We start from the raw sequence: 72,089 nt of genomic DNA, 5'->3' as shown, positions 1-72,089 counted from the left end.
CAAAAATAAAAAATAAAAACTCTCAAACTAACACACTAGGAATTCTCACCACTCTCTAGGGATGTATTCACTCTTGGTTAGGATTACACATTTAACTCACACACACTAACTAGGTGTGATTACACTTTTCTGAATGATTTACAAAAGAGGTTTGCACCCCTATATATAAGGAAAATTTGAAGAGGTTGAAGGTGTGCACGCAGATTGGTGTGAACGCAGATTGGTGTGAACGCAGAAAAAGTGGCTAGCCGTCATCGTTTCCAATTTTGCTACTTCCACATGAGTTGTCAAAGTTGGTTTAGCCGTCATTGTTTCCAACTTTGCTTCTTCTACATGAGTTGTCAAAGTTGGCAACCTTCCACATCTAGAAAAATCTAGATTACGGTTAGAATGGAAACATCTAGATGACGGCGTCTAAAAGATACGGCTGGAAATCATCATTCATGTGGCCTCTGGAGGCATCAGGAGTTCTTGGCTTTGCTTTCAATTGGTTCCCGTGGCTAAGATATCTTATGCTTTGTTGATACGTTACTTGATAACTAGGGGTTCATGATGTCATTAGGTTTAGTTTGGCTGATTTGTATTGGATCAATGTTGTTTATTATACTTTCAGTTGGTGTATGTATGTTAAGTTAATCGTAAGATCATATAAAGTAGACTACGTAAAGTCAACATCAATTATAATATTGTATTTGCTATCTTTTGAATAGCTTCAATTTAAATTAGTGTTTTTAAAAAAAAAAAAAAAAGAATTAAAAGAAGAAAAAAAAAAGACAAAGAAGTTTTTCCTACCATCACGCTGTGACACCTTTGGTCTCTTGCAATTTCTACAACAATTCATCTTCGATATCTTTCAAAAAGCAGAAACTTTTGAAAGAACCATCCAAATCCACACCCAAATAATCATAAGGATTTCACTCAACGCAATTTCATCGTTGTTAAGCTGCTTTAATCTTAGAGCTGCAGGTCACCTTAATTCGATACCACCAAGCATTTAATCAACATTCATAATTCCCTTATAATCATAGGTTGTAACTTGTAAGCAATGTATCAATTAAACATACAATACTTTATTTTCGGGTAATTTCTCATATTCCCATCAAGATTCATATTTCCTTTATAATCATGCATTCATTATTTATGCTTGTTAACCTGGATTTATTATATGTGTAAGCTATATTCTTAAAGGGTTACATATGTGTTGTAAGTCTATAAATACATTATATACATATATGTGTATCCCTAATGTTGCCTTGTTAGCGGCACAATGAAACTATGTTTATGGCATATTAGGAAACAAAATTCCCAAAAGAAGGCTTATAGATGGTAAAATAAAGTGACATAGTTTGCTTGTGGTTATGGTTTATGTGAATACTTGATACTTTGGAGAAAGAATGCACCCCTGGCATGAACAGATAAGCTATATATTTTTTGCACATTGCTTTCATTCAACATGTTACCTTTTACTTGATACTCAGGTAACATTTAGGAGTTTCTCTTCCAGTTGGCTTCATTCTTGGGACTATATTTCACGTTTCTATTATTTCCATATTGTCTTCAAACTCATTACTTATGCCTACCTCCCAAATCTACTATTTTTTTAAGATTTACAAATAAAAATAAAAATAAAAATGAGAAGTACAAAAAATCACGCGCTTTAAAAATAAATAATTATTGCCTTATAGTTTCTTTTTTTGTAAGCGAGGAAACTCTCCTATGAACGAACACATTGGCTCCCCCATAAAAGGTAAAACCTCGGGTAATCAAGTCTCCCGAGCGTGAGACCTGGTACCGGGTGAATTGCGCATTATCGTCTTATAGTTGATGATAGCCTAGTAATTGCAGTTATGATATCTTCACAAGAAGTCTCAAATTCAAAACTAAATAGCAAGGTATTTAAGGGGCTAAAGAAAGGGTCTGAAAACATTTATGGGATATAACTCGGTATGACCGGGTATACATATGAGAAAAAATATTTGTCTTCTCCAAATAGCTTGAACTTTAAAAATCTTATTCGTTTACCAAGTTCATTACATTATACATTTGTGTAACATCGTAATATCCATGTACTTTTTACATACTTCTTATGATATACGTATAAAGTAGAGGTAATATGTGAACTCTAATTAACTAATACAAATTTATTTTCAGAAGCATACAATCAAGTTCAAATATTAAGAAAAGAAGCATGAACGGTAAATATGACCGAATGAACTTATACTCTACTACATAAAAAAGTGAGGTGATTACACCACATTTTTAATCATACACTACTAAATATATTTTAAAGTGTTTGCAACACGATGTTTTAAAGCATATTTTGGTAGTGTATGTCTAAAAACGATGAAATACCAATTATCAACACATAAAAAATTGCATAAAATGTTCTTAACGTTTTTAAATTCGTAACTTATGATTTTTTCTAGTATATAAATTACGCATCAAATAATCAACAACCATAATGCCTCATATCACATTAGCTTCTTATGAATAGGTTCTTTAAATTCAAGACTTAATACATTAATACAAATACTTATCATATAATCTCATGTGTCAAACCCCAAATATACAATATAACAACTAAATTATGCATGAAGTTTTTCTATATCTTTTTCCAACATAGGAGGATAATTAACTAACCTCAAAATCAAAGTCAACATTTTGACTAATTGTAGTAGTCAAAATTCAAAATCAAGTTTTAAATTAGCTACCACTAGCTTATAACCCGCGACTTCGCGGGCTTTGAAAACATCATTTTTGCAATTTGGAGTTTCAAAATAGTATGAGATTAGCAATTGTTGCAAAAATTCCATATATTCATGCGTAAAAAAAATGCACTAAACATGTGCACAAAGATATAGCCCAAATAGTATGGAATGAAGTATGTGTACAAAATATACACTTAGCAATATCAGTTATAAAGTTATAAAATTAACACAGTTTTAGTTCGGTCATGGCTGTCGTTAGTGCTAGTCTTATAACATGGTTGCTTCCAAAAAGTCATTAATCTCTTCGCCTAATCAGCAGTCATTTTTTTTAATGTTGCGGGCATCTCTTCGTGACATGTACAATTGAGTTATTATCGATGGAAGGGTTAAAGATTTAATTGTATGCATAACAGATATTCATTGCTAGTAGATACAATTTGATTGTATATGGTCAGACATTGTTCTATTGTGTTACCAAGCTAGGTGTGACAATTATAACCCATCTTATACCATGTGCAACAAATAAGGTATTTACTTGAAGGAATTAAAAGAATATAAGTATACAGTTACAAAAATACACCACACCACCTAGCCACCATTTTCAATCTCAAAATGCAAAGGTGAAGCAGACCAATTGGGAAATCATTTCTATTAATTTTATGATTTAAAAATAACACTCAAGTACCCACGTACCCATATTTCTTGCATCAACTGTCAACCATGTTAACAAAATGGACAAGTGCAGGGTCAACCATATTTATTGTGTTCATGTAATCACCACTATTTATCTATAAAAAACTTTCAAATGTAGGAGTCCGGCCAATGCACAGTCATGAGGATATAAGCTTATACTTCTAATAATGGTTATTTAAGCTGAACTAATCATGAGTCTATAGTTAAAAGATGACCAATACAATAATCATAATCCATATAATAGCAACTACAGCAACCATAATTCGATAAACTTGAATCATCATATTTATTGAATAATGAACCACAATCAATCGTTCATTAGATCTGAAATATAATTTATTTTTAACAAAACAACAAGCAATGAGGTATTATAAATAAGATGTGCAACTTTAGTCCTACTTTCTCATGAGCTATAAAATTAGTCTACCATCGTATATATCGTAGTATCATACATACCTGACTTGATTTGGTGTAGTAATGGGTCAAAATTCTACATAACTCAATAAATGACATAACTCGAAAGTTTAGCAGTTACTTCTCAATGCATTGCCTAAGATATGCATGAAGTTTTTCTATATCTTTTTCCAACATAGGAGGATAATTAACTAACCTCAAAATCAAAGTCAACATTTTGACTAATTGTAGTAGTCAAAATTCAAAATCAAGTTTTAAATTAGCTACCATTTTCTTGTGCAAGGATAGAAATGTAATACCACACGCTTCTTCTTCACATAACTTCGTATCAAAGGTAATACAAATCCACATTCTCATCCCATCCATATCTTCTTCTTCGTCTATAAATCAAAAACCAACAAAACCCAAATCGCACACACAACACCACAAACACACACTTCCAATTTCGCGCCCTAAAAATAACTAAAACCAAAAAAAGCTACAATCTTTCCTCTCAATTTCGAGTCTTTAAACACAATTTCAAAACATGACATCCAACACAGACCGATCAGAGATAGCTTTCTTTGATTTAGAAACAACGGTTCCGACCCGACCCGGACAAGGGTTTGCAATCTTGGAATTCGGTTCAATTCTAGTTTGCCCTAGAAAATTAGTCGAGGTTGAAAGCTATGAAACGTTAGTAAAACCACATGACCTTTCACTCATTACCACATTATCTGTTCGGGCCAATGGAATAACACCAGACGCCGTCGTTTTAGCACCTTCGTTTTCTGATATTGCTGATAAGGTTTTCGATATCTTACATGGTAATTTTGTGGTTTAGTTTCTGTAATTGTGATTAGGAATAGATTGCCTTGTTGTTAGGGTAATTGTGTTGTTAATTGAATTGAGGTGTTTGTTTGCTCAGGGAGGATATGGGCTGGTCATAATATTATTAGGTTCGATTGTGTGCGGTTAAGGGAGGCGTTTGCGCAGATTAATCGGGCTCCGCCAGAGCCTAAAGGATATATTGATTCATTAGCTTTGTTGACTCAGAGGTTTGGAAGAAGAGCTGGTGATATGAAGGTATAAATTGTATAATAATGGCATTTAAATTTATGGTTGAGCTTAGTAATTTGTTACAAAGTTTACATTATGGTTTTTAATACTGATTTTCCTTATTTGATTTTGATACGAGTGTTTATTCATGTTAACTGCGAGTTATAAATATGTTAGATCATTTCTGTAAGGAACTGTTTGTATAATTATTTTATGTGGATTTAAATTACAAGCTTATGTTAATGTGAAAAAAGTTTTTTTATGATGGTGTTACCATATTCTATGGCTAAAATGGAATCCTGTTTGATGAAATATGTACCATTGCTATGCTAATGATTGTTTTTTGTTTTTGTTTTTTTAGATGGCTACTTTGGCGGCTTATTTCGGGCTTGGAAAGCAATCACACCGGTAAGTATGGCTTACTTTATGGTTTGTTTTATTTCGGGTTGATAATTGACAATGTTTTCGGGTAAGGGTTGAGAGTTGTGATTTGAGTGTATATGAACGTTTGTGGTTTGTGGTTTTTACCCTGCTTTTGTTGCATAACGTTTATGAGTTTAGACGATATGAAGAAAGGTTAGCCTTATCACCGGGGACTGAGTTTTTATTTGAATATTATTTCAGGAGTTTAGATGACGTTCGAATGAATCTTGAAGTTCTCAAGTACTGCGCAACTGTTCTTTTCTTGGTAAATTTTCATCTCGAAATATTTTTGTCCCAGTTATGATATAATTTTATTGAATATTTTTACTGCGCTAAATGTGTTGTATAAAACTTAAAACTGTAATATTACAATAATGATATATTCATTCTACTAATAAGGTGATGCAGGAGAGATTATGCATAACAGAACAGATTTCATGTTTTCTTCACCCGTTTAATCCGTTCACATTTTAGCTACAACAAAAAAAATTGTCACGCGCACGCACACACACATATCATTTTTTTCACCCTTTCCTTATGTTGATCTACAAATCATGTAGGAATCAAGCCTTCCGGATATCTTAACCGAGAACATTTCGGTTTCACCAAATGCTACAACTAGAAACCGTAATAATGCAAAACCCGTTCTAAACGAAACTAGCCCGAGCACTAGCCCACCGTCAACTAGTAGAAACGTCGAGACTCAAAACTCTTCTCCAAATCATCCAATTACCGGTAGACAACAAGTTTCAGAACTAACTGAAACGGGCCGTGCTCAACCTGACCCATTTGACTTGGGCCCACTTGTAGATAAAATAGAAAACGAACCCCTCCAATCAAATGAACCCATGGACGAAGAATCGTACACCGCCACTGCATCGTACACCATCACCGAAACCACTGAATTTCTTGAACCAGACGAAGTTTCCGTACCCTTCGTCACTGTAGCCGCCGTCCCTTTTTTTCGTGGACCTCAAAAAACACAAATACTCCATAGAGGCACCCCGTTGCAGATCCGTTGTAATGCATTAAAAGTACAGTTTGGATTAAGCAACAGATTTGTGGATCATGCGGGTAGGGCAAAATTAAGTTTTGTGGTTGACGCATCTCCGAATCTATGTGGCGTTTTGGATGCATGTGATAACATCGTTAAGAGGTTTTCGGATTCAGAGAGCAACTCCGAATGGAGACCCGTTGTGAGCAGAAAGCCAGGGTTTTACAACTCACCCACTGTTAGATTGCAGTAAGTCTCTTTGTTTCAGTTGCACATAGTCTCATGTGTTGGGTGGGACCGGCTAGGTAATGGGTCAAAACAAAGTTCTTTTGTACTGCCTGAAATGGTTTGCGTCTTGAGTCATTTGACCCGAAACATTTTTATCCAGATTTTTCTCTTTTTTTCCTTCTAATAATCAGGGGCGGAGCCAGAATTTCAGATGGTTGGTGTCACAAACGAATACCGAAATATATTGACCGAATTATGTTGACTTTTTTTCATCTGACCCGTTTGTGAGAAAACATAACCTAAATCCTCCCGTTCACAAGTAAATGGGTTGGAATTGTATTTTTTTATATTTGGTTATTTATTTTTATGTATTTTGTACAGAGTACCCACTGTAACAGAAGGAGATGGTGCTAGATGGATCACCGAGATATACCAGCAAGGATCGTCATCGGGATCACCATCCTTGCAACGCGTTGTGTTCAGTAGGTATGATGTGGCAGAGCTAGAAGCGTTGATTCGTCCAGGTTCGTTTGTGGACGTTTACTTGTCTTTGGATCCATATGACTACCAACAGAATGCTGGAATACGGTTAGTTGCCAAGAAACTGATTGTGGATTCTAACTGAAAGCTTTCGGGTCTCTACCTTAAGGTTTAATCTGACTATGCAATGCTTGTAAAGATGGGCGACTCGTTTCTTTTATTGTTGATGTACATGTTGATTGAAGTTGAACAACTAATTCTAGTGTTTTAAAGTGATTGATTTAAAGTGATGTATGCTTTCTTGAAGTTGAACAACTAATTCTAGTGTTTTAGAGTGATTGATTTAAAGTGATGTTATGCTTTCTTGTCTTTCGGATTTTTGGGTTTGAATACTATACATATGGATTTGGTATTCAAAGTAAAATTTAGTTATCATGGATAAAAAAGTTAGTTAAGCCAGACAACAGCTACCCATAAGGGCGTGACAAGTTCAATGAATGAAGACATGAAGTAGACTTGTATCTAAATATATGTATCCCATTCATTGTATAAATTACAAAGGCCAAAAACTGTTAGATTGATGCTTTATTTAACCGAATCCATTCCAACTTTATATGAATGTATGTATGAATTACAAAGGTAAAGAAGTGTCAAATTGAGGACTATATGAAGAAAAAAAAATAAGATGTTGATATGATTTTCAAAATGTACTTACAATTTACAATAAACATATATACGAATCTCTTATGTAACTCATCGAGTTAGATCTGTTGGGCACAAGTTAGCATTGATATATAAGGGGTAATAATATTAGAGTGCTCCCATCGCTTCTACCTTCCTTTCCGCCCAGCCCTCCGCCTACCAGGGCAGCGGTGCGCCCAACCATCCACCTAGGGTGCCGCCATGTATTTCGTCACTCGTTTAGTGCTACTGTGAAATATTTGTGGACGGAAGGGAGTGTATATTGGATTAGTACATTTTGCTTTGGAACTTGTACATTTAATTAATAGTGAGTCCCAATTTATGTAAGGAAGTATATCATTGTTGGTAGTGTTTAGTCATGGATTAGTCCTGGGAAGAAAGTGCTGATGTGACGCTGATGTGGCGTCTAGTCCCGGGAGGAAGTATGTCTTGGTTTGGAGCACTCTTATAATCACTAGGATTATTAAGATTAAGATTACTATTTAATAAGTGGTGTATTCGATGATACAAATCTACAATTTTTTATTTTTTTTTTTGAAAGGCAAGTAAGTATTATTAAAAAATAAAAATAACACGATACAAAACTAGCAAGGAGCTAGACAAGACACGAGACCACTACCTAACACACAATTAAGAACACACAACCAACAAACAAACCCGAGACCACATCCCAACACACGAATTTAAAAAACGCACATCAAACAAAAAGACTCGAAACAAAAGGAGCCACGTATCTCGAACACACCGCGACTAGATGCTGAAATTATGTTTCCGAATCCGAGGACGCGCAGGAAGAGCAACATGAGCAACAAGCACACTCATCATCGTCCTCATCCGAATTATTCATCACATTCTCGATAAAATACCTTTCATGCCAGCGAAAGTTTTCACGACGTCGGCTACGTTTCATGTTTCTCTGTGATGCCCCGTACAAAACCATCGTGTACGAATCATCAACAACAGGATCATTACAAGGTTAAGTACTATATGCTGTAATTAAAGAAGTTGCATTCACGATAAAAAGGTGATGTCATAACCGACATCAAATGTTTTACATTTCAAAAGCATGCTTCACTAAGTAGAAGCAAATAATAAGTGTATGTGACCACAATGGTCGTTACAAGTCATAGTTCAAAAGTACTAAAGTTTGAATGCAAGGTAAAGTAGTTCATGCGATGACAACTCTAAGCAGCGGGTGTCTACAGCACGACTAGTACACAGCGGAAGCTAACCTCAAGCACCTGAGGAAAACATGCTTAAAAACGTCAACACAAAGGTTGGTGAGCTATAGTTTAAGTATAACAGTATGTAAGGTAGGCCACGAGATTTCGGTGCTACAAAGAGCGTTTCAAAACAGTATGATAAAGTATATGTTAACCGTGGGCACTTGGTAACTAACTTAACGTTTATACCCCCTGAAAGTACACTTGGCAAGTGCGTATGTATTACGAAGTATTAAACACTCGTTAAATGCTAGCGCGACTAGCCCGAGTGGGGATGTCAAACCCTATGGATCATATCTAAGATTCGCGTTCACCGGTTCAAAAACCAATGACTAAACGTTACCGAGCTAAAGGGAATGTTTATGCCGTTGTATAACCCACACATATATAAGTTTAAGTACTCGTGCCTAGTATGTAAAACATAAAATCCGCATGTATTCTCAGTTCCCAAAATAAGTTAAAGTAAAAAGGGAATGCTATAAATCACAATGATAATGTAGTCGTAAAGTCGGTTCGAAAAAGGTGTGCAAGTAATCGGTCCGAAGGTCCTCAACCCAAGGCAAATAGTACTAAGTCAGCAAATCGTCTTAATAGGTTTAAAAGTATGTAAATAAGGTCTTAAGAGTCATCATCATTCATCATTTAACAAAAGGTGTAAAGTAGGTTTCGTTCATGAAAGTAGTTTAAAACAAAAGCTGACTTTGATCAGTCACCACGGCCTCTACCCTTACTGAATTAAGGTGAGACCAGTGGCCATGGCTCCGTATATGAGTCCCTTAAGTGTGGTAAAATTTACAGAAGCAAACTCGTCTTGGTTTGACCGTGGCGACGATCTAAGTGCGAGTAGGTCAGAAATTTCTGCACAACGTTAAAGGACATAGTAACGATCGGAGGGCCATAAATCCTAAACCGTAACTCGGATTAAGACGAGTCCTATATGAAAAGTTATCTACTCGAAAAGATATATTTGAAAATCATGGTTAGAACATCCCAGGTCTACTGGTATGTTACAGAAACAGCAGGTCAGTAGGTTTTGGACAGAAACAGTAAGTTTAGGTGAGTTCCGGTGGTCTTGGTGCTTGATGTTCATCACGGTTCTCATCCTTGATGCATATAGCTTCAAGTGTACAATTCATTGATGTATCTACATCATCTTAAACAAGTCTTGACCATCATAACCCTAGTGCAAGTCTAAGACATGAAGCACAACTCACTTAAGAGTTGCATGTAGTTTGATGAACCAAAGTTACATCAAAGTCTTAGGTTTGACACTTACATGAACTATAAAGCTAATAACAAGTTACAAACTTGAAAGTAAACTAACTAATCAAGATCTTAAGATGTAGAACATAGTTCTTAGTTAGATCTTGAAGATCCAAGACCCAAAAGTCTAGATCAAGCATATGTATACAAAGTTATTTTTAAAGAAAACTTATTTGTGTGTTCTTGAACTTTCAAAGTTAACTTTTAGTTCCAAGAGATATGAGATCAAAGTTAACTAGTAACATTTGACCAATAACAACATAAATCATGAAATTAAAGTGCAAGTAAATGAAGTAAATAGCTAAGTAAACAAGTAATTAAGTTCATGGTTTGCATACTTTAAAGATTCAAGCCTAAGCTTGATCTTTAAGGAAAGTAAACTTTAAAGTTTATTTCATGAATCACAAGTATGCTTTCAACACAAGAACTTGCAATCTTTAAAGAAAGTATATGTAGAACCTAAACTAGAGAGTTTAGTTCTTGAATGTTCTTGATAAATACAAGATATTATGAAGAATGAAACTAATGAGTTTGATTCTTGTATATGTAAGTAAGTAACAAAGTAACAAGGTAACAACAACAACTATCAAATACAAGTAATTAAACAACATTAAAGATCAAAAGATGATGATGATACATGTGTATAGGTGGCGGTTTTTGTAAGAAAAAAAGAAGAGAAGAAATAACTTGTTACTTACAAGTTAGAGAGAAAAGTGAGAGAAAAATGAAGTGCAAGTTTGAAGTGTGAGAGATGAATGAAAGAAGCATGAATGAAGTAGTAAAAAAAAAAGAAACCAAACTCCCTTGTTGGAGGGAGTAGGCCGACGGTTTTGGCCTTCAAGGAGGGGGGATGGATTAGTTTTGTGGTCACTAGAATGTAAAGCTTCATAAAGGTGGTTAATGGGTGTGTTTACATGGGAATGAGAAGTAACAAGATTCCAAGTGTAACTTAATCCATCTAGTTGCCATCTAAATGATACTTACAAGTCTTAGTGGACTAGTCAATCCACTTAAAATGTAGGGTGGGCTTATAAGCCCAAAGTCATAAGTCCATTTCACTAATAAAGCCCAAGTTCACTTAATTAACAAATTAAGTCCAATTAAAGCCCAAGTAACTAACTAATAACTTTAGTTAATTAAAATGATTAATAAAACTAATCATGAATGTAAATAATATTCTAAAATATTATTCGTGAAAGTTTCGGGTGTCACAAAGACGTTTCGGGCACTTAAAAGTCAAGTACGGGCAATCATGGCAACATGTAAATGTAATTACATACATTCGTTTAATCACACGTATTAATAATAATAATTATTAATAAATAAATGTTGGAAAATCCAGGGTCGTTACATTACCCACCTGTTAAAGAAAATTTCGTCCCGAAATTTAAGCTGAGGTAGATGGAGGAGTCGGGAAAAGGTGAGGATACTTTCGCATCATTTGATCCTCTCGTTCCCAAGTAAACTCAGGTCCTCGTTTGGCATTCCATCGTACTCGTACAATCGGAATCTTGTTGCGTTTCAAAGTTTTGATCTCACGATCCATAATTTCAACAGGTTCTTCCACAAAGTGGAGTTTGTCGTCAATTGTAAGTTCTTCCAGTGGTATGATAAGTTCCGGTGCCGCAAGGTACTTCTTCGAGTTTGACACATGGAAGGTAGGATGAACTGAGCTCAATTGTGCTGGTAGATTCAAACAGTATGCAACGGGTCCAACACGTTCCAAGATTTCAAAAGGACCAATGTATCGTGGGTTTAACTTTCCACGTTTTCCAAAACAAATCACACCTTTCCAAGGTGCAACCTTTAACATTACACGATCACCAACGTTGAATTCAAAGTCTTTACGTTTAAGATCGGCATAACTCTTTTGGCGATCGCGGGCAGTCTTAAGTCTAGCTTGAATCTGAGCAATCTTCTCTGTCGTTTCGTGGACTACCTCGGGTCCGGTGATTTGCTTTTCGCCTACTTCGGCCCAACAAATAGGAGATCGGCACTTACGGCCATACAATGCTTCAAAAGGTGCAGCATTAATGCTAGAGTGATAACTGTTGTTGTACGAGAATTCGGCTAGTGGCAAATGCCTTTCCCAGGCCTTTCCAAAATCAATGACACATGCACGCAACATGTCTTCCAACGTCTGAATCGTTCGTTCACTTTGCCCGTCAGTCTAAGGATGATAAGCAGTACTCATGTCAAGACGAGTTCCCATGGCTTCTTACAAAGAACGCCAAAATCTAGAGGCAAAACGGGGATCGCGATCAGAGATGATCGATAAAGGTACACCATGACGAGATACAACCTCCTTGATGTATAATTGAGCAAGTCTCTCCATTGTATCCATTTCCTTCATCGCTAGAAAGTGTGCAGATTTAGTGAGGCGGTCAACAATAACCCAAATGGTATCGTATCCACCCACCGTCTTTGGCAGCTTGGTGATAAAATCCATTGTGATCCTTTCCCACTTCCATTGTGGGATCTACGGCTGTTGAAGTAAACCAGAAGGTCTCTGATGCTCGGCTTTAACCTTCGAGCAAGTCAAACACTTACCAACATAAGTCGCAACGTCCTTCTTAAGATTCAGCCACCAATATTGTTCTTTAAGGTCGTGGTACATTTTTCCTGCTCCAGGATGAATCGAATATCTCGATTTGTGTGCTTCATCAAGTATCAGGTTTCGTAGATCTCCATAAAGAGGTACCCAAATTCTTCCGGCATAACATCGGAGTCCAGACTCCCTAACCTCGAATCGAGAGACAAGTATGTTCAAATGTTCGTGAGATATATTCTCCTTCTTGAGAGCCTCATCTTGGGCTACTCTGATCTGGTTATTGAGGTTCGAATGGATGGTGATGTTCAGAGCCCTAACACGAAGAGGTGTCGTCCTCTCCTTCCGGCTTAAAGCGTCAGCTACAACATTGGCCTTGCCCGGGTGATAATGGAGTTCACAATCGTAGTCGTTGAGCGTCTCGATCCATCGACGCTGCCTCATATTCAGTTGCTTCTGATCGAAGATGTGCTGGAGACTCTTGTGATCGGTGAAGATAGTGCTCTTAGTTCCATACAAATAGTGTCTCCACAATTTGAGCGCAAAGACAACGGCTCCAAGTTCAAGATCGTGAGTAGTGTAGTTCCGCTCGTGAATCTTCAGTTGGCGGGAGGCATAGGCAATAACCTTTGATCGTTGCATCAGTACACAACCAAAACCACTCTTTGATGCATCACAATAAACAATAAAGTCGTCACTGCCCTCAGAAAGAGATAGGATAGGTGCGGTGGTTAACTTCTTCTTCAAAGTTTGGAATGCTGATTCGTGTGCGGGTTCCCAAATGAACTTCTTGCCCTTGTGAGTCAGTGCGATCAAAGGACGCACAATCAGAGAAAATCCTTCGATAAACCTTCGGTAATAACCGGCGAGACCTAGGAATTGGCGAATATGCGTCGGAGTAGTGGGGGTCTCCCACTTGCTGATGGCTTCAATCTTGGCAGGATCAACTTTGATACCCTGGTCGCTCACAACATAACCCAGAAATTGAACTTCCTTCAACCAAAATTCACACTTGGAGAATTTGGCGTAAAGTTGCTCTTGTCTTAAGAGTTCAAACACTAATCGGAGGTGTTGCTCATGCTCTTCTTCGCTCTTAGAGTAGATGAGGATATCATCTATGAAGACGATAACAAAATTATCCAAGTGCGGCTTGCAGACACGATTCATAAGGTCCATGAACACGGCAGGTGCATTTGTCAAACTGAATGGCATCACGAGAAACTCATAATGACCATAACGAGTTCTGAACGTAGTTTTCATCACGTCACTTTCCTTCACCCTCAGCTGGTGATATCCAGATCGCAAATCGATCTTAGAGTAGACACTCGATCCTTGTAGTTGATCAAAAAGATCGTCAATTTGTGGAAGAGGATACTGATTCTTGATAGTCAATTTGTTGAGTTCACGGTAGTCGATACACATACGGAAGGATCCATCCTTCTTCTTCACAAACAACACAGGTGCGCCCCAAGGCGAGAAGCTTGGTTGGATAAATCCTCGATCAAGTAGTTCTTGTAGTTGACTCTGTAATTTTTGCATCTCGGAAGGTGCGAGTCTATAAGGTGCGCGAGCTATAGGTGTAACTCCTGGCACTAAATCAATCTGAAACTCTACTGCTCTCTGCGGCGGCAATCCAGGAAATTCCTCTGGGAAGACATCGGAAAATTCGTTCACAATTCGAACGTCGTTCACGCTCTTCACCTCGGTTTCTACCGCTTTCACATGTGCTAGGACAGCAAAACGTCCCTTCTTCATAATCTTTTGCGCTTTCACGCAACTAATGAGATTCAACTTCGAGGTACATCTCTCTCCATAGATAACCAGTGGTTCTCCATCTCCTTGTGGTATGCGAAGTGCTTTATCTCCACAGATAATATCGGCCTTTATCTTGCTCAACCAATCCATACCAACGATCACGTCAAAGCTTCCCAGTTTGATAGGTATCAAATCAATTTCGAAATCTGCACCAGCTATGTTGATAATAGCTCCACGACTAATATGGTCAACTTTCTCAATTTTTCCATTGGCGACCTCGACAAGCATACTCTCTTTTAACGGGACTAATGACCAATTAATCTTATCGCAAAAATGTCTACATACATAACTTCTATCCGCACCAGTATCAAACAAGACAGAAGCTAAAAGATTGTTGATTGTGAATATACCTGTCACCAAGTCGGGGTTATCGCGTGCATCTCTTGCATTAACATTAAAAGCTCTACCACGGGGTGGTCCTCCGTCTTTTCGCTTGTTTGGGCACGCATTTCTGAAATGGCCCGTCTGCCCGCATTCGTAACACTTCTTCGGCCCTGTGGGGTTCGGCTTCCCATTCAAAGTGGTGACCTTGCAGTCTTTCCCGATATGCCCAGCCCGTTGGCATTTCTCACAAACAACATTGCAATACCCAGTGTGGTGTTTGTAACACCTCTTGCATTGTGGTAAGGTTCCTTTGTAGTTCGGGTTGGTGTTGGTGTTGTTGTTGGAATTAGGGTTTCCACCGTTGTTGTGCCTCTTGGCGGGGGTTTGATCGTAGTTTCTCCCCCTGTTGTTGTTTTTGTTGTGGTTGTTGTGGTTGTTGTCCCATTTCCTCTTTTCGCTACTACCAGCCTCAAACTTAGCCTTCTCCGGCTCATCAATAAGAATCTGATTTATGAGGGTATGCGCCATGCGCATTGCTTCGGGAACATTCGGTGATTTGGACGATGTGACGTTTCCCTTGATGGACTTAGGGAGTCCCCAGAAGTATCTCTCCATACGCTTAAATTCCGGTGTGACCATTGTCGGGCACATAAGAGCTAACTCAAGAAACCTCCTGTTGTAACCATCAAGGTCGTTCCTAACGGCCTTTAACTGCATAAATTCGATTTCCATCTTCTGGATTTTGGTTCTCGGACAATACTCATCAATCATTGTAGCCATGAATTCCTCCCATGGCGTAGCATACGCCTCGTCAATGCCTTTCGCTTGAGCTAACGTGTTCCACCACGTTAGCGCGCCGTCAGATAGCGTGCATGAAGCAAACTTAGTCTTATTATCCTCCGAACAGTTACTAACTCGGAATACTGATTCAAGTTTCTCGAACCATCTGGTGAGACCAACCGGTCCCTCGGTTCCACTGAAGTTATGTGGTTTGCAGCTCTGGAATTCCTTGTAAGTACACCCATTTCGAACGGGTGGGATAACTGGTGGTGGTGGCGGTGGAGCTTGAAGATTTCTTTCTGCTAGGGCTGCAGCGACCCGTTCGTTGATCATGTCCTCAATCTGGGATGCGGTAGGTGTGGTTCTTCCGTTGGCCATGGTATTCTAAACAAACATTTTGACTCAAGTCAAAATCCAGTATGCAAATAGTAATAATACAGTATATAGTAACCAACATGGAATCAAAACATCACATGTTATTAAATAACGCATCTAGGTACAAATACCACAGAATCATCGTACAGTAACGGAAATAGAACATCGTGCTAGAATTAAATAATGCAAAGTTCCATTCATTAATAATAATAAGTTTCATACATCTGAATAAGTCCGTACAATACATGAGTAATACAATAAACTACAACTAGATTACATCATGAAATCTAATACAAAAGTCCTACGGTGAAGGTGGGTGTAGGATGTCTAAAACCTGAGCCAACTGCTCCTCGAGCTCAGTAACCCGAGCTCGGAGGATTCCCACCTCCCTTGTCAATTCCTCGACAGTGGGAGTTGGTGGGGCAGGCGGTGCTGGCAGTGCAGGTGGTGCCGGTGGTGCAGATGGTGCCGGTGGTGCAGGTGGTGCAGCCCTCACGAAACGAGGTGAAGACGTTCCGGCTCCAGAAACAGTCAATACGTAACGGGGAACCTTACGTATCTGTGGGTCGGCAGGGTACGGCACAAGCCGCTTACGGGTAGTAACCCTCCGACGCCGACCAAAAGCGTCAGTGAAAGCACGACCTCCATTCACCCCTGGAATAACGGTGCCATCAGGACGGTACCGCTTCTTCGGCGGGGTGGAGGGTGCCTGTATAGGTATATCAGCAGGGTCCTCGTCGTCACTGGAGTCATCCGAAGAGGTGTCGTCTGATGGAGCATCAGTGGAAGACCCGTCGTCTGAATCATGTGGTGGCGACACGGGTGGCTCAACTGGCAGTCCGAAGGCGGCCAACATCTGTCTGTATCTGCCTGGCGGAATCGGCACTAAAGGTCCGTCGGGAGTGCGTCGGCAAGGCGTGCGCATGTGGTTACGAAATGGCCCTTCCCCGAACTCCGCGGGAATCTCAATCCCACCGATGCGGGGCTGTGTCCCCGAGGGTCCGGAAGCAGACGGAGCTGGAATCTCCGTAGGGCCTACGTGTCCATCGGAAGCAGCCACTGGGGCAGGTGTACTACTACTGGCTCCGGAAGTAGAAGCGCCGGGATCACTAATGGGTAGCGGGACCGGTGTATCGGCAGCAGCAGCAGGTGGGGCGACGGGGTCTGAGTCTGAACTCTCCAAAACGCTAGCAGGTGGTACATCCGACATCTGGACAAGGAAAAATAAATTTTCCATGTCAGTAAGTCATAAAGCAAGCACGTATTAGGCCAACAGTTTAAATCATGTATAACAATAAGTAGCATGACAATAACAGCAAATCGTACGAAGGTAGCATGCAATTGAAAGCAAGTAATAGCATGCAGTAGTGAAATCATGTAGTAGCATACGGCATATAGCAGTAACAGTAAGCAGCAGCATGCAGTAAATTCAGCGGAAACACGTAAACTAGCAAGTTGTAGATTAGTCCTATTAGTGAATCCTACTCGGGTCGGTCTTAGACTCACTAATGCAACCTAATTCCCTACAACCAATGCTCTGATACCAAATGTGATGCCCCGTACAAAACCATTGGGTACGAATCATCAACAACAGGATCATTACAAGGTTAAGTACTATATGCTGTAATTAAAGAAGTTGCATTCACGATAAAAAGGTGATGTCATAACCGACATCAAATGTTTTACATTTCAAAAGCATGCTTCACTAAGTAGAAGAAAATAATAAGTGTATGTGACCACAATGGTCGTTACAAGTCATAGTTCAAAAGTACTAAAGTTTGAATGCAAGGTAAAGTAGTTCATGCGATGACAACTCTAAGCAGCGGGTGTCTACAGCACGACTAGTAAACAGCGGAAGCTAACCTCAAGCACCTGAGAAAAACATGCTTAAAAACGTCAACACAAAGGTTGGTGATCTATAGTTTAAGTATAACAGTATGTAAGGTAGGCCACGAGATTTCAGTGCTACAAAGAGTGTTTCAAAACAGTATGATAAAGTATATGTTAACCGTGGGCACTTAGTAACTAACTTAACGTTTATACCCCCTGAAAGTACACTTGGCAAGTGCGTATGTATTATGAAGTATTAAACACTCTTTAAATGCTAGCGCGACTAGCCCGAGTGGGGATGTCAAACCCTATGGATCCATATCTAAGATTCGCGTTCACCGGTTCAAAAACCAATGACTAAACGTTACCGAGCTAAAGGGAATGTTTATGCCGTTGTATAACCCACACATATATAAGTTTAAGTACTCGTGCCTAGTATGTAAAACATAAAATCTGCATGTATTCTCAGTTCCCAAAATAAGTTAAAGTAAAAAGGGAATGCTATAACTCACAATGATAATGTAGTCGTAAAGTCGGTTCGGAAAAGGTGTGCAAGTAATCGGTCCGAAGGTCCTCAACCTAAGGCAAATAGTACTAAGTCAGTAAATCGTCTTAATAGGTTTAAAAGTATGTAAATAAGGTCTTAAGGGTCATCATCATTCATCATTTAACAAAAGGTGTAAAGTAGGTTTCGTTCATGAAAGTAGTTTAAAACAAAAGCTGACTTTGATCAGTCACCACGGCCTCTACCCTTACTGAATTAAGGTGAGACCAGTGGAAATGGCTCCATATATGAGTCCCTTAAGTGTGGTAAAATTTACAGAAGCAAAGTCGTCTTGGTTTGACCGTGGCGACGATCTAAGTGCGAGTAGGTCAGAATTTTCTGCACAACGTTAAAGGACATAGTGACGATCGGAGGGCCATAAATCCTAAACCGTAACTCGGATTAAGACAAGTCCTATATGAAAAGTTATCTAATCGAAAAGATATATTTGAAAATCTTGGTTAGAACAGCCCAGGTCTACTGGTCTGTAACAGAAACAGTAGGTCAGTAGGTTTTGAACAGAAACAGTAAGTTTAGGTGAGTTCCGGTTGTCTTGGTGCTTGATGTTCATCACGGTTCTCATCCTTGATGCATATAGCTTCAAGTGTACAACTCATTGATGTATCTACATCATCTTAACCAAGTCTTGACCATCATAACCCTAGTGCAAGTCTAAGACATGAAGCACAACTCACTTAAGAGTTGCATGTAGTTTGATGAACCAAAGTTACATCAAAGTCTTAGGTTTGACACTTACATGAACTATAAAGCTAATAACAAGTTACAAACTTGAAAGTAAACTAACTAATCAAGATATTAAGATGTAGAACATAGTTCTTAGTTAGATCTTGAAGATCCAAGACCCAAAAGTCTAGATCAGGCATAAGTATACAAAGTTATTTTTAAAGAAAACTTATTTGTGTGTTCTTGAACTTTCAAAGTTAACTTTTAATTCCAAGAGATATGAGATCAAAGTTAACTAGTAACATTTGACCAATAACAACATAAATCATGAAATTAAAGTGCAAGTAAATGAAGTAAATAGCTAAGTAAACAAGTAATTAAGTTCATGGTTTGCATACTTTAAAGATTCAAGCCTAAGCTTGATCTTTAAGGAAAGTAAACTTTAAAGTTTATTTCATGAATCACAAGTATGCTTTCAACACAAGAACTTGCAATCTTTAAAGAAAGTATATGTAGAACCTAAACTAGAGAGTTTAGTTCTTGAATGTTCTTGATAAATACAAGATATTATGAAGAATGAAACTAATGAGTTTGATTCTTGTATATATAAGTAAGTAACAAAGTAACAAGGTAACAACAACAACTATCAAATACAAGTAATTAAACAACATTAAATATCAAAAGATGATGATGATACATGTGTATAGGTGGCGGTTTTTGTAAGAAAAAAAGAAGAGAATAAATAACTTGTTACTTACAAGTTAGAGAGAAAAGTGAGAGAAAAATGAAGTGCAAGTTTGAAGTGTGAGAGATGAATGAAAGAAGCATGAATGAAGTAGTAAAAAAAAGAAACCAAACTCCCTTGTTGGAGGGAGTAGGTCGACGGTTTTGGCCTTCAAGGAGGGGGGATGGATTAGTTTTGTGGTCACTAGAATGTAAAGCTTCATAAAGGTGGTTAATGGGTGTGTTTACATGGGAATGAGAAGTAACAAGATTCTAAGTGTAACTTAATCCATCTAGTTGCCATCTAAATGATACTTACAAGTCTTAGTGGACTAGTTAATCCACTTAAAATGTAGGGTGGGCTTATAAGCCCAAAGTCATAAGTCCATTTCACCAATAAAGCCCAAGTTCACTTAATTAACAAATTAAGTCCAATTAAAGCCCAAGTAACTAACTAATAACTTTAGTTAATTAAAATGATTAATAAAACTAATCATGAATGTAAATAATATTCTAAAATATTATTCGTGAAAGTTCCGGGTGTCACAAAGACGTTTCGGGCACTTAAAAGTCAAGTACGGGCAATCATGGCAACATGTAAATGTAATTACATACATTCGTTTAATCACACGTATTAATAATAATAATTATTAATAAATAAACATTGGAAAATCCAGGGTCGTTACATTCTCCGACCCCAAACATATTTAATGAAATGACTTTTAATTAAAGGATGGATTTTTTTCTCTTTAATTCGAAAGCGAGTTGTCGCGGTAAAATTAGATATAGAGATCTCGTCGGACAAAACAACGCAATCCTTTTTGGGTAAGTTAGAATCACCCATATCACGATCATCACCAACAGAACCAGAGCCCAGACCAGTTGAGGAGTCTGAGCCCGACTCAGGTTTATTGGGTACATTAGAATAATCAGGCCCAATACATGGCTTGTAACCTGGCCCATCACAAATTTGATTTTCCATAGGATCTACTAACTCAGCACGCGTGGGAAAATTAACCTCGGCATCTACGCAGCTGACATTGGAACCACCTCCTTCAATACCCACACAACTGTCTGTGGAATTCACCTCGGCAAAAGAACCTTGCGAACTTTGATTTTCACCCAACATCCGATCATCATCCGAGATGAATTCCGGTATAACCGTAGCCGGAGTATCATCGGTCGAATCTGGGATGAATTCTCCTTCTTCAATACCCTCTGTGACCTCTGCTGACTCCTAATTAGATGGATCATCCGTAGCTTTTTCGTTTACTCCTTCATCACAGGTAACGAAATTCTCATCGTAATTCCCATTAACACTTTATGTATCTTTTTCCCCTACGCAAGACACTTTAGCAGTGTCAGAAGGGGGCTGTAGATTACTGGATATGTCACATGAGTTTTTCAAAGCCTCACCACCGACATCTTCAAACCGGATCTTATTCACTTCGACCAAAGACCAGGAAAGACGATCTTTGTTAAAACTAAAAACAAGATTGTGATTGCTCACCGATTCAGGGAGGTTAATCTCGATACATCTGCCCCCGATAATTACCTCAATACGATTACTCATGGGAAGTTGAGAATCCTTGGGTCCTTGCTTATGGCCTGCAAGTGTGTCAGCGAAATTATTCCCTTCCCATTTAATTGTATCAGAATGACCACGGTTCCAAGGAGCCGATGGAAAGTCATCATCATTCAGTTTGCTCTCGTTCCCCTTGCATGATGGACGATTAACTGTATTCCTATACATATCCTTGTATGCTCGAATCCTTCTTCCGTTAATTTGAATGGTGTTCAAGATATTTGCGAAAGAGTCAATATCAGTGATGCCGCTAAAACGAACGTATCCGAAGCGTTGGCCGCTCGACAATCTCTTTCGCGCAAAATACACATCTTTAAGGTCAACATAGTTCTCGAAAACACTCCGGCAATCAGCACGAGACCATGTGTTCGGAAAGTTGAAAATCAAAAAAGAAATTACTCGATTAACACTCGACTTAGAACACGAGTAGCCATTTGGCTTCGACATGGAGGTCAAATCATTGTCGGCCAGGAGCCTGGCCGGAAAGATGATGATTACCGGTGAAGAGGACGAGTTGGAATGTCACCAGAGATGATTGCTATTACTATTATATTTAATATTTAATTTTATATTTTATTTTTGGAAAGTTACAAGTTTTGGTTGGTCAAAAACGAACTAAAAACACCAAAAGTTTATTCATGTTAACTAAAGCAACAGCGGTTAACAATGAATAAAAAGTGCTGCAAATCCATTACTGAAGCAACAACGGTTAACGATGATTTCGCACCTTTGATCTGAGATGACCACTAGTTTAGATCCTCCGTAGACTAGAGATGAACACACCTTCTAATGATACGCATATCCGCAAGACTATGCGGATTGCGCATCCAAAGCCCTAAAACGCACATAAATTGCCATTTAAAATATATGATACGGGTATAGGCGCACATTATGCGCCTATACCATCTGATGCGAGTTCGTTTACTTGCATATGGGTCCGGTACATTCTAGAGGAATGTACGATATAATTAATACGGATTCTATTCCTTAAATAATGAAAGTTAGTTAAGGATGAGATTGCATTTAATTAGGGAAGGGATTCTACCAAAACCCTAATTCGTGTGCCTATAAATACATAGCTCATAAAACCCTAAAAGGATATACATTCGTTTACTGATACGTAAACAAAAAGCAAACAAATCTCTATCGTACGAACAAAGCTTCTTACGATCTGTGACGACCCAGAAATTTCCGACCAAATTTAAACCTAACCTTTATATGTTTCCGACATGATAAGCAGAATTTGTAATGTTGAATCTCAAAAAGTTTGTAACTACATTCATGTAATCAATTACCCTTTGACCGTGTTCTATGATTCACGAACAATTATGTGTATATAGATATGTATATATAATATATAATATTAACTAAAAACATTAACAAAGTATTAGATATATGATACTTTACACGAACGTATTTGTTTCAATATGATTTTCGACGAAATTAAAAAAAAATATATTAAATGATTGAATTATCAGAAACATCGAATTATGATTACAAGTCTCTGTTGAGAGGTCCACTATAATTTGAGAAAATCTATTCCTCTTAACGATATTCAGAATAATTTGTAAAGCTATTTACGAAAGTTAGACAAAAGTTAGTGGAGAATTGGTTTCCATAATATTCTATTAATCTATTTTCAAACGTACAAAGACGTTTTCAGCTTAAAAAGAACTTTATTATTAAAACGTATATAACTTTTATAAATATCTAAAATCACTTTTGACAACTCATTACTTAACCAGTGTAATAAATAAAACGATATTTATATTTTATTTCATTAAATATATATAACGATTTAAATTAATATTATATATATTTATACACGTATTATACATACATACTTTTTATACTTTTACTATACTTTAACTTTACCTTTACTTTACTTTAACTTTAATAATTCACTTTAATAATTCATACTTTAATAATTCACTTTAATAATTCACTTTAATAATTCATACTTTAATAATTCACTTTAATAATTCACTTTAATAATTCATATTTTAATAATTCACTTTAATAATTCATACTTTAATAATTCACTTTAATAATTCATACTTTAATAATTCACTTTAATAATTCAAAAATCTATTATAAATAGAATTCAATAGGTTTCATTATTTCATAGAAACTTGAAAATATATTTCTCTAAACTCTCTCAATCGAATTACATATATATATATATATATATATTTTTTTGTATTATTTCAAGATATTATTAGTATACATAAAATACTACGATGGAGTTATACTCGGACGATTTCAAAATAAGTTTTCAAACGGGATAGAGCTAAGGAAATTATGGGTTATAGCTATGGAGGTTATGGGTATTGATCGAGGGTATTGCTCGTGAGGTCAACCTAACGTTTATCATTTTCAGTGCCGTCATATACATAATTGCTACGAAATACAGTATTGTGAGTTTCATTTGCTCCCTTTTTAATTGCTTTTGCAATATATATTTTTGGGCTGAGAATACATGCGCTATTTTATAAATGTTTTACGAAGTAGGCACAAGTACTAAAACTAATTCTATGTGGGTTTAAACCAGAAATATACCCTTAGCTTGGTAACATTAAACTACTTGTCTATGTACGGTAGGCGCGAATCCTAAAGATAGATCTATTGGGCCTGACAAACCCCATCCTGACTATGGGATGCTTTAGTACTTCGAGGTTATTTTAAACACACTTGATCTGGTGTATTTCAGAGGGTAAAACATGAATGTTAAAGCTTGTTACCGGGTGCCTACAACTTATAGAATACTTTTAAACACTTGCGAGTGTACGGATATTTATGGAAACTGAAATCTTGTGGTCTATTACTATTACGGAAATGATTGATTATGATAAACTAATGAACTCAACAATCTTTTGGTTGACACTTTAAAGCATGTTTATTCTCAGGTATTAAAGAAATCTTCCGCTGTGCATTAGCTCATTTTAAGGATATTACCTGGAGTCATTCATGACATACTTTGAAAGACGTTGCATTCGAGTCGTTGAGTTAATCAAGATTAATATTAAGTCAATTATAGTTGGATGTAATATGAAATGGTATGCATGCCGTCAATTTTTGATGTAAAGAAAGTTTGTCTTTTAAAAATGAATGCAATGTTTGTAAAACGTATCATATAGAGGTCAAATACCTCGCGATGTAATCAACTATTGTGAATCGTTTATAATGTATATGAACGGGTCCTTTCAGTTGGTATCAGAGCGGTGGTCTTAGCGAACCAGGTCTGCATTAGTGTGTCTAAGTGATAAGTCGATAGGATGCATTAGTGAGTCTGGACTTCGACCGTGTCTGCATGTCAAAAGTTTTGCTCATCATTTTTGTCGGAAATTACCTGCTTATCATTCTTAGTCTAGACACATCTTATTGCATTGATTGCATGAATAGTGTATAGACAAAATTCATATCTTAGCGTATCTGCTAATTCATATCTTAGCGTATCTGTTACTGTAAACTTTGCCTCACATATTCCGTAAATTCCTCCCTAATCTACGAAACCTTTTGCTCTATATAATTAGAATACCACCCGATAGCCAGAAAATCATTTCATATCGAAAAATTCTTTATTCAATCGTACGAAATGGAATTCGTCATTAGTTCAAGTCCCTCGGATTCCGAAATGGAATCCCACTCAAGTTCCGAAAGCAGTGTGACCGGAATGGATCAACCAATTAGTCATCATCTATTCTGGATGAATTGGGGATGGGTTCGTAGCCTCCTTAATCATTGAAGACAAGAAGAAGGTGATCTCTTCCATCCACCACATTGCCCTCTTGGCAAAGAACCTGAAGCACTTACTGGCGAACCTATCCGAAACACCATTTTCTCTCTTATTTCTAGAGTATCTCGTCACGATTACATACTACATAAAATTCTAGATTTTATTTATCCGCTTATCCGAACCGACAATCACCCCGGTGTAATAGAAGAAGTCAACGAGCTTCGCGCTCGGGTAGTGGCTTTGGAGAATATGGTGCAAAGGTTACAAACACCAGCAGCAGCACCAGCAGCATAACCAGTACCACCATCAACAACATCAACAGTACCATTACCACCACCAACAACAACCGCATCGCAAACCTCAACTTCACAATCTGTCCCACGAGCATCGACGTCATACGCCATGTAGATACCAAGGAATACCACAACGATGAAGTATTGATTCATAACTTCATTGGAGAAACATTCTACGACGATTATGTAATTTCTAAAGTTTAGAAATTATCTATCCTAGCCTTAATCATAAATCAAATGAGTTTAATTTAATATTAACTCATTAAATCTATATTACATCTGAAGAAATATACACATATATATTTCCATAAAGACTGTAATAAAATTCTTTTGTACAAAATATTAATTGTGAAATTTTTTTTTAACGGGTAGGTAATACCCGAGAGATATATAAATTCACAATTAATATGTTACATTCTTCGAATCTGATTCAGAAAATCATCCATTATACTCCCTACTTTCACAACAATATACATTCTTTTATAGAAATCAAAACAACCATACTCATTCAAAATCTAATTACATATTCTGATTCTGAAATCTCAGAATTCGATTCAATATATAACCGAAATCATCACTCTTAGATTTCTACATCTTTCAAAACTATACTTTGACTTCAAAACTGTCCTAGAATCTCATTTCTATTCATGGAACTCACAAAAATATTTGTATCATTCAAAATCTTAGAACATCATACGTATATTAACAATTACAATATGTGTTCAAACACTTCGAAATTCTTAAAGACATGCGAGATGATGATCCAACCACACATTACCCACTGTCATGCACCTGAAAAGTTCTCGAAACCAAAGTTATAGTTTAACACGTATCCGTGTCAGATCCTTTGATATTTATTACCAAATATAATTTTTCTATCTCTTTCCAAAATAGACAGTTTTGTCATATCTTCAACAAATCACCTTCATTTGTTTATACGAATAAACCTTATTATAACAATTACCCCTTCATCATTGTTACCGGGGAACCTTTCATATCTCGCCACATTAGCAGTAAACTTATCAACAACTTCATTAACTTCGACTTATGCCTCTCCGAAAAGCCACTATACTTATTCATTAAAACCCCATCATGTAATCACCTACATCCTGTAACAATAATTGTCACACCAACTACTGGGAATTAGCAATCAGTATTTTGAATTTCGCGACAATTTTACGTCAAAAGTTATATGTATACATATAACGTCTATCTCCTAGACTTACATACTTCGAATGTGAAATTTCTGAAAAACATCCCAAACTATGAACTAGTTCTCTGAAATTGGAAAAATGCTGATGAAGCAGCAAAAACTGTAAACGACTTTAACAGTCAAAAGTTTGATGATAAAGAATAGTATGGTGGTAAAGCTGAGAAAAAGAGAAGGTTTGAAACTGGAAAACGGATTAAGCAGACCATGAAGGAGGCTGTGGATAAATCACAAAGACTAAACCTGCCTTCAAAGGATCCAAATGATTCAGTGTCTACTGAAATCATTAGCAAACACCTTACTTCTTATTCTAAACCTTCACAGACAAATCTTCTTCATCATCCATCTATGTTAAGAATTCTAAGATATCATCATATCTTTTATTATAAATATCTTCGATATTCCTGAAGATATTTTCACAATTATTCTTATCCGAAATTTTCTATCTATTCACAATATCTGCGTTACATCATAAAAAGAAACTGTGTTAGTTTCTAAATTCTGAAGAAAAAAAATTCGAATTTAAAATAGGAATGTTTTTGAAGTAGTGTTGGGAACTGAAGCATGAGTTAGTATAATATAATGACACTTGATCAATGTGATTATATTACAGTAAGTCATACTGAGTTTCTAATGGAACGTGATGATTCACAGAACATACCGTCATCATGTACTATTTATACGACTCTTACATTCTACCCAATTTCCAAACATATTAAGAACATATCATCTTGATAGCTCTATATTTTCGGATATTCTGGTAATTTGCCAAATCAAGATTGTGCCATTACGATTTTCTTCTTGGAACATTAACTATGTTCATCCAAAACTTCATACCTACTAATTCTGGACCATTATTCGCTTGACTTAAAGCCGGGAAGAGACAACAAAAGTATGAAACTTCAAAATGTAAGGGAGAATATAAAGTCTAATAACAACACATAAATTACAAACCGTGTATATCAATGTTTATCGCAACATAAAGACACGGAAAAATTAAAAACACTATAACCCCAAGGGCGAAGTAGAAGAAAACAGATTCCTCCGGTGGAAGTTGGAAAAGGAGAATGATTGTTGCGATAGTAAGGATAAGGACAAGGATTAGAACTGGATTAAGCATTTTTACAATCTTTTGAAATTGGAATTGAGTATAGAAGTGGTAAAAACTAATGGAATGGAAAAGGTAAATATATAAGGGAAATATCAGACGTAGTAATCGGGACAGATCATCGCATTTAATTAAAGAGATCCTAATTTTCTTAAATCTCGAAGAAACAGATCTTATAGATTTCCAAGATTTTTTTTTTAATCCCTTGAATTCCGGAATTCAACCATGACTACGTCAAAAATTATGATGAAACTTATTTTCCTCATTCCACTATTTTGTGATAGCTTCACTCATACGCTTCGAGTAATCGCATCATTTTATCCATATTACTCTATGGTAATGAAATCCTATCTATCAACACATATCCGTCATGAAAACATTTTATGGTTAGCCATGACGACCTCGATCAAATTTCGGGATGAAATTTCTTTAACGGGTAGGTACTGTGACGACCCAGAAATTTCCGACCAAATTTAAACCTAACCTTTATATGTTTCCGACATGATAAGCAGAATTTGTAATGTTGAATCTCAAAAAGTTTGTAACTACATTCATGTAATCAATTACCCTTTGACCGTGTTCGACGATTCACGAACAATTATGTGTATATAGATATGTATATATAATATTAACTAAAAACATTAACAAAGTATTAGATATATGATACTTTACACGAACGTATTTGTTTCAATATGATTTTCGACGAAATTAAAAAAAATATATTAAATGATTGAATTATCAGAAACATTGAATTATGATTACAAGTCTCTGTTGAGAGGTCCACTATAATTTGAGAAAATCTATTCCTCTTAACGATATTCAGAATAATTTGTAAAGCTATTTACGAAAGTTAGACAAAAGTTAGTGGAGAATTGGTTTCCATAATATTCTATTAATCTATTTTCAAACGTACAAAGACGTTTTCAGCTTAAAAGAACTTTATTATTAAAACGTATATAACTTTTATAAATATCTAAAATCACTTTTGACAACTCATTACTTAACCAGTATAATAAATAAAACGATATTTATATTTTATTTCATTAAATATATATAACGATTTAAATTAATATTATATATATTTATACACGTATTATACATACATACTTTTTATACTTTTACTATACTTTAACTTTACCTTTACTTTACTTTAACTTTAATAATTCACTTTAATAATTCATACTTTAATAATTTACTTTAATAATTCAGTTTAATAATTCACTTTAATAATTCATACTTTAATAATTCACTTTAATAATTCACTTTAATAATTCATACTTTAATAATTCACTTTAATAATTCATACTTTAATAATTCACTTTAATAATTCATACTTTAATAATTCACTTTAATAATTCAAAAATCTATTATAAATAGAATTCAATAGGTTTCATTATTTCATAGAAACTTGAAAATATATTTCTCTAAACTCTCTCAATCGAATTACATATATATATATATTTTTTTTTTTTGTATTATTTCAAGATATTATTAGTATACATAAAATACTACGATGGAGTTATACTCGGACGATTTCAAAATAAGTTTTCAAACGGGATAGAGCTAAGGAAATTATGGGTTATAGCTATGGAGGTTATGGGTATTGATCGAGGGTATTGCTCGTGAGGTCAACCTAACGTTTATCATTTTCAGTGCCGTCATATACATAATTGCTACGAAATACAGTATTGTGAGTTTCATTTGCTCCCTTTTTAATTGCTTTTGCAATATATATTTTTGGGCTGAGAATACATGCGCTGTTTTATAAATGTTTTACGAAGTAGGCACAAGTACTAAAACTAATTCTATGTGGGTTTAAACCAGAAATATACCCTTAGCTTGGTAACATTAAACTACTTGTCTATGTACGGTAGGCGCGAATCCTAAAGATAGATCTATTGGGCCTGACAAACCCCATCCTGACTATGGGATGCTTTAGTACTTCGAGGTTATTTTAAACACACTTGATCTGGTGTACTTCAGAGGGTAAAACATGAATGTTAAACTTGTTACCGGGTGCCTACAACTTATAGAATACTTTTAAACACTTGCGAGTGTACGGATATTTATGGAAACTGAAATCTTGTGGTCTATTACTATTACGGAAATGATTGATTATGATAAACTAATGAACTCAACAATCTTTTGGTTGACACTTTAAAGCATGTTTATTCTCAGGTATTAAAGAAATCTTCCGCTGTGCATTAGCTCATTTTAAGGATATTACCTGGAGTCATTCATGACATACTTTGAAAGACGTTGCATTCGAGTCGTTGAGTTCATCAAGATTAATATTAAGTCAATTATAGTTGGATGTAATATGAAATGGTATGCATGCCGTCAATTTTTGATGTAAAGAAAGTTTGTCTTTTAAAAACGAATGCAATGTTTGTAAAACGTATCATATAGAGGTCAAATACCTCGCGATGTAATCAACTATTGTGAATCGTTTATAATGTATATGAACGGGTCCTTTCAGTTGGTATCAGAGCGGTGGTCTTAGCGAACCAGGTCTGCATTAGTGTGTCTAAGTGATAAGTCGATAGGATGCATTAGTGAGTCTGGACTTCGACCGTGTCTGCATGTCAAAAGTTTTGCTCATCATTTTTGTCGGAAATTACCTGCTTATCATTCTTAGTCTAGACACATCTTATTGCATTGATTGCATGAATAGTGTATAGACAAAATTCATATCTTAGCGTATCTGCTAATTCATATCTTAGCGTATCTGTTACTGTAAACTTTGCCTCACATATTTCATAAATTCCTCCCTAATCTACGAAACCTTTTGCTCTATATAATTAGAATACCACCCGATAGCCAGAAAATTATTTCATATCAAAAAATTCTTTATTCAATCGTACGAAATGGAATTCGTCATTAGTTCAAGTCCCTCGAATTCCGAAATGGAATCCCACTCAAGTTCCGAAAGCAGTGTGACCGGAATGGATCAACCAATTAGTCATCATCTATTCTGGATGAATTGGGGATGGGTTCGTAGCCTCCTTAATCATTGAAGACAAGAAGAAGGTGATCTCTTCCATCCACCACATTGCCCTCTTGGCAAAGAACCTGAAGCACTTACTGGCGAACCTATCCGAAACACCATTTTCTCTCTTATTTCTAGAGTATCTCGTCACGATTACATACTACATAAAATTCTAGATTTTATTTATCCGCTTATCCGAACCGACAATCACCCCGGTGTAATAGAAGAAGTCAACGAGCTTCGCGCTCTGGTAGTGGCTTTGGAGAATATGGTGCAAAGGTTACAAACACCAGCAGCAGCACCAGCAGCATAACCAGTACCACCATCAACAACATCAACAGTACCATTACCACCACCAACAACAACCGCATCGCAAACCTCAACTTCACAATCTGTCCTACGAGCATCGACGTCATACGCCATGTAGATACCAAGGAATACCACAACGATGAAGTATTGATTCATAACTTCATTGGAGAAACATTCTACGACGATTATGTAATTTCTAAAGTTTAGAAATTATCTATCCTAGCCTTAATCATAAATCAAATGAGTTTAATTTAATATTAACTCATTAAATCTATATTACATCTGAAGAAATATACACATATATATTTCCTTAAAGACTGTAATAAAATTCTTTTGTACAAAATATTAATTGTGAATTTTTTTTTAACGGGTAGGTAATACCCGAGAGATATATAAATTCACAATTAATATGTTACATTCTTCGAATCTGATTCAGAAAATCATCCATTATACTCCCTACTTTCACAACAATATACTTTCTTTTATAGAAATCAAAACAACCATACTCATTCAAAATCTAATTACATATTCTGATTTTGAAATCTCAGAATTCGATTCAATATATAACCGAAATCATCACTCTTAGATTTCTACATCTTTCAAAACTATACTTTGACTTCAAAACTGTCCTAGAATCTCATTTCTATTCATGGAACTCACAAAAATATTTGTATCATTCAAAATCTTAGAACATCATACGTATATTAACAATTACAATATGTGTTCAAACACTTCGAAATTCTTAAAGACATGCGAGATGATGATCCAACCACACATTACCCACTGTCATGCACCTGAAAAGCTCTCAAAACCAAAGTTATAGTTTAACACGTATCCGTGTCAGATCCTTTGATATTTATTACCAAATATAATTTTTCTATCTCTTTCCAAAATAGACAGTTTTGTCATAGCTTCAACAAATCACCTTCATTTGTTTATACGAATAAACCTTATTATAACAATTACCCCTTCATCATTGTTACCGGGGAACCTTTCATATCTCGCCACATTAGCAGTAAACTTATCAACAACTTCATTAACTTCGACTTATGCCTCTCCGAAAAGCCACTATACTTATTCATTAAAACCCCATCATGTAATCACCTACATCCTGTAACAATAATTGTCACACCAACTACTGGGAATTAGCAATCAGTATTTTGAATTTCGCGACAATTTTACGTCAAAAGTTATATGTATACATATAACGTCTATCTCCTAGACTTACATACTTCGAATGTGAATTTTCTGAAAAACATCCCAAACTATGAACTAGTTCTCTGAAATTGGAAAAATGCTGATGAAGCAGCAAAAACTGTAAACGACTTTAACAGTCAAAAGTTTGATGATAAAGAATAGTATGGTGGTAAAGCTGAGAAAAAGAGAAGGTTTGAAACTGGAAAACGGATTAAGCAGACCATGAAGGAGGCTGTGGATAAATCACAAAGACTAAACCTGCCTTCAAAGGATCCAAATGATTCAGTGTCTACTGAAATCATTAGCAAACACCTTACTTCTTATTCTAAACCTTCACAGACAAATCTTCTTCATCATCCATCTATGTTAAGAATTCTAAGATATAATCATATCTTTTATTATAAATATCTTCGATATTCCTGAAGATATTTTCACAACTATTCTTATCCGAAATTTTCTATCTATTCACAATATCTGCGTTACATCATAAAAAGAAACTGTGTTAGTTTCTAAATTCTGAAGAAAAAAAATTCGAATTTAAAATAGGAATGTTTTTGAAGTAGTGTTGGGAACTGAAGCATGAGTTAGTATAATATAATGACACTTGATCAATGTGATTATATTACAGTAAGTCATACTGAGTTTCTAATGGAACGTGATGATTCACAGAACATACCGTCATCATGTACTATTTATACGACTCTTACATTCTACCCAATTTCCAAACATATTAAGAACATATCATCTTGATAGCTCTATATTTTCGGATATTCTGGTAATTTTCCAAATCAATATTGTGCCATTACGATTTTCTTCTTGGAACATTAACTATGTTCATCCAAAACTTCATACCTACTAATTCTGGACCATTATTCTCTTGACTTAAAGCCGGGAAGAGACAACAAAAGTATGAAACTTCGAAATGTAAGGGAGAATATAAAGTCTAATAACAACACATAAATTACAAACCGTGTATATCAATGTTTATCGCAACATAAAGACACGGAAAAATTAAAAACACTATAACCCCAAGGGCGAAGTAGAAGAAAACAGATTCCTCCGGTGGAAGTTGGAAAAGGAGAATGATTGTTGCGATAGTAAGGATAAGGACAAGGATTAGAACTGGATTAAGCATTTTTACAATCTTTTGAAATTGGAATTGAGTATAGAAGTGGTAAAAACTAATGGAATGGAAAAGGTAAATATATAAGGGAAATATCAGACGTAGTAATCGGGACATATCATCGCATTTAATTAAAGAGATCCTAATTTTCTTAAATCTCGAAGAAACAGATCTTATAGATTTCCAAGATTTTTTTTTTAATCCCTTGAATTCCGGAATTCAACCATGACTACGTCAAAAATTATGACGAAACTTATTTTCCTCATTCCACTATTTTGTGATAGCTTCACTCATACGCTTCGAGTAATAGGATCATTTTATCCATATTACTCTATGGTAATGAAATCCTATCTATCAACACATATCCGTCATGAAAACATTTTATGGTTAGCCATGACGACCTCGATCAAATTTCGGGACGAAATTTATTTAACGGGTAGGTACTGTGACGACCCAGAAATTTCCGACCAAATTTAAACCTAACCTTTATATGTTTCCGACATGATAAGCAGAATTTGTAATGTTGAATCTCAAAAAGTTTGTAACTACATTCATGTAATCAATTACCCTTTGACCGTGTTCGACGATTCACGAACAATTATGTGTATATAGATATGTATATATAATATTAACTAAAAACATTAACAAAGTATTAGATATATGATACTTTACACGAACGTATTTGTTTCAATATGATTTTCGACGAAATTAAAAAAAATATATTAAATGATTGAATTATCAGAAACATTGAATTATGATTACAAGTCTCTGTTGAGAGGTCCACTATAATTTGAGAAAATCTATTCCTCTTAACGATATTCAGAATAATTTGTAAAGCTATTTACGAAAGTTAGACAAAAGTTAGTGGAGAATTGGTTTCCATAATATTCTATTAATCTATTTTCAAACGTACAAAGACGTTTTCAGCTTAAAAGAACTTTATTATTAAAACGTATATAACTTTTATAAATATCTAAAATCACTTTTGACAACTCATTACTTAACCAGTATAATAAATAAAACGATATTTATATTTTATTTCATTAAATATATATAACGATTTAAATTAATATTATATATATTTATACACGTATTATACATACATACTTTTTATACTTTTACTATACTTTAACTTTACCTTTACTTTACTTTAACTTTAATAATTCACTTTAATAATTCATACTTTAATAATTCACTTTAATAATTCACTTTAATAATTCACTTTAATAATTCATACTTTAATAATTCACTTTAATAATTCACTTTAATAATTCATACTTTAATAATTCACTTTAATAATTCATACTTTAATAATTCACTTTAATAATTCATACTTTAATAATTCACTTTAATAATTCAAAAATCTATTATAAATAGAATTCAATAGGTTTCATTATTTCATAGAAACTTGAAAATATATTTCTCTAAACTCTCTCAATCGAATTACATATATATATATATTTTTTTTTTGTATTATTTCAAGATATTATTAGTATACATAAAATACTACGATGGAGTTATACTCGGACGATTTCAAAATAAGTTTTCAAACGGGATAGAGCTAAGGAAATTATGGGTTATAGCTATGGAGGTTATGGGTATTGATCGAGGGTATTGCTCGTGAGGTCAACCTAACGTTTATCATTTTCAGTGCCGTCATATACATAATTGCTACGAAATACAGTATTGTGAGTTTCATTTGCTCCCTTTTTAATTGCTTTTGCAATATATATTTTTGGGCTGAGAATACATGCGCTGTTTTATAAATGTTTTACGAAGTAGGCACAAGTACTAAAACTAATTCTATGTGGGTTTAAACCAGAAATATACCCTTAGCTTGGTAACATTAAACTACTTGTCTATGTACGGTAGGCGCGAATCCTAAAGATAGATCTATTGGGCCTGACAAACCCCATCCTGACTATGGGATGCTTTAGTACTTCGAGGTTATTTTAAACACGCTTGATCTGGTGTACTTCAGAGGGTAAAACATGAATGTTAAAGCTTGTTACCGGGTGCCTACAACTTATAGAATACTTTTAAACACTTGCGAGTGTACGGATATTTATGGAAACTGAAATCTTGTGGTCTATTACTATTACGGAAATGATTGATTATGATAAACTAATGAACTCAACAATCTTTTGGTTGACACTTTAAAGCATGTTTATTCTCAGGTATTAAAGAAATCTTCCGCTGTGCATTAGCTCATTTTAAGGATATTACCTGGAGTCATTCATGACATACTTTGAAAGACGTTGCATTCGAGTCGTTGAGTTCATCAAGATTAATATTAAGTCAATTATAGTTGGATGTAATATGAAATGGTATGCATGCCGTCAATTTTTGATGTAAAGAAAGTTTGTCTTTTAAAAACGAATGCAATGTTTGTAAAACGTATCATATAGAGGTCAAATACCTCGCGATGTAATCAACTATTGTGAATCGTTTATAATGTATATGAACGGGTCCTTTCAGTTGGTATCAGAGCGGTGGTCTTAGCGAACCAGGTCTGCATTAGTGTGTCTAAGTGATAAGTCGATAGGATGCATTAGTGAGTCTGGACTTCGACCGTGTCTGCATGTCAAAAGTTTTGCTCATCATTTTTGTCGGAAATTACCTGCTTATCATTCTTAGTCTAGACACATCTTATTGCATTGATTGCATGAATAGTGTATAGACAAAATTCATATCTTAGCGTATCTGCTAATTCATATCTTAGCGTATCTGTTACTGTAAACTTTGCCTCACATATTCCGTAAATTCCTCCCTAATCTACGAAACCTTTTGCTCTATATAATTAGAATACCACCCGATAGCCAGAAAATCATTTCATATCGAAAAATTCTTTATTCAATCGTACAAAATGGAATTCGTCATTAGTTCAAGTCCCTCGAATTCCGAAATGGAATCCCACTCAAGTTCCGAAAGCAGTGTGACCGGAATGGATCAACCAATTAGTCATCATCTATTCTGGATGAATTGGGGATGGGTTCGTAGCCTCCTTAATCATTGAAGACAAGAAGAAGGTGATCTCTTCCATCCACCACATTGCCCTCTTGGCAAAGAACCTGAAGCACTTACTGGCGAACCTATCCGAAACACCATTTTCTCTCTTATTTCTAGAGTATCTCGTCACGATTACATACTACATAAAATTCTAGATTTTATTTATCCGCTTATCCGAACCGACAATCACCCCGGTGTAATAGAAGAAGTCAACGAGCTTCGCGCTCTGGTAGTGGCTTTGGAGAATATGGTGCAAAGGTTACAAACACCAGCAGCAGCACCAGCAGCATAACCAGTACCACCATCAACAACATCAACAGTACCATTACCACCACCAACAACAACCGCATCGCAAACCTCAACTTCACAATCTGTCCCACGAGCATCGACGTCATACGCCATGTAGATACCAAGGAATACCACAACGATGAAGTATTGATTCATAACTTCATTGGAGAAACATTCTACGACGATTATGTAATTTCTAAAGTTTAGAAATTATCTATCCTAGCCTTAATCATAAATCAAATGAGTTTAATTTAATATTAACTCATTAAATCTATATTACATCTGAAGAAATATACACATATATATTTCCATAAAGACTGTAATAAAATTCTTTTGTACAAAATATTAATTGTGAAATTTTTTTTTAACGGGTAGGTAATACCCGAGAGATATATAAATTCACAATTAATATGTTACATTCTTCGAATCTGATTCAGAAAATCATCCATTATACTCCCTACTTTCACAACAATATACATTCTTTTATAGAAATCAAAACAACCATACTCATTCAAAATCTAATTACATATTCTGATTTTGAAATCTCAGAATTCGATTCAATATATAACCGAAATCATCACTCTTAGATTTCTACATCTTTCAAAACTATACTTTGACTTCAAAACTGTCCTAGAATCTCATTTCTATTCATGGAACTCACAAAAATATTTGTATCATTCAAAATCTTAGAACATCATACGTATATTAACAATTACAATATGTGTTCAAACACTTCGAAATTCTTAAAGACATGCGAGATGATGATCCAACCACACATTACCCACTGTCATGCACCTGAAAAGCTCTCGAAACCAAAGTTATAGTTTAACACGTATCCGTGTCAGATCCTTTGATATTTATTACCAAATATAATTTTTCTATCTCTTTCCAAAATAGACAGTTTTGTCATAGCTTCAACAAATCACCTTCATTTGTTTATACGAATAAACCTTATTATAACAATTACCCCTTCATCATTGTTACCGGGGAACCTTTCATATCTCGCCACATTAGCAGTAAACTTATCAACAACTTCATTAACTTTGACTTATGCCTCTCCGAAAAGCCACTATACTTATTCATTAAAACCCCATCATGTAATCACCTACATCCTGTAACAATAATTGTCACACCAACTACTGGGAATTAGCAATCAGTATTTTGAATTTCGCGACAAATTTACGTCAAACGTTATATGTATACATATAACGTCTATCTCCTAGACTTACATACTTCAAATGTGAATTTTCTGAAAAACATCCCAAACTATGAACTAGTTCTCTGAAATTGGAAAAATGCTGATGAAGCAGCAAAAACTGTAAACGACTTTAACAGTCAAAAGTTTGATGATAAAGAATAGTATGGTGGTAAAGCTGAGAAAAAGAGAAGGTTTGAAACTGGAAAACGGATTAAGCAGACCATGAAGGAGGCTGTGGATAAATCACAAAGACTAAACCTGCCTTCAAAGGATCCAAATGATTCAGTGTCTACTGAAATCATTAGCAAACACCTTACTTCTTATTCTAAACCTTCACAGACAAATCTTCTTCATCATCCATCTATGTTAAGAATTCTAAGATATCATCATATCTTTTATTATAAATATCTTTGATATTCCTGAAGATATTTTCACAACTATTCTTATCCGAAATTTTCTATCTATTCACAATATCTGCGTTACATCATAAAAAGAAACTGTGTTAGTTTCTAAATTCTGAAGAAAAAAAATTCGAATTTAAAATAGGAATGTTTTTGAAGTAGTGTTGGGAACTGAAGCATGAGTTAGTATAATATAATGACACTTGATCAATGTGATTATATTACAGTAAGTCATACTGAGTTTCTAATGGAACGTGATGATTCACAGAACATACCGTCATCATGTACTATTTATACGACTCTTACATTCTACCCAATTTCCAAACATATTAAGAACATATCATCTTGATAGCTCTATATTTTCGGATATTCTGGTAATTTGCCAAATCAATATTGTGCCATTACGATTTTCTTCTTGGAACATTAACTATGTTCATCCAAAACTTCATACCTACTAATTCTGGACCATTATTCGCTTGACTTAAAGCCGGGAAGAGACAACAAAAGTATGAAACTTCGAAATGTAAGGGAGAATATAAAGTCTAATAACAACACATAAATTACAAACCGTGTATATCAATGTTTATCGCAACATAAAGACACGGAAAAATTAAAAACACTATAACCCCAAGGGCGAAGTAGAAGAAAACAGATTCCTCCAGTGGAAGTTGGAAAAGGAGAATGATTGTTGCGATAGTAAGGATAAGGACAAGGATTAGAACTGGATTAAGCATTTTTACAATCTTTTGAAATTGGAATTGAGTATAGAAGTGGTAAAAACTAATAGAATGGAAAAGGTAAATATATAAGGGAAATATCAGACGTAGTAATCGGGACAGATCATCACATTTAATTAAAGAGATCCTAATTTTCTTAAATCTCGAAGAAACAGATCTTATAGATTTCCAAGATTTTTTTTTTTAATCCCTTGAATTCCGGAATTCAACCATGACTACGTCAAAAATTATGACGAAACTTATTTTCCTCATTCCACTATTTTGTGATAGCTTCACTCATACGCTTCGAGTAATCGGATCATTTTATCCATATTACTCTATGGTAATGAAATCCTATCTATCAACACATATCCGTCATGAAAACATTTTATGGTTAGCCATGACGACCTCGATCAAATTTCGGGACGAAATTTCTTTAACGGGTAGGTACTGTGACGACCCAGAAATTTCCGACCAAATTTAAACCTAACCTTTATATGTTTCCGACATGATAAGCAGAATTTGTAATGTTGAATCTCAAAAAGTTTGTAACTACATTCATGTAATCAATTACCCTTTGACCGTGTTCGACGATTCACGAACAATTATGTGTATATAGATATGTATATATAATATTAACTAAAAACATTAACAAAGTATTAGATATATGATACTTTACACGAACGTATTTGTTTCAATATGATTTTCGACGAAATTAAAAAAAATATATTAAATGATTGAATTATCAGAAACATTGAATTATGATTACAAGTCTCTGTTGAGAGGTCCACTATAATTTGAGAAAATCTATTCCTCTTAACGATATTCAGAATAATTTGTAAAGCTATTTACGAAAGTTAGACAAAAGTTAGTGGAGAATTGGTTTCCATAATATTCTATTAATCTATTTTCAAACGTACAAAGACGTTTTCAGCTTAAAAAGAACTTTATTATTAAAACGTATATAACTTTTATAAATATCTAAAATCACTTTTGACAACTCATTACTTAACCAGTATAATAAATAAAACGATATTTATATTTTATTTCATTAAATATATATAACGATTTAAATTAATATTATATATATTTATATACGTATTATACATACATACTTTTTATACTTTTACTATACTTTAACTTTACCTTTACTTTACTTTTACTTTAATAATTTACTTTAATAATTCATACTTTAATAATTCATACTTTAATAATTCACTTTAATAATTCATACTTTAATAATTCACTTTAATAATTCATACTTTAATAATTCACTTTAATAATTCATACTTTAATAATTCACTTTAATAATTCATACTTTAATAATTCACTTTAATAATTTAAAAATCTATTATAAATAGAATTCAATAGGTTTCATTATTTCATAGAAACTTGAAAATATATTTCTCTAAACTCTCTCAATCGAATTACATATATATATATATATATATATATATATATATATATATATATATATATATATATATATATATATATATATATATATATATATATATATATATATATATATATATATTTGTATTATTTCAAGATATTATTAGTATACATAAAATACTACGACGGAGTTATACTCGGACGATTTCAAAATAAGTTTTCAAACGGGATAGAGCTAAGGAAATTATGGGTTATAGCTATGGAGGTTATGGGTATTGATCGAGGCTATTGCTCGTGAGGTCAACCTAACGTTTATCATTTTCAGTGCTGTCATATACATAATTGCTACAAAATACAGTATTGTGAGTTTCATTTGCTCCCTTTTTAATTGCTTTTGCAATATATATTTTTGGGCTGAGAATACATGCGCTGTTTTATAAATGTTTTACGAAGTAGGCACAAGTACTAAAACTAATTCTATGTGGGTTTAAACCAGAAATATACCCTTAGCTTGGTAACATTAAACTACTTGTCTATGTACGGTAGGCGCGAATCCTAAAGATAGATCTATTGGGCCTGACAAACCCCATCCTGACTATGGGATGCTTTAGTACTTCGAGGTTATTTTAAACACACTTGATCTGGTGTACTTCAGAGGGTAAAACATGAATGTTAAAGCTTGTTACCGGGTGCCTACAACTTACAGAATACTTTTAAACACTTGCGAGTGTACGGATATTTATGGAAACTGAAATCTTGTGGTCTATTACTATTACGGAAATGATTGATTATGATAAACTAATGAACTCACCAACCTTTTGGTTGACACTTTAAAGCATGTTTATTCTCAGGTATTAAAGAAATCTTCCGCTGTGCATTAGCTCATTTTAAGGATATTACCTGGAGTCATTCATGACATACTTTGAAAGACGTTGCATTCGAGTCGTTGAGTTCATCAAGATTAATATTAAGTCAATTATAGTTGGATGTAATATGAAATGGTATGCATGCCGTCAATTTTTGATGTAAAGAAAGTTTGTCTTTTAAAAACGAATGCAATGTTTGTAAAACGTATCATATAGAGGTCAAATACCTCGCGATGTAATCAACTATTGTGAATCGTTTATAATGTATATGAACGGGTCCTTTCACGATCTCTAAAAGACTTTCAGGTATGTATTGAACTATGAAACCTTCATGTCTTTGGGCCACTCAACCTCGTATGCTAGGTTGTTGGTGGACTCTCAAATCGGCCACCCTATCGGGATCGAAACGATACCGACGCGGGTTATCCACGACTAAGCGTCGGAGGTCTGAATGTTGTTAGTCCTTAACCCCTTTATGCACTCAAGCGTAGGTTCACCTTGACCCCGTGAAATATGCTTGATCATTTGGCGCCATCCGTGAGCAAGGGATGACGAAATTCATAATAGATATAATTCATTTTTATATTTTCAATAAATATTCTTTGTTCATACTAATCGGTCACTTTCAGGTTATTCACCTAATTCAGATCAATGGCGGGCAACAAAGGTTCGAAGCCAACTTTCCAGGCATTCCCAGGTCAACGAACACCGGCGCAAACATCAAAACATGCATCTGTGACAGAAGGGAAAAAGGTGTCGAAACCCCCTTCGACAGAAAATATCCAGATAGGGCTGACAAGTGCTGATGTAGAAAAAACTGTCCCTCCGGCCACAGTAGGGATAGAAAATGAGCAGCTACAGAGCGGTGCAGACGTGCCCCCAGCAGTAGAAACGGGCTATGTGCGCTTCAAAGAAATCGAAACGGGACGAATGAAGTCTCCGGAAAAAATAAGTTTAGGATCTCCAGACAACATGAGTTATATACGCTCTAAAGAAGCGGACGACGAATATGACTCCCTGCCAAGTGGCGCCAGGCTAATGGCAAGAACCACGTATGTAGGAACAATCCCAATTATCACAATGGTGGAGCCGGAAACTTAAACTTTGAGGGTTACCCCGGCAAGTGCACAAGAAGAAATCAGAAGATTGGGTTTGAGAAACCTAGATGGTTCGTATATTACAGTAGCGCCGCTTCAAGCAACAATGACTTATGCACCAGCCCAACCAAATGTGGATGGGATAATAAGAACTCAACAACAGGGTGAGGAGGGGAGTGCACCTTATAATCCGCTGGAGCCTAGCAGCTCAAATAATTTTATTTCACAATTACAGCAAGTTGCGCCACCACATTTGGCGCAAGCACTTAACGAGCCAGCGCGATTTCAGGAGTTCATGCAAAACTAGTTTGCAGTAATGAAAGGGCATAAAGCAAGACAATCTTTAGAGGTGGCTCCCACTACAGAAAAATTCGCTGCACATATAGCGAATCACCCGTTCCCGCAAGCACCTGTAATACCGTTAACATTAGGAAGTTACGATGGGTTATCTGACCCTGATGACTTCCTACAAAGATTTGAAAGAACGGCAAGAACCCACAATTGGGGAGATGAGGTAGCATGTCATATGCTACCAATTGTATTGCAGGGAGTGGCAAGAGAGTGGTTCAATAATTTAACTCCTAGAAGCATAACAGGATATGCAGATTTAAGATCCCGATTTTTACTTAATTTTCATAGTTTGCGCGCGCGCAGAAGAACGCATGTGGAATGCCATGACATAAAGCAAAAACCCAAAGAATCTTTGGGTGAGATCATTGATAGATACACCAAAGAGGTGGCTAAAATACCAGATCTACCGGAAAGTCAAAAGGTGTCAGGGTTTATACACTGCCTGGATATAGAAAAGCACCTATCTCTGTGGCAGAGGCTGCGAAGAAAAGTTCCACAAACGTTTGCAGAAGCAATAAAGGAGGCGCATGATTACATGCGGGCGCAAGAAGATATAACACAGAATTGCGTAAAAAGCTACCTGGGCAAAGGTAATAATGATGATGATCACTATCGTGATCAGGGCAAGAGTTCTGGATCTGCGAAGAGATATAATAATAATAGCCACCTCAAAGGCGGAAGTTACCATAATAACAATAAGTATCGACGGTACAACGGCAGTAGAGGAGGAGGTAGTTACCGGAACAAAAGCGTTCATGATGAAAATTATGCAATAATAAAAGATCTCAGCAAAACGCCAAAGGAGATATTGGCAACTGAGTCAGTATGTAAAAAGTTCGAAGCACCAACACCACTACCCGATTATGCAAAAAAGAACAAAACAAAGTTTTGTGATTTTCATGATGATTTCGGTCATGAAACTAATAAGTGCAGGCAGCTAATCGAGAGGGTGGTTGCAGAACTAAAAAAGGGAAGGTTGCAGCATTTGAAGAGATCGGCTAAAACAGAAGGCCAAAAGTCAAGACAGGAAAAAGAATTTCTGTGGCAAAAGAAAAGCGAACTAAAAGCGGGGGAAGCAGAAAAAACCATAAATATGGTAACAAGCGAGAAGGTGATAGCAAATGTGAGAAAGGTTAGAGATTGGAGAAAAGTAGGAATCTCGTTCGATGCAAGTGAAAGGGACTGGTTGAATAGACCCGTGATAGTTAAAGGATACATCAAAAGCTGTAATGAGGAACTCAAGGGATTGTGCGTAGATATTGGCTGTGGTACAGATGTAATATATGAACATTGCTACATGACACTGCCTATGTTAGTTAGGTCACAATTGAATAAGAAAGCAGATACTTTGTTTGGTTTTGCTGGTGAAATGGTTCCGTCATTAGGAATAATTAAAATTGGATTAGAACTACGAGATGACGTTAATGATAAAAAGAAAAGTGATGTTGAAATCGATTTCGCTATAGTCCAATCAAAAGCTGAGCACAATGCATTGTTAAGCAGGAACACCTTGAAAAAGTTAGGTGCCGTACCGTCGACAATACATGGTATGCTAAAATTCCCAACAAAAAGGGGAATCGCAACCATAAGATCAGAAGTGGATGAGAAGAACAGAAAGAGGTTAAAAGTTATGAGACAGAAAGAAAAAGATGTGCAGTCAAGTGAATAGCGAATGACCCAAGAGGCGCTACACTCATAGGTATACAAATATTTCAATTCGATATTTCATATTGCAATGTCACAATTGTTAAGGAAAAATTACAAGCACCAATTTGTATTTGAAATAAAATCGCTTACTTTAAAGATAGCAACAATTAAGATAAACGCTTAATTACATAATTAGGGTGCATAAAAACTGCGTCGTGACGACCTGTTTTAAAAATATCGTACGTTATTATAAGATGCAGGGTTCGAAAAAACTTAGAAAAAGTGTTGAGATGAACCAAGAAGTCAAAAGAAATTGCGGAAAAAAGATCCGCACTCACATTATTGGTTCAGCGAGACAGCGCCAACCAAGGAGTAAGAAAGAAGTCGCACATGCAAAGGTCGAAAAATTACCTAACGCCAAAAAACGGCAACTTGCGGTGCAAAAGCAAAATACAAGGGTGAACGCACAGATAAAGCCCAAAAATAGCTTGTGCGCATCATCAATAATCGGCATAATTGTAAAAAATGATGCTCCTAAAAGGCTTGATGTAAAGCAAAACGTGCATACCCGAATATCTACTGACATCATTCAAACATGGTCGTCGGGAAGAGGTAAGTTGCGTAAAATAGCAACAAAGTTAAAAAAATTTACCCTAATTGAAGTCGAAATTTATTCTCGGACATTATATTGGCAGGAGGTTTATGGCGTTTAAAACAACGGCAACCAAATGAATGGCGGGACAAACACCGTAGAAGCAAAAAACCCATGAAGATAGTCCGTGAAAAGATAAAGGGAAATGAAAAAGGAAAAAGGCCACGAAAGCAACGAAGGGTTAAAATACATGATGGCATTGCCACATCAAAAGCGGTAAGGAAAAACGAAAACCCAAGAAGTGATTGCGTGGTGAATAACCCAGATAATGTAGTTATCGGGAAATATAATAAGGAGGGGCACAAAGGCCAGAGACAAAATTGACATGATGCGCCTTGCATGCGTAAAAATAAAACGGCGCAAATGAGTAAAAGATAGCAACAGTAGGATTGATCACCCGGATATCTGTTGCACTTCTGTTATGTTTTTATTTCTGTCATTTGAATTACCTTTTAATAAATTGAATCATGCAATTTAGGCCTTTAATTTGTGCATTTTGTTACTTATATGCCCCTAAAGCTGCACAGGGACGCACTCCGAATCCCAAGTGGCATAGTTTAGTTTGGTTACTAATACTATTTTTAATGGTAACAGTAGTAAAACATTGGTTTGTTTCAAATGCTCGTATACCGCGCAAGACGGAGACTTGCAAAGTCATGACTATAAAATACAAGTTTGGTTACTTGTCCATTCCACGGACATTGGATTGTCCGGAAGACTCTTGAAATAAGCATTGGGTTGCTTATATAGACGGATTCGATATTGGTTTATCAATGCGTACAAATAATTTAAAAACTCAAGAGTATAATGTATATAAGCATTGGTTTGCTTCAAAGAATAAAAAGATTATACGCGTATAGAAGGGTCGCTCCCGTCATATGCGAATGACATTTATTTCATTGCTATAATGCGCACGTAAATGCAAATACACCGCTTACAAAATTGCAAACAAAAATGAAACGCATATAGCAAAATACATTCAAACTATTCATAAAACGATAGGAAGAGCAATGTTTATATTAAAATGCCTTTAGCAAACAGAAAATGTCTTATACTCAAACATTGTATAAGAAAAGGCAGATAAAATTCTACTCTTCTGCATATCGTTTAAAATAAATACCTACTAATATACTATGGGTGGCTTAATTGGAACGGTGCCCTACACTAAGGAGAATATACAATCCTCGCCCGCAGCGATCAGACGTATATCTCGCTTTGAAAACAAAATACATAAATATAGATAGGGATGCGAAACCCTTAAACTGATGGGCCCATCCCTCGCTGGCAAAAATACATGACAGTGGGAAGCGGGCAATCACTGCCCCTCCAACCCACCACCTAACAAATCATCGTCAACTACTTGACGAGAGGAAAAGTTCAAATTCTCAGCTAACTCCTCCAGACGAGGAATCCTTAAACTAGCTAAAGCCGCACAGGCTTCCGTCCACTTACCATCAGCATCCTCCACAAGCTCATTTGAAATTGGCGTCGGAATAATATCCGGCACAGAAAGGTTTGACTTCACCACATCCCAAAAACGCGATCGCTCAAGCGCACGAGCAGCAATTATAGCCTTGCCAAACGGAACTCGAATACTCGGACAAGCCATAATGTGCTTTGCAATCTCAGGAAGACCGGACCGTAAGGTTGAGTATTCGGATTTCAGGATCGAGTGGTCAACTTTGAGGCTTGAGCATTCAGTATGGATACTTGCGCACTTGGCCTTCAGATCATCACGCTCGTTAACAACTTTCTGGTGCTCCGCATTTAACTCCTCAAGCTGCTTTTTAAATTGGCAGTTTTTCGATGATGCAGTACCAAGCTGTAAGGACAGATGATTCACTTGCGACTCAAGATCAACACGGACAGTTTCAGAATGCTTAATTTCACTCAGTAAATGCTAGCACTCACCCTCAAGATGGGTATTCCTGTCTTCCAATTTTAAACGGACAGCAACCTCATGATGGAGCTGTTCCGAAATATGTTATTTCTCAGCATCAAGCTTGGCAAACTCCCTTTGCTCACGCGATAGATGTTTATGACCAAGAATTATGGAATTGGACTTTTGTTTCAAACGACTGATATCTTTAGCAAGATTAAACATCATAACTTGAGTATCAACAAACAGATCTTCCTCGGGGGAAAGACCTTCAAACTTAGCAGCAAGATTAGAAGGAGCGCAGGCACCTAGATGAGAAAATTGTTGGGAAAAAGTGTGGACGGATATCTTGAAAAAATCCTCAAAATAGTCCAGATTCATGTCAGGGGATAAAGCAAAGCTGGTAGGAATATTGAGACGGGCACGTTTGTTGCGGCTTGTATCAAGTGAAGAGGCGTCGGAGTACAAGTTGGTGCGCCTTTGAAATGGCGGAAGTTCGCAGGAAACATTTGGATCCACAGTTGCTTGATGGTGAACGGGAGAATGTGGAACTGTTTGGGATACTTGAGCTTCTGTAGCAGGGGCACGGTTGGCAGATTGCACCTCCTGATCAGTTTCCATCGGATTGCTAATATCTGCAACAATAAAAAATTGCAATATAATATATTCACAATAATAGTGAATGCAATATAAAAATGTTATAAAAAGCGCACAAAAGACGCTAACCTATGATTGGCCATTTTTTGGCCGCCTTCGAAGTTTCAACAGCAGGGGATCGCTGAATTTTGACGAAGGAAGATACGTCAGTTTCTCTCTCTTGATGCAGACTGATTGTTCTACGCTTGGAGGTAGCAGGAGCAGCTGGATTAGTCGGAGCCTTGATAATCTCGGGGTGCGCATCAGAATCAGTATCGTGCAGATCTTTCTGCCCATAGACAACACCATCAGATGTCTTCAATAGCATGAACTCATTCAAATCCATCTCTGCAAATACATGAATGCATAAAAGTATGAGGAAAAGGAATTAAACATATATACTATGTAATGCAGGTGCGAAAGGGATATACCCTTTTTGTTTTTAATTATAACAGGACGTTTATCAGCGCGTGCCCAGTCGGTGGAAATGCAGCCAATAACTAGAGGGACATTGGGATAAACGCGAGATGGAAGTTGAAGGTTAAGGCAGGACTTATAAAATTTGTCCTCCTCAGCAGGAATCGGCAAAGGTTTATTTTTCTCCCCTTTCTTGCCGGAGTACCAGATAAGAATGCTGTAAAACTTTTCGGAAATGCAAGTAGCCTTAACAAAGAGAAAAGATTTTTTCCATGCCCCCTTCACGCCCTGTTTTGGGGTAACACAAAACCTGGCAACATTGTCAAACGAGTACCAGCTCTCGTCGCTCATGGAGGCACGAAACAGATTGGTAAAAATAACCAAAGAGGGCTTCTGACCGTTGGCGCGGCACCACATCTCAAAAATAGAAACGCGATTGACACCATACGGGTGAAGTTGGCTAATACCGATAGAATAGTGACGAAGAACGTCCATAAAAAAAGGGGTTGGCGGAATACGGGTGTTACCGAGTTTCATTACTTTCTCGTATACGGCAACCATTAATTCTGGTGGTTCATTAGCCCGTTGACCACTCAAAGGGGCAATCGGGGAAAATTGCTCAAGGGAAGGATATTGTTGAACGATTCGACAAATCTCCGATTCGGTAATTGAAGACTCTATATCCTTAACGTTTTTGTCAGAAGACATGGTGGATCGATGTAAGATTTAAACAAAAATGCAAATAAAAGATGGAAGGAAAGAAAGCATGGACCTTCAGGTGACTGATTAGAAACGGAAAAGTAAATGGCTGCCGGAAAACAAGCAAAATTTGAAAATCAAAAGGAGCGTGTAAAAAACCCCAAAAAGGTAATTTGCCTATTTATAGGCAAGTATAAGTGAAAATGACACGAATAATTCTTTAGCGTACACGTGTCACAATCTACGGAAGTTAATAATCGGCGTATAATAGCAACTTTGGGCAGTTGCATACGCTGTCATCATTATCTTTAGGGTAAATAGTGACAGCTGTTACCTCGAGTGAAGGAATTACAGTCGAAAGGACAGTTTTTCAACTATACGAATATATTGCATTAAATGCAAACGGCGGTTGGATACACATACACGCATATAATGTCATGTATGTCTTACCTACATGATAAAATACACAATCCTAAGATCCGAGGTAATTATTGGGAATTATTGGAGATATTATTTTATTATTTTAGTTCGACGCTATACACTTATTGGCATTGTGTATAACATCGAACTGGGGGACTTAATGATACGCATATCCGCAAGACTATGCGCATTGCGCATCCAAAGCCCTAAAACGCACATAAATTGCCATTTAAAATATATGATACGGGTATAGGCGCACATTATGCGCCTATACCATCTGATGCGAGTTCGTTTACTTGCATATGGGTCCGGTACATTCTAGAGGAATGTACGATATAATTAATACGGATTCTATTCCTTAAATAATGAAAGTTAGTTAAGGATGAGATTGCATTTAATTAGGGAAGGGATTCTACCAAAACCCTAATTCGTGAGCCTATAAATACATAGCTCATAAAACCCTAAAAGGATATACATTCGTTTACTGATACGTAAACAAAAAGCATACAAATCTCTATCGTACGAACAAAGCTTCTTACGATCTCTAAAAGACTTTCAGGTATGTATTGAACTATGAAACCTTCATGTCTTTGGGCCACTCAACCTCGTATGCTAGGTTGTTGGTGGACTCTCAAATCGGCCACCCTATCGGGATCGAAACGATACCGACGCGGGTTATCCACGACTAAGCGTCGGAGGTCCGAATGTTGTTAGTCCTTAACCCCTTTATGCACTCAAGCGTAGGTTCACCTTGACCCCGTGAAAATATGCTTGATCACCTTCGATCTGAAATGAACCTTCGATCTGAGATGAATACACCTTGAAAAAACAAAATCTTACTAAAATACCCAAGTTCAGATATGAGATGAAGAACACAAGTTCAGATCTAAAGGAACGAAAGGTTCAGATATGTAGATCCTTCGAAGTTCAGAGATCAATACACCTTCGATCTGAGATGGATACACCTTGTCTGAAGATCTGGTTTGATTTTGTGATCAAAATAAGGAAGTGAAATCGTGCTTAAGAAAACATTTTATCATTAAAATGTTATTAATAAAGTTGGTTAAGAGCAGTTTTTCACATGAAAGTATGTAATATCTTTTGAAAAATCCAAATCTACAAATTTTTAAAGTGTTTGTTTGATTCGATTTCTTTTCTTGCTTTTAATTGGTTAAGTAGTAGAGAAAAATTGAATGCAAGTTGAAACAATTGACGTTTGAAGCCTTTATAATTTTTTGGCTTTTCTAACTTCTCGCTAGGGAGGTTGGTTTTTATAAAATTTTGGTTCCAAAAAGAAAATCTACAAAATTTTGATGTAAATCAATTTAAAATGCTGTAATAATGTTTGGTTACCAATAAACGTAACCAAAATTGAATTATTTAACGCGGACCCACTTGGGCCAAACCACGTGTCCCTTCCGATTATATCTACACTTTTCCGACAAGAAAATATCTTTTTAATGACGTGGCCTCCTCTCTATCCCTAAACAAATCATCCTCACGCGCTCCACAAATCACTTTTACGCGCACTTTTCTCCACGTCAGCCTTCTCTAATCTACGCCTTACACTTAACCAAATCCAACGGTTCTGATCACTCCTCTAAATCCAGCGTATTTTAGCATCCACTACTTCTGTAAATATCCACAACAAGATGTACAAGATCAAATACTAATCAAAATATCCAATTCTCTCTCTCAATTCTCACACACACTTGCCGGCCGCCTTTGCTAACTTCCTCCATTTGATCAGCGTGATTACAGCTGTTGAACTAAGTTTTAAGTTTAGGTTTTTGTGTATTCGTTAATATAATTTGTGCAAATCTAGTATCAGTTGTTACTAATCTAGTTAATTTAGAAATAAAAGCCCTAACCCTAGGTTCGTTGATTTTAGGTTTATGAGTATTCTATTCTATAGCGCAGAAAACTAATTGATGAATTTGTGATTGAACTAGAAGGATTCAGTGAGCTTGATTTGATTGATGTTAGAATTGAAATTGTGAGAGATGGAATCAAATGGAAGTTTGCTAGGGAAGACTGGAGACGGTTTTATAGATCGAAGTAAAGTTAGGATTTTGCTTTGTGATAATGATTTGAACGGCACAGGAGAGGTTTTTACTCTTCTTTGTAAATGTTCATATCAAGGTGTGTGTGTTATGCTTTATCAATTTAATATTTTCTGATTAATTTCTAAATTGTTGTATGTAAAGTTGGGAGCTCAATGCCTCATTAGTAGTATTTGATTAGATCTAATTAGTTTTTGTATATAAGCTTATGTAAAGTTTTGATTGCAGCTTGTTATAACTTTACTTCTTTGACTTCCTATCATTTATATATCCTATGAGCTAAGCTTAAGTGTACAAGTTCATTCATTTCGTTGTCTATTTGATGTTTGAAGCAAACTATTATCTATCTGAAGAAGTATTCTTAGGATTAGAGTATTGTTTTTTCTTTGAAAGACACTTGAGTTTATAGCAAATAGTGCAAAATACAATTAGAGATTTGGCATTGTAATCTACTTTAAGGAATTAAAGATATAAAACATCAACTCTGAGGTTGGTTTTTTTGGTTTATAGTGATTTCAGTGAAATCGCCTAGGCAAGTCATCGATGCACTGAATGCCGAGGGACCCAACATAGATATTATTCTTTCAGAAGTTGATCTTCCCATGGCCAAAGGGTTAAAGATGTTAAAATACATAATGAGAAAAGAGTTGCAACGCATTCCTGTGATCAGTAAGCTTGCTGTCAATGATCTTTTTTTGATTTTTTTTTTTTCATTTTTCATGATATTATATGTAGGAAAGAGATTCACTAATTTACCGTTTGCTATCATCTTAGTGATGTCTGCACAGGATGAAGTAACCCTTGTTGTCAAGTGTCTCAGACTTGGAGCAGCTGATTATCTTGTGAAGCCTTTGCGAACAAATGAGCTCTTGAATTTGTGGACACACATGTGGAGGAGAAGGCGAATGGTATGTAAGCGTGCCTTTAAAGATCATCGTTGTAGACCATTTTTATGTTTCTGACTCTTACTTCTCTAATAACTTTACTTTTGATAGCTTGGTTTAACTGAGAAGAAGCTCATCAACTGTGAATTCGATCTGGTACATTCGGACCATAGTGATGTTAACACAAACAGTACCATGTTTTCGGATGATACGGATGAGAAGTCACGGAAGAGTTCCAATCCGGAGATCTCAATGACAATTCATCACACAAATGAGGTGAAGATCTCTCATTATCATTAAAGTTAATTACTTTAGTACAAATCGATTGTCAAGCTAAAACAATAATGGTTATAGAGTTAGGCTGTTTGTTTTGCAACATAAAAATGGGTATGAGCATTATCGTTAGCTGTGTTCAGTTTTTCTCTAACATACTGAAACTCAGACTTGAATATGCGAGTCATTGATATTTTCTACTTTTTATCGGTTTTAGTGATTTAACTTGCTAACCATGCTTGTTCCTTTTCAGATCAATGTGATTTTAGCTCCAGGTCCTGCAGATAAACAACTTGTTAGGTTATCAAATGATCGATCTAGCCTGCCAGAAACCAATGACCGTCAACTAGGTTAGCACATTCTCTAGTTCTTATTCTTTTTTCTATTTGCACGTTCCGTTTGTTCTTTGCTCTTGAAACATAATAGACCAATCAGTTGTATATATAATCAATTCTACAGATAGCATCTCTTTTTTTTTTTTTTAAAGGCAATATACAGATAGCTTTTTATTCATCTTTGAAATCACAATTGGAAAGTAAATCTGGATTCAGCAGAAAATGAACGTGTTTGATTGCTTCTAATTGAATCGTAATCTTTTCTTCGTCCAGTTTCTTAAAGAAAATCTTAGATGGACTTATTATACATGTGTGGCTTACATCTTGTTTGATTTTAGGGAATTTTATGTCTGGCCCAAAGAAGAGTAAGCTTCAGATCGGTCAATCTTCAGCCTTTCTTACATATGTTAAAGAGCGAACTACACCAGTGGTTTCTGTATCTATTGATAAAACTACTCCACTATTAAGTGTTCACAAAGAACCAATCGTGTGTCATGACGTGGAAGGTCCACCCATAAACCTTTTTGGTCAAAATATCTCCGAAAAAAGTAGGCCGGGTGAAGATACTCAAGAAAATTATCAAACACAACCAAGAGCAATTTTTTCCAATACGGATAACTTTCATGGCAGTAACAGTTTCCCTAATTCTGTGTCGTTGGATGAGTCTTCAACTACCCCTTTCCGAACAGAGTGCTTTCAGCAAACAACGTCAAACATAGAAGAGTTGAGGAATAACTCGCACACAAACGTTCCAGCTTATAATAATCCACATGCTGCTTATACTTATTACCTTCAGGGAGCGATGAATCATGCTATGATGTCATCATCACAATCATCTTCAATGTATCATTCCCCTTATCCTCCTCATCACATGGCTGGTATGACACCATTCCCTTACTACCCACCGGTTAATCTTTGCATACAACCTGGCCAGTTGCCCCACCCATGGCCGCCCTTGTTTGGAAGTACATCATCTAACGATGGGAAGAGTCAAACAGTTGATCGCAGACAAACAGCCTTGCTCAAGTTCAGGCAGAAGAGGAAAGATCGTTGCTTTGATAAGAAAATTAGGTATGTTAACAGGAAAATGTTAGCTGAGAGACGACCGCGTATCAGGGGACAATTTGTGAGGAAGGTCAATGGGATAGATGTGGATCTTAATGGTCATCCCACTGGTACTGATTTTGATGACGAGGATGAGGATGATGAAGAAGATTAAACACGCAAACATTATTCTCCCAAATAACTTGTGATTGACTGAAGTGATTTTACATACAAATTTTGATGCAAAGATCTCTCTCGGAACAGATTTTTGATTTTTAGCTATTGTGATGATCTTTGGTGGTATGATGTCAACTTCTGGAGCAAGTGATATTCAGTGTAAGCTAGCAAGAAGCGATAAATGTTATATTAGAAGCATCTCTTCGCGAAGCTATCATCATAGAGAATATAACGGATGGGTCTCTTCCATTCATCGCATGGTTATTGGATTATTGGAAGGACAGGTGGGTAATTGTTAACTACGGAGTAATTTTTATCTACATGCTTTTTTGGGCCATCTTTTCATTTTCTTTTGTACATATACTTCATACTTAATATCTAATGTAATCTCAAAACTTTTAAGTCTATTATTTTGGTGCACTTCACGTCAATGAGTTGGAGTAGAGGTGGTAAAATGGACGGGTTGGGTAATGGCTTAGGTTTGAAATGAGTAATTTTTGGCGGGGGTTGAAATGGGTAGGATTGACCTCTGACATGATTTGCTTTTTTCTTGTTTCTTTTGGTAATAAACTTGTATTTTTTTATTAAGGTAACACTATGATTTATTGATTAAAATGGTTTGCGGATGGTATGCATTGAAAATATACTTGGGCAGATTTTCAAACGGATTTTCAGTGCTTTCTATTGCTTTTACCTGTACATTTTGTAGGATTCTGTTTTCACAAGAACATACAGGTAAAAGCAATAGAAAGCAAAAATGAAAACAGAATCCTACAACCGAACAATACAAAGACTAAAGTGTGGTCACAACACCGGTGAACACTCTGATTGTGACTATCTTATCTGGTTACCTGCAGATGGACTGTAAACAAAATTCTGATTCTAGAATATTATCTTTTGTCTACGCGTCTCACAGACCGAGTCACTTGATCACCACCCATGATAATCATGAATCCTCAGATTGTTAATATCATGTACTGAAAATTCGCAGTGGACTGGGATCTGGGAAACAGAATCCTGAGTCTTGCCTTGTCTTTTTTATATTCTCTTCTCTCAAACCGAGTCCTTATAATCTTTGATAAAGGTCAGGTCGTGGCTGATCTCTTATGCGAACCTTTACAGGAAAAAAAAACTGGCTATTTCCACCAGCCTTTTTACAAAGTAAATACTTTGGAGACGTGAATCATGATTCGCCAGAGTGTTACGATAATATGTTATAACTTTTAGGGAATTCGATACCGTTGTCAGTATCATCATCTTTTGTGTATGTCATAAAAACATAACCACATTTTTGAACAATTTAATATCATTTGTCATTCATATGTCATAATAACGCATCGAAGGAACCACGCAAGCCGGTTAAATGCGTGGGACAGAGGGCTTGTAGTACCTGCTACCGTTACTATGCCCTTTAAGGGAAGGAGCCTAATCGACATATTTCCACTAAAAAAGAAACAACTAAATGTTGAACAATCTAGCATTCAATGTTAAACCATTAAATTAGAGAATCAATCTAACACAAAAAGCACATTTGCCTTACCATTTCTCATTGAGGAAACTTCAAAGACTAACATAAGAGATAGATAAGATAATTATTTTTTGCCTTCACTAAAAGCGTGAGATGTCCAAGTCTAAAGGCTCATTAGAACACTTACGAAGGAATTCTCCCTACAATTTAAGGAAAATTTCAAAGACAGAGGATCAAAGCAACATTAAAGATTCAATGTCTAAGTGGCAGCCTTCTCGTATCAACAAATAAGCATCATCAAAAATTAAAAATGTCATGTAAATTTGACGTAGTTAAAAGTTTAATTTTATCTCTATCTCTATATCCTTTCTTAAATTATTGATTTTAAAATTAACAATTTGTCAATAATACCACGATTTCAATTTACTCGGATATTAAACAAGCTAGAAACACTAATCTATCTATCTATAGTTTCTATTAAAATCCTATAATGATGATGTTATTATTAAGTTAATTTCTTTGTTAAAAAAATCAAAAATAAAAAGAAAAAAAAATCTAGATCACTTGTATAATATTAATCCTAATTAATTTATAATTAAAAAAATGTACTTATAGTAACTAATGATTTAATAACTTAAATAAATTATTATACCGTAATTTTCTATTACCCTTTAATTTTCATAATGTTTATGTCATTATTTTATATTTTATATTAATATTAATCCTAATTAAAAAAATACAAAATAAAAACAAATATAAAACTCTAAAGTGATTATGTAATCCTTTTACTAATTACACTTTAATTTTCATAATGATGATGTTTTTACTTTATATTGATATTAATTCTAATTAAAAAAATATATAAAATAATAACAAATAAATGCCGATAATATATGAATGACGATTTGGAAGGCAAAAATAATTAATAAAATATCATTTAATATTTAATACGATATTATTGTTTTGTAAATATATATCTCGGAGCATCTCCACCATATATTATCACAACTCTTTTTCTCAATTTGTACAAACATTTACAACTATTTTTCTCGATCTTCACCATATTATCCAATAACCTTTTGTTTCCAAAAAAACATGTACAAACCTTCATGTCATTGTTAATGGTTTTTTTCAAAGAATTATTCTTTTTTATGCGTTGTTTGATGATGAAATTTATCACACCTTGAATGTTTTATTATTGTATGTTTATTAAACAACAAAAATATGAAAATCGATAACATACGTCATATCATATTGTGACTATATAAAATGGAGGTATATAGTATGATAGAAGAATTCATAAATAATCATGATTTTTGCAAGGTTGAACCAGATATTTTCAATCCCTCTTTTAATATTAAATAAGTACCATTTATGACAAGGAAAATAGTAGTTGTAATGAAAATTAGAGGAATGTGGTGGGAGAATTAATGTAGTTCATTTATTCTGACCAAGTTAACAACGACAAGTTTCTTAGTCGAAATATGTGGTCCCATGGGTCATTAAACTAAATGACTTTAGTATTTACATTCACTTAATATCTACAATATATCGAAGTTGTGATGTGGTCCAGCGGTTGGTGGTCTGCCTCCTTTAGGGGAGGTAAGAGGTTCGACCCCCGTTGACTACATATTTAAAAACACAATTTCACCCCTTCCATTAAGTATCCACTCTTGACACATTTTCCATATTGTTTGCGGGGTAAAAGGGGAGAGGGTTTTACTTGGCCGTGCCCTTGGATCGGTTTCAAAGTTTCCTCCCGGGCAGCGATGGGGCGGGGTTATTATCGCTGCATCGACATATTCGAAACGGGAGATGATCGCAACGAGTGGTTTAGTTCCCCTCAGGTGATCCTATTTGCTGTCCAAAAAAATAATATCTACAATATATCATTATACTATTTCGTTTAAAGAAACTTGTGGTTCTACGGGTCATTTCACTAGTACAGTAATATATACTTGTAAATGATGTAACTATAGATTAAACAAAAACACCAACAAATACATATGTCCTAGTCTTCAGAATTTATTTAGTAATAAGTTGTGTACATCTTTGTATTATGTACATATAAAACTTTACATTTTCCTTATAGTATATTTTTTCCCTCTCAAAAATATCATTCATATAAATTTTTGAAAAATTTAAGGTATGGTTGGTAAACTTTTGTTTTTTCCTTATAGCATATTCTTTCCGTCTCAAAAATATTATTCATGTAGTAATTTTTTGTTAAATTTAAGATATGATTGATAAACTTTTGTTAGATTTAAATATGATTGATAAATGTTAATTTTACTATTATATAAAACCCAAGTTTGAATCGATTTAATTATAACACAAATAAATGAAAGTAGTATGTAGGGTAAAATATATAATTTAGTGATATTTATTAGTTAAATTTTGTATTTGGATAATTATTTTGAGATGCATACAATAAAATTAAAAATTGAATATATGTTTGACACAGATTAAAAAAACTACAGTAGGTTTTTATTCCCTAATCTTTTAACGTACTCCGTATTTTGTTTGAACCAAACACCCCCCTTATTACTGAAATTGAAATCTTTTCTAATTGAAGAAGCCACAAGTTTCATACTCCGTCGAAATTACGCTAATTATACGTATACCCTTTTCTCATCGATTACTTGTTGGAGATTTGTTACTTGGTCCACGTCATCACCGGGGATCTTCATCCGTTTATCCGCTAATTACACTACCGGTATCTTCTTTCGTCTGTTTCTCCTTTAATCACGTCTTTGTGTTTATGTCTTCCAGTCTCCTTTAGATTTACTAGACAATTCATAACCATAATTAGGGTTATATGTTTATGATTGACAAGTAACCCTAGATGTTACGAAATCGGAACCCTAATACCCTCTTTTGGTATTATGTGAGGATGATCAGCTGCAAATTATTTGCATACTCTCTAATTGGTTAATTAGATTCACGGTTTTCATTCTTTTATAATTGATTCTATGTTAGGGTTCAGACCCGGTCTACTTTGATCGATGACTTGCAAACGTATCATTGATTTGTATCCCTCATTATTCTTATTTTTGCAAACGTATAATGTTTTTGTGGTTTAGATCGTCTATTGAACCTATATGGTGCTAGTGAATAGTTCTCTCAAATTGTAGCAGACAAACAATTGGTGTCGTTCGGTAGATCTTATTATGTCTTATGTCTGCGCGCTCACAGACGTTTTTACTGCAGACTGTTTGTTTTGCTGAAGACATAAGATAAATTAATGTCTTATTCTGTCTGCAATCTCGCCAACTTAGAAATGTGCTTCTAACTGCTGCAGACGTGATTAAGTTATTTTGCTGACATTAAAACAAACAGTCTTCAATATTCGGCATACAGACTTTCAGGCCACATCTTCTTTATAGACGTGGCCTGTTGATCTTCAGACAAAAGCATCCTAAAAAACAAACAACACCTTAGCCAACAATAGAATCTGTATAAGTTATAGCTAGAAATAATTTATATATTATATATTAAGATAATTGCTTAATTGCTGTCATGTATTCACTTCAGGTTTAGTGGCTGTTTTGGAACTATTTATAACCTACAGTGAAGGTACACGATTGTTACGATGGAAGTCAAGCTATGGAATGATAAACGTGAGAGGGAGATGTATGACAATTTTGCTGAACTTTATGCGATTATTAAGGCTACAGAAAAGCTCGAAAAAGCTTACGTTAGAGATATTATTCCTTCAGCTGATTATGAGATCGAGTGTCAGAAACTTATAGCACATTTTAAAACACTCTCGTCAACACTTAAAGATACTGTACCGAGTATTGAGAGGTTTCACGACACTTACAAGATGGACTGCCCTTCTGCAATGAATCGTCTTATAATTTCGGGTGTACCTGCTACGGTGGAGCACAGGGCGGCTGCCGCTGCTTCTGGGGTGACATCTGCCGCCACTGTGGCGGAGTGTGTGCAGAATTTTATCACTGCAATGGACTCATTGAAGCTTAACATGACAGCTGTTGATCAAGTTTTTCCTTTGCTTTCTGATTTGTCTGGTTCTTTAAACAAATTGTCTATTTTACCCCCGGATTTTGAAGGGAAGACGAAGATGAAGGAGTGGATCGCACGGCTGGCGAAGATGGGGGCTGCAGATGAGTTAACTGAGCAGCAGGCTAGGCAGCTTCATTTTGATCTAGAATCGTCTTACAATTCGTTCATGGCTGCATTGCCGACTGCTGGATCATGAATTTGAGGTATTGTTTTTTAAATTACTATGTAAAATTATGAAATCGTAGTTTTTGTCTCAGTTGATACCACCTGATTGTTTTGGTTACTTGTAACAGTTTCTTACTACTGTCTCATGTTGATTATTTTAAGCATCTTTCTTCTTGTACTACATATAATTTCCAGTTATTTGTTGAATAATAGTAACACTACAACAATCATTAAAAAGCTTAGTTAATACTACTATTTAAAACTTGTGGAGTAACTTCTTTTTTTACTAGATCCATTACTCCATAACCTACAGCATAGTTATAATCTTTTGGTCTTTTTTATGCAGGATCGGTTTTACCAGACATGAATTTGGAGTACCTGTAGTTCTGCTTACAAGTATTCTTTGGGTATATAGGGCCATATAATGTGTTTGTATTCCTTCACACCTGCTATGGACGTTTTTAATGTTTGTTTTTGTAAGGTAAGATGACTATGATCTGTAAATTGTTACAGTATGAAACATTGTTTGATGATGCACTGTTGATTGCGAAATTTACTAGTATTATTCAGAACATCAACACCATTTGGTTTTATCTTTGTGGATTGGCAACATTTCCTCAGGTCACAGTTATTTATATTTTATAATTTTGTATATATAGGCTTACTAATACTGATTAGGCTGAAGAGGATGGTTTGCTTAAAATTTGCTAATTGCTTAATAGAATAATATTCAGCTCCCTAATGTATTAGGGTAGCAAAATGGATGGGTTGGAATTTTTTTTTTTTTTTTGGTTTTTTTTTTTTTTTTTTTTTTTTTCGAGTCAGGTGAACTACTCTTGACATCCATTTTTTCTTTTGTTTTATCTTTAGTCGCAATATGTTGATCAGCTCACCTTAGTAACGGTATTATGTGGCTGTGAGTTTAAAACATTATTTATAATACTCTTAACCTAGATGTCTTGTGAACAAATTGTATGTCATCAGGACAATGTACGGCCAAGGCTTACTTCAAGAAAATGCACAGTGCATATTTAATATGATTGCCTTCTGTGCAATTTATTTAGTTAAACCTGTAGTTTGTGTACTTCGGGACAATTCAGCAAATCTCTGTTTTGTTTGTGGCGTACTCAAACATGAGCAGAATTGTAAAATCTATACATTAGATCGAAGTGAATAAGTTGCCAATATATATAGCAAATTCTTGATGTGAGTGATGTCCACAAGGTCTCTTATATTCGAACCCCATCCATTTATTTCAAGGTACTATATATATCAGCTCGAGTTCTGATCGAATAGCTCTAAAAAGTTTAACAGTCGCCAACTTAATAACAGGTACGACTAATTTGTAGTAGTATAATTGGGTACTTTAGACTTTATATTGAATCAAATTTCAAGAATTAAAGTCCACTTTAGACTTTTGATATACATATGGTTAATTAGTTTATAGCATCAAGGTTGATAATTAAAAGTAAAAATAATATTTCAGGTAATGAAACCACGTTAGAAAATGTAATTGGAAATGGTAGTGAGGAAGTAATTTGGGAATAGTTGTTTTTAATGTTTTATTAGTTGGGTTCAATGTGTTCGCATAAGTTAATCATATAAGTATATGATTCTATTAGTCGAGTCTCAATGGTCGTTGCTCAAGTAATAGATTACTCAGATCAATAACACTTATACATTTCAGATCTATTTTTATTTATTATTTCAACCAAAAAAAAAATGCAGAATAAATATTTACCCAAATTGTGATTTACATGTTTTTGGAGTATTTTATATTCTTAAAGATTCATTGAATGACATCTACCAGCAGCTTTCATAGCTCAGTTGGTTAGAGCACCCGTTTAGTAAGCGGGAGGTCTTGAGTTCGACTCTCAATGAAAGCATATTTTTAACCCTATTTTTTTTTACCTTATTCTTTATAACCAAGGCACACTGGATCAAAAGTCAAAACTGTAAATTCGCTAAGGAATTATATATCTCAACAAGTAACAGACTAACAGTACATAAGATAGCATATACATGACCCAGGTGTCATGGTGACCCATTTTAGTACATGCAGTCCAGGATATGCCTATCTTTCTATTTACAGTGATCAAATTGATTCAGTTTATTCTGCAACCACAAGATTAACCAATGCTTACTCTATTGTTTACACTTTACAGGAACATCAACACACCTAGGATTTAAGAGCCAATCAACAGAAACCTTTTTTGATCTATTTAAAATCCATTCAAAACATTTCAGTTGGATTTCATTTAGAACCATTGGGCCACTCAAAACATTTTTCCCATATACTGCCGAGTTTCGATTCTTCCAGTTGATGTATCCACAGATACACAAAATATCTTGCTACTGATGTTTCCCTTTGAAGAGTTCCTCAATGCTAACGCCATTTAACTCTGTCTTTGTTGAGAATGTCCTTGTCCTTCTCGAGCCTATAGAGCCTGTTATACCTGTCAAGCGATCTGCTAGGACCTAGCCATCTCTCGTTCCAGAACCGAGTTAGTGAGCCATCTGCTAAAATCCTTGTGAATGAAGAACACCCCCTTTGGTCCCTTAAATGTTCCGCCCCTGAGCACACCACTCGGGTTAAATTCCTGGCTATGTCAAATTGTTCAAAAAGGGAGTGTGACGAGAGGGTGCGCATAATGCGCAATTCACCCGGTACCAGGTCTCTCACTCGTGGGGCTTGACTACCGGAGTTTTCACCTTATATGAGGAGCCAATGTGCTTGTTCATAGGAGGGTTTTCTCGCTTACCAAAAAAAAAAAAAAGATGATGACGACGATGGTGACGGGTTCACGATGATGATGTCAGAGGGTGGTTGTGGTGATGAACCACATCTATGTTTTCATATCTTTGTATGTGTAACGCTGACTAATTGAAGTTTGATGTTAGCGTTTTTAATTTTGATTTGTGCTTATTTTAAGGTAGTTGTTCTTGTTTGTGTTAATGTGTTTTTAATTAGGGGGTTTTGGTAAGTTTGGTGTGAGTTTGATTTGATAAGAGTTAATTGAGATGAGAAATTAGGGTTTGTGTATCTCATATTTAAATTAGTGAGGATGGTGATGTTGTAAGTGAATGTACGATTGATATAGCATATAGTACGAGTTCATCCCCTACATCACATAAAGCATGCCTATAAATCCTAGGTGTCAGAACCTAATGATATCCCCTACTTATCTAACACGTGTCCTACACCACATATTTTCAGTCTTTTTTTTAAATCCGTTAATTTTAATAAGACACCACGTGTCCCACATCTATACCGCAACAGTTCATTCACCTCTAAGTCTTCTTCTCTCTTCTCAATAACCAGACCACTAAATCAAATCGTCATTCTTCTTTTTTCTTAAACCTTAAGCTTTGAAATCATATGCCAACATCATACTATTCCATTTGAGATTTTTACTAATCGAACTGTATCCACTTTGTAAAAAAGGATTAAAGTTGGTCTCAAACGATTCACGTCGATGCCATTTGCTCCGATCCTTTTCCGTTATGATATATTGTCTGTCTTACTCATGAACACTAATTTATTATTACGTATTTTTTAATTTAGGATTGATTAAGTTATTTTATATCTCCATCGATTATACGCTTAAATTCATCATTCTATGAAACCTTTTGCATCTATTGCATCTTTTTTCGCAGAAAATCTATATATGCTGCATTCGATTGACAAATGTTTGAATAGTTATGGGTCGAATGATAAAAAAGGGTTTTATTTGCTTAATATTAGCGATGATAGAACTTCCTGGAAATTAAGGTCAGTAGTTCAATTTTAGGTTAAATTAATTAGGGTTTATTGTATTTTCAATCATTCTACTGTTATGATTTTGGTTCACGGTGTTGTTTGTCATAATTCCATTTGTGATTTCAGTTTTTTTGACATTCAGGTAGTGCAAGTAGCATTTAAGTTTTCTTTGCAACAACACTCACCGTTCACAGTTATGTTGAAATTGTAAATGGAGTTAATAATCAAACGAAAATTGTCATCTGAAAATGATTAAGTTGTTAAATTTTTAATTTTTTTTGTTAAAACTATTTTTAAGCCGAAATAAAAGAATTATTATAATTTAAATTCAATTTGAAAATGTTTGATTTATTATTTTTTGGTAAATTTTTGAAATTCATAACAAGATTTGGGTTTGATTATGCTATTTTATATAAAAAAAACTAAATATTTGGTTACTTAAAATATAAATATAAAAAATGCACATAATCACACGTTCATTATAACTGAATTCCTCTTTTTATGCAATCACCATATCTAATCCTAAAATAACCACCTTTTGTTTCGTGTTTAAAACCTCTACAAATAACTGTACCGCATTCCTTCATCTACATTCACCATTATCCCTCCCTTCTGATTTCAAAACTCCTTTAAACAGTTCATTTGTTTCAATCATTGATTATTGTATTTGTATTGACTATTTGTTCAGTACTTCAGTGTTTGAACAAACTATGTATGTTATCAGCATTGATTAATGTAATTGTACATGTTAATATGTTAGAGTAGAAGTTAATTTTTAGAGTGTTATAGTTGTTTATAGTTTCCATAATGTCAACTTACTTATGTTGTGCTTTTTGTGATAAAAAATCTTATCCTTATATTTTGCATCATTTAAAAAGCATGCTTTATTGCAGGAAATGGTATTTAAAATGGCTGGTATACCGATGGTCAACAATTATATGGGAGGCTATAATACCTGCATGTTTTCTTACGGACAAGTAAGTTTGCTTTGCCAATCTTATTCTCAGATACGATGTCAAGCTTATTGAACATGAATGTCGTTTGTTTTTAATATAGATAGATGTATATTGTTAATATTTATACTAATCAAATTCGTGGGCATAACTTCATATTTGGTTTTATAAAGTTCCTTGACAATCCATATAATACACATCTTACTGAATCGCATTGAGTATTAATCATGTATCTCGATGGTTTTAGCCATTTCCATGTTTAACCTGACGGTTGGCGATGGCGATGGTTTCTTTTCGATCAACCAACAAAGTTAACATGAAAATCGATTGCGGTGGTTTTAACTTGATTTTTTCACACTTTTACTTGAACATGAATAGTAATACTAATGGTTTTTCCGGTTTAATTATTTTTTGGATTCAGGTCCACTTCTTGAACATGATATCGATCTTAGTTGCTGAATGATTGAAGTAAATTCAGGATTCAGGTCCACTTCTCCCCAAATTTAGTTTTTAATATTTTATAGATTCGCTGTCGTCTTCTTTATTTGCTTCATCAACGAATTCAAGCTTTTACCTGCCACTTGACTGAGGTATGTTTTGTTTGTAGTTGATTGAATTTATTGTTAGATGTCGCTTGCAGTTGCCTGATTTTAGTGTTTGAGTATTTACTTTGCGACGTACTTCAGTTTTTAGTAGTGTTTTTGTTAACTTTTGTGGATTTTTAATGGTTAGAATCATTTTCTTTCAGGTTATGTTGTCTATGCGTTTGGGTTATAGCTTCGTTTGGTAACTTTTTTGTCTTCTCTTTGATTTCTAAAGGTTAATTGTTTTGCTGATTTCTACTGAATCTTTCAGAAAATAACATTGTCAATGTAATAATATATTTGATCATGACTTTTACGGAGCAGGATATTAATAAAAGCCCACAAGAGCTACGCATTTAACATGTTATTTACTTGTCTGGCCCTCCCATTTTGCCACCTCTTGACTAAAAGTTATATGAGATACCTGCGTGTGTTGAAAATATAGTGTTATTTATAGCTATTTATGAGATAAAAATATGAAATACCTGCGTGTGTTGCCACCTCTTGTCTGACCCGCCCATGTTGATTCGTATATGCTCATAAAGAGGTAGAACTACTTCTTACAAGTTTTTGAAAAAGATGTTTTTGTTGTTGTTTGTTGAGTGTTCAAACTTTTTATCGTGTTTAGCTTGCATATAGCCTATCAATTACTGCTAATGATAGACGTGGTTTTATTTTTTATTTTTTTTTTCATGTACGGTAGTTGGGATTTCAATGGCATGAGTTGTGTATAAACCAAGGTAATCTTATTTGAGCTACAAACCCGCCTTTTGGACCATGAACCACCTGACCCATTTGAGCTACGTTTGACCATTTGAGCTACGTCATTTTTGTGACGACCCGGAAATTTACGATCAAATTTAAACTTAATCTTGATATGTTCCGACACGATAAGCAAAGTCTATAATGTTAAATCTCAAGAATTTTAAGCTGTGTTCATACATTCATTTAACCTCGACCAAATTCCGATGATTCACGAACCATTTATTTAAATGAATATGATTATATATATATATATATATATATATATATATATATATATATATATATATATATATATATATATATATATATATATATAATATTTTGAATTAATAAGATATACTTTAATTAATTGAAATTTAAAATGTAAAATAATACTTAAAATAATTAAACTATTATTAAAATAATTACATATGTATATTAATATATAAATATATAGGTTATTATGTATTTATATATATGATTTCTATTAAAGATATATAAAAAATATATATATAAATATTAACAATTTAATAAATGTCATCACATAATATTACATAAATGGTATTATATTTAATTACAAGTTTGAAATATAATTGTTATATTAATATTATTATTATTGTTAATTCTATTATTATTATTATTATTATTATTATTATTATTAGTTTCATTATTATTAATAAATTTAATATTAAATATTAAAGTTTATATTATTATGTTTCTTTATATAATTCATATACAAATATAAATTCGATGTATGGATATAGATATGTACATAAAAAGATATAACTTGTTATATCTTAATTATTACTTGTATTAATAGTAGATATTAAAATTACCTTTATAATTACAATCATTACTGGCATTATCAATACTAATATTATTTTTATCATCTTATATTATTGTCATTAGTTATTAGTATTATTATGATTATCATTATTATTATCGATTATATTATCATATTGTTATTAAAATTCTTATATCATAAATATTATTAATCGAAGATAATACAATTTAATATCAGTATATTTTTTTACTAATTCCAATAAAACAAATAATATTATTATTATTAATATATTTAATTATACTTACGAATTCTTAATATTAATATGAATTATAAAAGAAAATATACACAATCACCTTTCTATTGAAGTCACGATCGAAACTATGCAAATTTGATTTCCTGCCTGATTCTGTTGAATATCAAAATGAATTATAGTACGAAATTTATTAAAAACTCACTATCTGCTTTTTATTTTTATCTTTATTTTTTTGTTTCTTCTTCTTTTCTGATTAGAACATGTCGATTACAACTGGCTATAACTCACACGAATTATATAGTTTTTTTTTTTATTAAATCCTTCCTTCTATCCCTTTCATTATCAAATACAACTGCCATCTATCTGCTATTCTGATAAAAAAAAAAAGAAATAATATGCTTCGCTACCTCTGTTAGTGTACACTTTTTACCAAAAGCTAAACTTCGAACGAGTTTTCAAAATTCATTAATACCATTGTGTTAGGAACCTTGTATTCAAACTATCGGGAAGATTTCAACTTCAAGTTCGGCGAATTGGATTCAAATTTTGTAAGTCAAAGTTTTATTACAAAAAGTCAACCAATGTGTTCATAGCAAAATTTGATTTCAATCCAATGTTTTGGATTCAATTGAGATTACAGAAAGCCTATACGTTTGATTTGAAACCATTGTCGTGTAGAAATATTTGTCTAAAACTTTCACAAAATGGAAATCCTATTTTTTTTTTAATAGCAGCGACGGTACCTGGCTGCTCTAATTTAATTTTTTTTTACGGTTTAAATTAACTAATTTATCCAACCAGAGTTAGTTATAAGCCTATTTAAAGTCCTAAATCTAGTTAGTAATTCGTGATAAGTTGATTCATCGGTTTTGGTCGACTGGTTGATGTAAAGAAGAAGGGGAAACGTAGTTTATATGGGTTAAATAGTTTAATTTAGATTACAAATCAGAAAATGGGCAATAGCTCAGATGGTTAAGTGATGGTGTTGGGTTTCGAGTGGTCTCGGGTTCAATCCCTGCTGGGTGCAATTCTTTTTAACATGAGCTTATAAGGTAGTTTATTTATCATTTATTATTTTTATTATTAATGTTATTATTATTATTATTATTAAATCATTAATATCATAACTATCACGAACAATAAAATTAATATTTTTACAAGTATTATTAGTAATATCATTGTTATTATCACTAATAGAGTTATTATTAACATAAGTATATTATTAATGTTATTACCATTATTTTTACTAATATTAACTTAGTATAATTATAACTACTGTTTTGATAAACAAATGAAATACATAGATAAATATATATATTTGACACATATAACATAATAAAATTTAATATTTTTATATACAAAATGAACATGTAAAACATATATATTATTAACATAAAATGATATAATTAATACATTTACATATATATGTGCTCAATTACAACTATGAATATTAATAAATATACAAATGATATAGGTTCGTGAATCCAAGGCCAACCTTGCATTATTCAGTTTGTCAATGTCGTCATATGTATTTTTACTACAATATACATTAAGTGAGTTTCATTACTCTCTTTTTAAATGCTTTTGCAATATATATTTTTGGGACTGAGAATACATGCGCTGCTTTTATAAATATTTTACGAAATAAACACAAGTAATCGAAACTACATTATATGGTTGAATGATCGAAGCCGAATAAGCCTCTTTTTGCTTGGTAACCTAAGAATTAGTAAACCAGTCTACTAATTGACGCGAATTCTAAAGATAGATCTATTGGGCCCAACAAACCCCATCCGTTGTAGCGGATGCTTTAGTACTTCGATGTTTGTTTTATCATGTCCGATGGATGTCCCGGAATGATAGGGGATATTCTTATATGCGTCTTGTTAATGTCAGTTACCAGGTGTTCAATCCATATGAATGATATTTTTATCTCTATGCATGGGACGTATATTTATGAGAACTGAAAATGAAAATCTTGTGGTCTATTAAAATGATGGAAATGATTATTTATGTTAAACTAATGAACTCACCAACCTTTTGGTTAACACTTGAAAGCATGTTTATTCTCAGGTTTGAAAGAAATCTTCCACTGTGCATTTGCTCATTTTAGATATATTACTTGGAGTCATTCATGGCATATTTCAAAGACGTTGCATTCAAGTCATTGAGTTCAATAAAGATTAATACTAAAGTAAATGACAGATTAGGTCAATTATAGTTGGATATATTCTGAAATGGTATGCATGCCTGTCAACTTTCGATGTGATGAAAGTTTATCTTTTAAAAATGAATGCAATGTTTGTAAAAAGTATCATATAGAGGTCAGAACCTCGCGATGTAATCAACTATTGTGAATCGTTTATAATCGATATGAACGGGGCATTTCAGTTGGTATCAGAGCTAGTATAACCGCGTCCATGTGTGGCGGGTTAGTCGTAAAGGAGGTTCTCACAGTGTGACCTGTGGTGAAGCATTGGCTCTTACTCCTTGTGATCCCTTACGAGGGTTGGCAATAGCCGAGAGGCAGGCCCTAAAATCAGTATCTGAGGTACACTCAGTGGTATCCGGATAGTTAAGGCACTGGGTGGGACGGTGGTTGTCCCCAACTGTATTTCAGTTGGTATCAGAGCGATGGTCTTAGCGAACCAGGTCTTGCATTAGTGTGTCTAACTGATAATTGTTTAGATACATTAGTGGGTCTGGACTTCGACCGTGTCTGCATGTCAAAAGTTTTGCTTATCATTTAGTGTTGAAAATTATTTGCTTATCATCCTTAAAGTCTAGACACATCTTACTGCCTCTATTGCATAGACAGTGTATAGATAAATTCATATCTTAGCGTATCTGTTATTGTTACCTTTGCCTGACAGCTTTCGTAGATTCCTCCGTAACTTATGGGATTTTAGTATTATATATGCATATGTAAATTATGTATTGCAGGGTACTAATCTACATCCTATAATCTATTTCTTATCGAAAATCCTTCATCTGATCGTACGAGATGAATCCCTCAACCAGTTCGAGTCCCTCAGATTTCGATAGCTATTCCGATAGTTATTCTGACAGCTATTCCGATATGGATTTTCACTCGAGCTCCGAAAGCAGTGTAACCGGAATGAATCAACCAATTAGCCATCATTTATTCTGGATGAATTGGAGATGGGTTCGTAGGCTATTTAATCAATGGAGACAAAAAGAAAGCGATCCTTTCCACCAACCAACTTCACCTCTTGGCGATGAACCTGAAGCACTTACCGGCGAATCCATTCGAAACACCATTTTCACACTCATTTTCCGAATATCTCGCCACGATTATATTCTATCTAAAATTCTAAACCTTATTCATTCGCTCGTTCCAACCGACAATCATCCCGGAATAATAGAAGAAGTCAACGAACTTTGCGCTCGAGAAATAAATTTGGAGAATATGGTGCAAAACTTACCAGCTTCAACAACATCACCGACGTCAACAGAACCACCAACAATAACACCCGTACCATCAACAATACATGCCTCAACATCACAATCTATACCTCGAGCATCAACGTCGTACGTACCATAGATACCAAGGAGTACTAATAAGAATCAACGATGAAGTATTGATTCATAACTTCATTGGAGAACTATTATGCGGCGATTATGTAATCTCTAAAGTCTTAAGAGATTATTTATTTTAGCTCAAACCAAAAAGCAAATGTGATTAATATCATATTAACTCATAAATTCATGATTACATCTGAAGAAAATATATGGGTATATATATTTTTTCATAAAGATTGTAATTAAAAATTCGTTCGTACAAACTGTTAATGGTGAAAATATTTTAACGGGTAGGTAATACCCGAGGAATATTTAGATTTCACATTAATAAGTATACTGTACATTCTTTCAAATCTAATTCAACAGTCATTTACTATCCTATTTACAACCACCGATATACGTATCCGTTCACCGCAGAATAACCCTTTTCATTCAATTTCATATTTGGATTTTGATCTAACAGAATCCAACAAGTGGCATAATGAAGAAAACATTGGACAAAAAAAAAAAATTTGTTAGAAACAAACAAATTAACCATGAGAAAATTTTACTAAGAATCCATGCTAACAAAATCCTAGCTAACTGTTCCTAGCTAACTGATTACATTTTATTTATCGCAATTTATATTCTCGCAATTTTTTTTATCGTCATTTAATTTCTGTTATTTACTTTACGCACTTTATTTATCGTCATTTAATTTCTATTATATATTTTACGCACTTTAAATATCGGGACACGTATACAAGGTTTTGACATATCATATCGACACATCTATATATATTATTTGGAATAACCATAGACACTCTATATGAAGTAATGATCGAGTTAGATATACAGGGTTGAGGTTGATTCTACAATAATATATATAATTTGAGTTGTGATCGAGTCTGAGACATGTACACGGGTCACGACACGTATTAATTAATTCGAATATTATATATTGCTAACTGTGGACTATCAACTGAGGACTACCAACATTGGACAATTAAAATGAATTAAAATATTGATTATAACTTATGAAACTAAACAATTCTTCAAGTTTGCCACTTGATTTCATTCTAAACTTCATTTGTATCTTGACGATTACGATCTGCGTTCAAACCTTTCATGATTCTTGAAAACACCTCAATCGAGATGATGATCCAACCACATGTTATCCACAGTCATGCACCTGGGAGAACTTTCGGAACCCAAGTAGAAGTTTAACACGTATCTGTCATAGCTCCTTTGGCATTATTATTACCGAAAATAACATTGCAAATTTTTTTCAAATTAGCCAATTTTGTCACAGCTCCAGCAAATCAACTTCAATTTTTCATTCGAATAAGCCTTATTATAACAATTACCCCTTCATCATCGTTACCGGGGAACCGTTTATATCTCACCACATTAGCAGTAAACTTACCAGCAACTTCATTACTCATTGGCTTAAATCTCTCCGAAGAACCATTATATTTGTTCATTAAAACCTTATCATATACTCATTCACACCTTGTAACGAGAAGTGTCATACTAATTACCGAGAATCAGCAATCAGTATTTTGAAATCTTGCAACATGTCTACATCAACAGTTATATGTATACGTATAACATTTATCTCTTAGAATTATGATCTTTCATTCTGAAATTCTGAAAATCACTCAGTCTACAAATCAATACTCTGAATGTTGAAAAAGCTGAATGAAGCAGCAGAAACCGTAGACAACCGTAAATGACCTTAATCATCGGAAGTTTGATGATAAAGAATAATATGTTGGTAAAGCTCAGAAAAGTTGGAACTGAAAAACGGATTGAGCTAACCACGAAGGAGACCAAGGACAAATACAAGGACCGTACCCTATATTCAAAGAATCCAGGTAATTCTGGATCCGTTGAAATCTTTAGAGAATATCTTGCTCCGAAGTCATGTTAAAATCTTGCGGAAAATTTTTCTTCATCAACCTTCGAACTTGGATATTCCAAAATATCAACATAAATATCTTCGATATTCCTGAGGATATTTTCATAAATATTCTCGTCTGAA

General features: G+C 34.8%; 4 protein-coding genes and 1 non-coding gene across 5 annotated transcripts; all 5 read left to right on the top strand.

Moving 5' to 3' along the window:
- Nucleotides 1-4,109: 4,109 nt before the first annotated feature.
- On the top strand, nt 4,110-7,335 carry LOC139846667 (protein NEN1-like). Its single transcript, XM_071836151.1, has 6 exons — nt 4,110-4,621; nt 4,723-4,880; nt 5,215-5,261; nt 5,478-5,541; nt 5,837-6,519; nt 6,880-7,335. Exons 1-6 carry the CDS (start codon nt 4,342-4,344, stop codon nt 7,121-7,123), a joined length of 1,476 nt encoding a protein of 491 aa, XP_071692252.1. The 5' UTR covers nt 4,110-4,341; the 3' UTR covers nt 7,124-7,335.
- Nucleotides 7,336-42,625: 35,290 nt separating this feature from the next.
- LOC139848610 (uncharacterized) lies at nt 42,626-44,329 on the top strand. Its single transcript, XM_071838332.1, has one exon. It carries the CDS (start codon nt 42,626-42,628, stop codon nt 44,327-44,329), a length of 1,704 nt encoding a protein of 567 aa, XP_071694433.1.
- Nucleotides 44,330-50,690: 6,361 nt separating this feature from the next.
- On the top strand, nt 50,691-54,193 carry LOC139846556 (two-component response regulator-like APRR1). Its single transcript, XM_071836035.1, has 6 exons — nt 50,691-51,152; nt 51,584-51,742; nt 51,848-51,981; nt 52,069-52,233; nt 52,484-52,580; nt 52,904-54,193. Exons 1-6 carry the CDS (start codon nt 51,014-51,016, stop codon nt 53,782-53,784), a joined length of 1,575 nt encoding a protein of 524 aa, XP_071692136.1. The 5' UTR covers nt 50,691-51,013; the 3' UTR covers nt 53,785-54,193.
- Nucleotides 54,194-57,781: 3,588 nt separating this feature from the next.
- LOC139847832 (vacuolar protein sorting-associated protein 28 homolog 2-like) lies at nt 57,782-60,019 on the top strand. The gene is made up of 3 exons (XM_071837560.1): nt 57,782-57,970; nt 58,789-59,483; nt 59,792-60,019. Exon 2 carries the CDS (start codon nt 58,847-58,849, stop codon nt 59,474-59,476), a length of 630 nt encoding a protein of 209 aa, XP_071693661.1. The 5' UTR covers nt 57,782-57,970; nt 58,789-58,846; the 3' UTR covers nt 59,477-59,483; nt 59,792-60,019.
- A 1,238-nt stretch (nt 60,020-61,257) lies between these two features.
- TRNAT-AGU (transfer RNA threonine (anticodon AGU)) lies at nt 61,258-61,331 on the top strand. The gene has a single exon. It is a non-coding gene; the product is annotated as a tRNA-Thr (tRNA).
- The last annotated feature ends 10,758 nt before the right edge of the window (nt 61,332-72,089 follow it).

The sequence above is a fragment of the Rutidosis leptorrhynchoides genome, chromosome 5, assembly GCF_046630445.1.
Source record: "Rutidosis leptorrhynchoides isolate AG116_Rl617_1_P2 chromosome 5, CSIRO_AGI_Rlap_v1, whole genome shotgun sequence".
Taxonomy (NCBI): domain Eukaryota; kingdom Viridiplantae; phylum Streptophyta; class Magnoliopsida; order Asterales; family Asteraceae; genus Rutidosis; species Rutidosis leptorrhynchoides.
The sequence above is the reverse complement of the archived record's forward strand: the minus strand, read 5'-3'. Positions and strand labels throughout refer to the sequence as shown.

What these genes read in the sequence shown, in the direction of transcription:
- LOC139847832 (XM_071837560.1), top strand. Translation starts at nt 58,847, where the DNA reads ATGGAAGTCAAGCTATGGAATGATAAACGTGAGAGGGAGATGTATGAC.
- LOC139848610 (XM_071838332.1), top strand. Translation starts at nt 42,626, where the DNA reads ATGAAAGGGCATAAAGCAAGACAATCTTTAGAGGTGGCTCCCACTACA.
- LOC139846667 (XM_071836151.1), top strand. Translation starts at nt 4,342, where the DNA reads ATGACATCCAACACAGACCGATCAGAGATAGCTTTCTTTGATTTAGAA. An exon ending in GAAGAGCTGGTGATATGAAG is followed by an intron (nt 4,881 to 5,214) that starts GTATAAATTGTA and finishes TTGTTTTTTTAG; the next exon opens with ATGGCTACTTTGGCGGCTTA. An exon ending in GCGCAACTGTTCTTTTCTTG is followed by an intron (nt 5,542 to 5,836) that starts GTAAATTTTCAT and finishes CAAATCATGTAG; the next exon opens with GAATCAAGCCTTCCGGATAT.
- LOC139846556 (XM_071836035.1), top strand. Translation starts at nt 51,014, where the DNA reads ATGGAATCAAATGGAAGTTTGCTAGGGAAGACTGGAGACGGTTTTATA. An exon ending in TTGTAAATGTTCATATCAAG is followed by an intron (nt 51,153 to 51,583) that starts GTGTGTGTGTTA and finishes TTTGGTTTATAG; the next exon opens with TGATTTCAGTGAAATCGCCT. An exon ending in GCAACGCATTCCTGTGATCA is followed by an intron (nt 51,743 to 51,847) that starts GTAAGCTTGCTG and finishes CTATCATCTTAG; the next exon opens with TGATGTCTGCACAGGATGAA.